The sequence below is a fragment of the Triturus cristatus genome, chromosome 7, assembly GCF_964204655.1.
Source record: "Triturus cristatus chromosome 7, aTriCri1.1, whole genome shotgun sequence".
Lineage (NCBI taxonomy): Eukaryota > Metazoa > Chordata > Amphibia > Caudata > Salamandridae > Triturus > Triturus cristatus.
The window spans coordinates 1,091,303,587-1,091,375,675 of NC_140590.1; positions in this window are offsets into that span (position 1 = coordinate 1,091,303,587).

The following is a 72,089-nucleotide window of genomic DNA, read 5'->3' on the forward strand; positions in this document are numbered from 1 at the left end:
GTTGGGCCCCGTTAATGCAGACCCGAGTTGAAAGTGCTAGTCGCTCTATAGAGAGTCTGTTCCGTTTCTGTGGCAAACTAGGACAAAAACCTGTCACACATTTAAAAACTTTGTATAAAGCTAAATGTTTGTCGGTTGCTACTTATGGGGCAGGAGTTTGGGGGATTGAAAGCCCTGACTCACTACAGATTATGGAGAATAAATTTTTAAAGCGTGTATTGGCTACTCCATCAGGCTCCTCAAACAGATTTGTCCACAACGAATTAGGTCTAAGTTACGTGAGTGACACCATTCGCCTTTCCCCTTTATTGTTATGGGGCAAAATATGGCAATCAGAGGACTTACAGCTTACTAGAGATATCCTCCGGGATTGTTTAAAGTTGGCAAACATGAAACAGATCCCCTGGCTATCTTATGTAAATGAAATGTTTCATAAATTAGGCCTGGGTGACATTTTTGACAACCCCGAAAATATACAGGGAAACATCAAAGCTGTAATTAAAACAACTTATTGGAAATCACCGTTTGTGAATTCCCTGGTTAGCCCTTATGCCCCTAAGGCTACTTTGCTGCACCAGTTTTATTTATCTTTTACAAACCATGTGCATTGGCGATTCTACTTGACAAGGTTTAGGTTACACACCCTGCATTTTCTCTTTGCGTTTCCTAAACAGGGGGGTTGGTGTGAGAGACTGCCACCCTGTCCTTGTAATGACAAAGATAGCCAAAGCACGATGCACATTGTTCTTTTCTGTTCCCTATATAAGGACCCGAGAATCAGGTTTATTAAGCCGATCCTTAAGGAAAAGCAACCATGCCATTATGAAGAGGGCTATGATCATTTACTATCCCTATCTTCACCTGGTGTTTGCTGTGCAATGCTAAATTTTATACGGATGTCACTTTTGATCAGGAAACGTTACGGCTAAATCGGGCACCATGAAGTTGACCCTTGATTATCTATATTGTATATCATTGCATCGTGATTTTCTGATTCTCTATTTGTTTTGACCGGCACTTTAATGTATGCCCTGGCATGAAGAACCAATGAAATCATTTAATTTGATTGGAAGTAACAGCTATGGGGTTTTATTTGTGATTATTTTAGCTAATGAATTTTAACAGTTTAGTGTTATAATTGTAAGAATGCCTTTTTAAAAATGATTTTGAAATAATGTTTGTAAATGAAATTGTTTGACTTTTATGATTCCTTTGTTCTGAATCGAATAAAGTTTTTGACAGACAGAGTAAGGATGTAGAGAGGAAGGAAGGCAGGTTTGGAGATTTCTCTTTTTTTAACCAGTGTTATTGATTTTAAGAGCAAATTGGACAAAATGCTGGGATTTATTCTTGACAACATACAGACAGAGAGAGATCACATTTTCCCAAAAGGTCAGAGTAGCATATACAGCATTGACAGTTGTGACAGGTGATATTGGTTTATTTTCTTACATGCAACAAACAACATATGCAACAAAAGTGACTAGTAGGACACTAATAGTTTTTCCATCAAGAGCTATGTGTCCGAAAGAACAGATATCTTGACACAGGCTGGGAAGCATCCACAGCGCCACTCTGCTTGCAGACGGCATACGAGGTCATATCTCTCCCGCATCAAGGCAGGCGAGGGCAGGCTACAGTATAAGAGAGATTGTAGGCTCAGGTCCATAGTAACAATGGGAGGGTGGAGAAGAGAAGGACAGGAGGAGAAGGGGGAGAGAGAGGAAAGGAAAGTCAATGAGGGGAGACAGTATGTGGTATATGTGTTGTCTCATAATGAGCAATCAAACTACCCATCCCTTCTCTACCTTGGGCTTTTCAGTCCTCTCGGCAAGGACCAACAGGAAATGTGTGAGGACATCCCATTCCAATGCCATGGGAACCCTGCACAACCCTCGGAACTTCTCCCAATAGAGTGCCACGAATTTGGCCCTGCTCTATTTCAACATTGCGGCACACCAATAGGTCATGCCCAGAAAGCAAGCAGCCTACCAGTTCTCTTGGTTATAATCAGGACTCAGTCAATAAACCAATTAGTGGCACCTCCCTTCCTTCTGTGCCCATACAGCCCCAACATGCCCACCTCTAAAAAACATTTGTGCCATATCCGTGTAATTCTGGCCACATTGTTGAATGTATCAGAAGTTTGCATTGCAGGAAAGTCTGCATGGTTATATGGGAAACATCCATTACAACATGGTCATTACAATGCACTACCTTTACAATGCAGCTGTTACAACGCAACTGCATTTACATTGCATGCCATTACAACGGAGACATTACAACACATGTCACTTCAACGCATGCCATTACAACCCATACCATTACAACTCATGCCATTGCAATGCATTCCACTATAAAGCATGCCATTACAACGCATGATAAGGTACATATTGGGGATTTGTTTTAGTTTTAGAGTGGGTATGGGTTTTGCAGTACATGGGAATAGTATTTTTTACCCCTGAACTATCCAACACTTACCCTACTGTTGCACTCACTGGAGTGATAATAGTTATTTTTACCTCTACACTATCCAATACGTGCCCTACTGTTGCAATCACTGGAGTGAGGACAGTAATTTTTACCCCTACACTATGCAACACGTACCCTTCTGTTGCACTCACTGGAGTGGGAATAGTAATTTTTACCCCCATCCAACAATTACGCTACTGTTACCCTGAAAGTATTATGCATTGTAATGGTATGCATTGTAATGGAATGCGTTGTAATGGAATGCGTTGTAAAGGTAGTTTCTAAAAATGCCTTGTAATGGCATGCATTGTAAAATCATGCAATGTTAATGGTTGTTGCGATGTAAAAACTGTGTTGTTAAAGCATGCGTTGTAATTGTTTGCGTTGTAAAAAGATATGTTTGGATATATGAGTACTTCCATTCTTTCTACTTGGGTTTGTGCCTGATATCCTATTCCCAGTGCTGCCTAGTGGAATGCATAAACTCCTATGGGGCAAAGGCCATCGCACATGTGAACCACATAATAAGATATCTACCACCACCAATCAAGTGGACTAAATGTAATAGTGGATGAGTGTCTGGCTTCGTGTCGGCGAAATAGCAAAGATGTTGTAGTTCGCCCTATCAGAATTCAGCGTGCTAGGAAATGAACAATGGGCAGGCCACGGTCTTTGCAGAGTTGGTCAAATGTCATGAGGGCACCATTCAGCAACAGGGCACTGTGAGTGTCCACCTCTCCTTCTCCCAGAGCTCCACCTCTTCTCCCATGGAGTTCTCTGAATGGTCTAGGATATCCAAAAGAGATATCTGGCATGTAAGGTGTCAGGGGCAAGGTCAGTTGAAGGCCCTAATGAGTCTGTTGTAGGCAATGTCAGAAGCTTATTAGCATGTGATAGGAGTGGTGCAGTTCGGATTACTAAATTTCCCCCTGCTTCAACGGATGATTTCTCAGTCACACGCTCATACACACATCACACTCTGGTGGGGCCCATAACACCAACATTCATTCTCTCAATCTATCCGTGCCTACAAAGGGACATCAAATCCTAACCACAGCTGTTCGCTTTGATAGAGGAAACCACTTCTACTGAATCACCCTAACAATTCCTCCATCAAGAGGTCGGTCGAATCATTTAGTTGTTATTTAGTTTAATGATGCTTTAACTCTCAAACCAATCAGTAAACATTTCAATGAAATAATCACCCGACACAGTCATTCAAATAATGATTTTCTTTATCTAATTTATATGCAGGTTAAATCCTAATAATGCAATATCATCTTTTGTCATATTTACCTATTCTGGCTAATTGTCGTTTTCTAAGTCAGAACTGGTCCTCAGTAAATTCATCAGAGTTATAAAGTCTCCGTCCTCTCCGTCAGCATAAAGATCTCTGATCATCGATTCTCCGTCAATAGCTTCGGCACAAAGTGACGTCCAGCGAAAAGCAGACTATTCCCTGTCTAGTCTACTAATATTTATACTAAAATTTACATATTAAAGTTACATTTTCTTATTTCCCAAGCCAACAATTGGCTGAATTCAAATACATCTCAATACATTAAGAAACATTTCCAAATTTTCCCATGTGGAAGAAGTCTCACAGCGAATGTATGGGAAAGGCTAATTCATAGTCCTAAATGTATCAGTTCGTTGGTAACAGGTTGGGTTCGACAGTTCATTTTTTTCCAATAGCAACATTTGCTTCACGTTCAGGGACATTGGCACCTCGCCCAGGGTAGTCTTCATGGGCAGTTAGGTTTCAGTCGGCGGCCATCTTTTGGTAGGCCAGAATAGTCAACTTTAAGCAAAGAAACACAAAATCATAATTAATACATAGAAATGAGTAAAACAGTGTTAAACCCTTGCTAATACCCTTATGTGTATGCATCTATCTAGCCATATGCAACATTCAAAGCCGTTAATGCTGGTTTATTTAAGAACAAATCACACTAACAATACTCAAGCAACATTTATCGATGTAATAAGCATACAAACTTAGTTCACTTATTAATTTTAGCCATGCGAATGCATTCCCACGTGTTTTCTTTCGGTTAATAAGGTTGGTTTAGTACCTTCACATCAAGCTATTAATTATTATAATTAATTATTAATCATTTTAATATGAACTTATATAAATGGATTGGGTATATAAAAAGAAAACATTTTATCCGCTCCCTCAATGATTCGACCGAAAGCGGAAGCGTGCTGGGCCCATAACCCAGAGGTCGATGGATCGAAACCATCCTCTGCTACCAGAAATACTGGTGCAGTTCGGATTACTAAATTTCCCCCTGCTTCTCCAATCCTAGCGCGTTTTTTTACACTGGCGTACCAATTCAGAGCGTTTTTACACCTCTGACTGGCTGTCCAATCCCAGCGTGGTCTTTCTGACGTCAGCAGTCACTGCAGCAGCTCCTGCTCCTGACTCCTGTCTTCAGTCTACCCCTCCTTTACAAAACTACTCGGTAGACTTTGTTTCAATTTTACGATACTTGTTAGTTACAACATACAAACATCTCCATTGTCTGCTTCGCTAACCACAGAATAGCAAACGACCTTTCCCACGAGAATCCTGTTTCTCCGAGAGCAGCGCTTACCTCTGCCCTACTACAGAATCGTTATGTCCGTTGGCAAAGTAGCGCATCCCTCTACTTCACCCTTCTACCTAGCATCAATTAACTGTTTTCCCCAGAATTAAGACACTTAGGTGCCGATTCCGATCCTGGAAAAACCGGGTACGAACCGTCGGTCGGAGCGTTTTCTCCGTCCGACTCGTACCCGGGAAAAAAACCCTACAAACTTGCAAGTACGATTCGTACGGAAACACCTTTTCCATACGAATCGGAAAAAACAGCGACCGACTGTAAAAATACATACCAATGTGATCCGGGACAGCGCCGACGTGACGTCGGGACGCATTCAGTCTGCGTTTCACGAACCAGGAAGTACGATTCGTACCAACAGCAGTCCGGACGGCAATATATTTACGGCACCCAAAAAGTGCCGGAAAAGCAAAGTACGTTGTGATGCGAGCGTAATTGGGGGACCGGTACGCGCCGTACCCACCCCCCAGCCCCCGTAAGTACGCGCAGTACCCCCCGCAGCCCCCGTAAATACGCGCCGAACCCCCCCCGCCCCCGTAAGTAAGCGCCGTACCCCCCCAGCCCCCGTAGGTACGCGCCGACCCCCCCAGCCCCCGTAAAAATGTGCCGAACCCCCCCCAGCCCCCGTAAGTACGCGCCGAACCCCCAGCCCCCCGCAGATGGATGCGACGTACCCCCACCCCACCCGTGTATGTACGGTGCGTACCCCCACCCGTGTATGTACAGTGCATACCCCCACCCGTGCATGTACGGTGCGTACCCCCACCAGTGTATGTACGGAGCGTACCCCCACCCGTGTATGTACGGTGCGTACCCCCACCCGTGTATGTACGGTGCGTACCCCCACCAGTGTATGTATAAAGCGTACCCCCACCCGTGTATGTACGGTGCGGACCCCCAGCGCTACTGGGGGTCTGCACCATTCATACACAGGTGGGGGTACGCTCCGTACATACACTGGTGGGGGTACGCACCGTACATACACGGGTGGGATGGGGGTACGCCGCATCCATCCGCGGGGGGACTGGGGGTTCAGCACGTACTTACGGGGGCTGGGGGGGTACGGCGCATACTTACGGGGGCTGGCGGGGTTCGGCGTGTACTTACGGGGGATGGGGGGGATACGGCACGTACTTACGGGGGCTGGGGGGGGTTCGGCACATATGCGGGCACATGTCTCCATGCTTGCTATAGAGGTTCGCTCCGTACGTTTTTTTTTTACCATACGGTTGTACTATCGGACGCACTGGACGGATCGTACTTGCGCGCTCGGACATCAGTTTTCCGATTCGTACGGTAAATCGTCCGGGGACGTGTCTGACACTTTTTCCGACCCCAGGACGTGTTGGGGAATTTTCCCAATGCGATTCGTATGGACTTTTCCCCATACGAATCGTACTTGGCAGTTTGTACGGTACTTGTACGATTCGTACGGAAAAAAATCCGGATACGATTCATACGGGGAAAATATTTCCAGGATCGGAATCGGCCCCATAGTTGGAAACGCAATGCTCCTGAGAAATAAATCCAGAGTTTCGCAATTAACCCGAATGCTATTTCATTCACGCACTTTCACACAAGAAAATGTAGTTCATTCACACACAATCCTGTCTTTTCCGAGAACAGTGAACAGTCTGTCCTACTACAGAATTTTGACATACGTTGACAAAGCAGCACTTACCTCTACTTTGTCCTTCTAACAAGCTCAGAGAACACCTGCTACCTTTTCAGTGATAAGCGTTATCGGTATGCCAATTGGTTTCCTGTTACCTAAGACCAAAATTTCACAGGTAGCCCTTTGCCATCATTCACACCTTTCTCACACAGAAAATAGCACTAATGGTAACACTCGGTGATGCTACCGAATCGAACCCAGACAATGCGTCGTGCAACTTCAATTGTCACACGTTTCTCCCGTGTACCTACGGGCAACCACAATCCCGTCTTTCCCGAGAGCAGCACTTACCTATACTCTACTACGGAATTGTTATCAATTCCCGACTTCCTACCTCCCAGAAGCCGTACAGACAACATACAACTCAATACAACTTCAACATATAGTGTTAGTACATATATCAATACCAATCAATAATCGATAAGTTATATACATGCCAAAATCATTAAACCAAAACAATAAAAACCATCCTCTGCTACCAGAAATACTGGTGCAGTTCGGATTACTAAATTTCTCCCGGCTTCCACGGACAGAATGATTTCTCAGTCACACGCTCATACACACATCACACGCTGGTGGGGCCCATAACACCAACATTAATTCTCTCAATCTATCCGTGCCTACAAAGGGACATCAAATCCTAACCACAGCTGTTCGCTTTGATAGAGGAAACCACTTCTACTGAATCACCCTAACAATTCCTCCATCAAGAGGTCGGTCGAATCATTTAGTTGTTATTTAGTTTAATGATGCTTTAACTCTCAAACCGATCAATAAACATTTCAATGAAATAATCACCCGACACAGTAATTCAAATAATGATTTTCTTTATCTAATTTATATGCAGGTTAAATCCTAATAATGCAATATCATCTTTTGTCATATTTACCTATTCTGGCTAATTGTCGTTTTCTAAGTCAGAACTGGTCCTCAGTAAATTCATCAGAGTTATAAAGTCTCCGTCCTCTCCGTCAGCATAAAGATCTCTGATCATCGATTCTCCGTCAATAGCTTCGGCACAAAGTGACGTCTAGCGAAGAGCAGCCTATTCCCTCTCTAGTCTACTAATATTTATACTAAAATTTACACATTAAAGTTACATTTTCTCATTTCCCAAGCCAACGATTGGCTGAATTCAAATACATCTCAATACATTAAGAAACATTTCCAAATATTCCCATGTGGAAGAAGTCTCACAGGGAATGTATGGGAAAGGCTAATTCATAGTCCTAAATGTATCTGTTCGTTGGTAACAGGTTGGGTTCGACAGTTCATTTTTTTCCAATAGCAACATTTGCTTCACGTTCAGGGACATTGGCACCTCGCCCAGGGTAGTCTTCATGGGCATGGTCTGACAGGTCACCCAAGGGACACGGACGAAGTCAGTGCAGTCGCCTTTCTCCATTGTTCAAATGATGAAGTAATGTACTTTAGTTAGGTTTCAGTCGGCGGCCATCTTTTGGTAGGCCAGAATAGTCAACTTTAAGCAAAGAAACACAAAATCATAATTAATACATAGAAATGAGTAAAACAGTGTTAAACCCTTGCTAATACCCTTATGTGTATGCATCTATCTAGCCATATGTAACATTCAAAGCCGTTAATGCTGGTTTATTTAAGCGCAAATCACAATAACAATACTCAAGCAACATTTACCGATGTAATAAGCATACAAACTTAGTTCACCCATTAATTTTAGCCATGTGAATGCATTCCCACATGTATTCTTTCGGTTAATAAGGTTGGTTTAGTACCTTCACATCAAGCTATTAATTATTATAATTAATTATTAATCATTTTAATATAAACTTATATAAATGGATTGGGTATATAAAAAGAAAACATTTTACCCGCTCCATCAGGAGTTTACTGGATGGTAGTGTTAGCTCATGAATTCCTTGTGCAGCTCAATCCTGTGCAGGAGGGTCAAGCTTAACCATGTGTTGACCAGCCAGCGAGCATGACGGCCACCATAACGGAGTTGCCATATAGCAATATTCAAAATCTGGGGTTCCCAGGCCCCCCTTAGCCACTGGGAGCTGAAGCTTCCATAAGGCAACTCATCTGTGTCCCTTATTCCTAATAAAGGACCCCGCATGCCATGCAGGGTATGGAGCATGGAGCGTGTTATATTGGCTGAAAGGTTCTGAAAGGAGTCGAGGAAACATCGCCAGCTTAGTAAGAGAGACACGTCCCTTTAACGTAAGTGACAGCATGCCCACGAAGGTCATCTACAGCCGCAGAGAGGCAATCACACTACTTAGATTTCCATCTATTAAGTCTCTCATGTTGTGGCACGTTCTGATCCGAGATATGGAAACGTGAACCGCTCCCATCGCACCTTGTGTGGTTCCACCATGATGCACTGTGGCGGCTATGCTTGGCACACAGGGAACATCCAGGTCTTGGCCCGATTCACTTCCAGGCCCCAGGCACTCCAGAACTCCTGCAGTATCAGCTCAATGTCTCCAAGCCGTTGCAGAATATCCTGTATGTAATAGAGGACATTGTCCGCTTACAGGAAGACCAAATGCCGTTCATCTCCCCGAAAGATATCCCACTCCTCCCTACCTCGTCACTGCAGTTGGGCCAACGTTTTTACTGCTAACGTAAGGAGGAGGGGCATCAGTGGACAGCCCTGGTATTTTCCCCGGCTGATTTCAAATGGTGTGAGATGAGTTGGCCTATCTTGACCCTGGCAGTCAGGGCCATATAAAATAGGCAGTTGACAATTGAGCTGAAAGCCCAAACCACAAAAGCATTGCAAACAGGTATGTGCACTCCACTATATCAAATGCACATTCAAGGTCTATTACCAAACAAGCGGCAAAGGGCCAGTGGGACAGGGTGAGCTCCAGTACTCTGTGAAGTCTTCATATTTTGAGAGTGGTCGAGCGATTGGGATTAAAGCCATTCTGATGAGTGTGTACTAGGACTGGCATATATTCCAATAGGTGGCTAGATACATTTTTACGGAGAATCTTATAATTTGTGGCTAACATCGATAGGGGCGATATGAGAGCAGATCTTTGCCAGGTTTCAGTAATGAGATTATAAGGGACTCACAGGTTTGGAATTTCCCCCTAATCCCCTCGTGGAAAAGCCTACTGCCATTTTGCAGGATAGGGTGTAGACATTTTTATAAATATGGCTGCCTTTTAGTACATATATATCAAATGGCAGGGTAGAACTAGCACAGTCCTGGGCCATATGGTTAATGTTTTGATGAAATCTAGATTGTGTGACTCCAGATTCCCTGAGGATCCAGCAACAACATTTTCGGATCATACAATACAGAATACCAATTCTTTTGAAGCTGTGCCCACAAAGTGCAAATCATAACAATAGAAAGCCCCCCCAGTGCCTTGAGACCCTCGTAGGTGAGTAGTTGCGCTTTACCCACCCTGATTGATTGATTGATTGACTGATTGCAAGAGACACGCTCCTTCATGGATATGTGAACAGAGAAGTGCAATACAATGACAAATGGAAAAGAAAAAATAAACAAAGGGAACAAATGAGACAAAAGAGAAAAGAAGTTAATTACTCCATATGTAGTACTGAAGCCAACTCTATTCTAAAAGTGGTTTAACAAAAAGAATGAAAAATGCATCACAAGATACTTATCCATATTGTTACTATAAGTCAGTTCTAGTCATTTCCCAAAAACTGACTATAATTGTGTAATTTTGTTAGCAGAGAAACTTTCCAAGGTACACTAAAATATGAAATTGATAACCAAAAAGGATTCACTACTTAAATTCAAAGCCAAAACTAGAAGTAATAAAAACAAAACAGCGTATGCCGATGACAAAAGACAATCCAGGAGAACCACAGTAAATTACACCAAATGGATGTAAAAATACCCAAAATCAAACAAACCAAAAAGAAGTGCAACAGCAGGAAATAAATGAATTCACCACGTTGGCCAGTGACCTGAAAAGTGCATCATCTTCACACAGGATCATATTGTTTACCATATTCAACAAATGAACAAGAAAAAGAAGAAAAAGTAAACTGTGCATAATTGTAAATGCTCACTCTAGTGCATAAAATACCATGGTGCCTTTTTCATGGTAAAGAATTTGAATTATAATAATAGTAGAAGAAGAATTTGCAATATTGGTGGTAGGTGCGTCAGAGTGAGTACTTCAGTCGCCCAAGCAAAAATAACAGGAATAACACAAGTAAAAACAAAAACAAATATGAAGGGCTCCCACATCTTAAACCAAATAAACCCCAAGTTATCCTCAACAAAACTAAATTGTATTGATGTGCCATGCAAAGTTAAATAGGAAACACCACACTGCATTATCATGAACTCAAGAAAGTACAAAATAAAAAGAGATCTCACACACAGTGATTACACCACTTATTAAAACAGGCTTATTAAAACAGATCTTATAAAACATCCGCTCCAGACTCACATATGCCTGACAAAAAGGTGCCCCTTCATTTCCACAGCACTTGTTGAAAGTTTGGAATGTGTAACAAAACAAACAGCAGTAAAGTGCTCCTATATATCCACAGAATTCGTAATTACATATAAACTGAGGACAACTCTAACTAATTATGTAAATCTCAGTATACAAGATGTGCATGCCAAATCTTCAATAATCAAAGTTTTTACTCTTCGTAAAGTAGTCATAGCTATAATTTGAAAAGAAGGATAATTAAGACACAACATATTTAACAATTACTTTGCTTTAAATTGAGTCTTTTACCTGCTATAGATGAATTTTATTTTTATTTTTATATTCAACTGTTGGACTATATTCTTACTAATGTCTTGTTTATCATGGTTTGCAAAGTGACCGTTGTTGTTATACAGTGCATACTGTCCTAGGAACATATGGAGGCATATGTACAAGCCCATATTGCCCCAGGAACATCACTTGTTGTGATTTTCCCATGGCGATAGGGGCTGCGCCTTATGTACTAGGCAGCGTTAAGCCACTTAACATGGCTTGACGCTGCCTTGTACATAAGGCACCATTTCACACTATGCTTAGCGTGAAAGGGGCTTGCAGTGAGTGTTGTGGTTGCGTTCCACCACAATACCCATTGTATTTAACGCTGTCCCCTATGAAAAAGTATGTCGTACATAGGAGGCAGCGCCAAAACCTAAGCAATTATAAATTCAACATGTACTCTCTTTGCAGTACTGAAATTATTCTAGTTACTAGTCATGTACCTAAGGAATGGGCTAGCCAATAAAACTAGTACAGCTCCAATATTCTGTGTACTATGCATGCAGACCTCTAATCAGCTACATTGCTTTGATACAGTCTTTTAAATACTCAGTTAGTACCTATGCAGTCTAGGAATCCTTCTGTCTGTCACATGCACTTCTCCATTCGACTATCCAGCACTATCTACGTATCCTATCATTCTGCCAATACCTAAGCACTAATAAATTTAGCATGCACTCTCTTTGCAGCACTGAAATTACTCCAGTTATTAGTCATATACTTAAGGAATGGCCTAGCCACTAACACAAGTGCAGGTACAATATTTTGTACACTATGCATGCAGACCTCTAACCAGCTACATACTATTGATACGCTCTTCTAAATACCCAGTTAGTACCTATGCAGTCTAGGAATATATCTGTCTGTCCCATGCACTTCTCCATTCACCCATCCAGCACTATCTACGTATCCTATCACTCCAACAATAACTAAGCACTTATAAATTCAGCACGCACTTTCTTTGTAACACTGAAATTACTCCAGTTATTAGTCGTATACTTAAGGAATGGCGTAGTCAAAAATACAAGTGCAGGTACAACATTTTGTACACTATGCATGCACACCTCTAACCAGCTACAAACTATTGATACGCTCTTCTAAATCCCCAGTTAGTACCTATGCAGTGTAGAAATCCTCCTGTCTGTCCCATGCTTTTTTACAATCACCCATCCAGAACTTTCTACTTATCCTATTACTCCACCAATACCTAAGCACTTATAAATTCACTATACACTCTGCTTGTAATACAGTAATTATTCTACTTACTACTCATGAACTTATGGAAAGGCCTAGCTACTAACAAAAGTACATCTATAATATTTTATGCACTATCCAAGCAGACCTCTAACTAGCTACATACTATTGATGCACTCTTCTAAATACCCAGTTAGTACTCATGCAGTGTAGGAATCGTCCAGTCTGTCCCATGCACGTCTTTAATCACTTATCTACCACTATCTACTTATCCTATCACTCCACCAATACGTAAGCACTTATAAATTAAAGTGTTCACTCTCTTTGCAGCACTGTCATCATTCCAGTTACCAGTGGTATTCTTATAAAATGACCTAGCCACCAAAACAAGTACACATAAAATATTCTGTGCATAATACCTACAAATCTCTAAGCAGATACATACTTTTGGTCCACTCCATTAAATACTGAAGTAGTACCCATGCAGCGTAGGATCACTCCTGTCAGTCTCATGCAATTCTTCAATCACCCATCCAGCACTATGTTCTTATTGTATCAGTCTGCTAATACCTAAGCAATTATGGGGCAGATTTACGAGCACCCTGCGCCACCAGTACGTCACTTTTTGTAACGTAGTGATGGTGCCAGGCACTCCTTCATATTTACAAGGAGAGGAAAAGCCACCCTGCGTGGTTTTTCCTCTCCTTGTAAATATGACCCCTTCATACAAAGATCTTTGTGTTGAAGGGGCGTCCCATAGGTGTTGCTGTGGGTGTTCCCACGCAACACCCATAAGAACATGACACATCTCCAGATTTAGGATTTCTCATAAATCTGGAGATGTGTGTGAATGATGCGCCATTCTAGAGTTGGTGTAGCAAGGCGCAACGAGGATAATTGTTTTCATTTCTCCTCATGCTTTCCTCTTTCAATGCATGCTGCATTCCACAGCATACATTGAAAGAGGAAAATGCCTTTACTGATTGTTTTTGTGCAGGAAGGTGTCCCTTCCTGCACAAAAACAATCTCCACATGACACAGACATCCTTGCACCATGGTGTAAGGGTGCCTGTGTCACCGCATGGCTGCAGTTTGTGCAGCAGTGCAGAGGGAAGCACAGATTTGCAACATATTCATGCACATGTGTCACATCCCTGTGCTTCAGAAGTGCCACAGTACAGTGCAGCTAAAGAGCTTGCAGTGGAACGCTGCAGTACTTCCTCATAAATATTCACCTATAAATTCACCATACACTACTAATGCATTCTTTCAGTCAATCATGCTGTATACATATATTCAACCAAACTTTCACACATTACCTTGCAATTATAGTTCTTTCTTTAACCAGATAAGGTAGTTCTGATAAGAACTTTTTTCTTTTGTATTTTATTTTATTTTTTTTAACAATTTTGTATTTTTTTGGGTGTTTTTTCAAAAAATTACCAAAAAAAGAACAAATAAAACAGAAAACATTTGTAATTACTTATCATTCCAAAAACAAAAAACAAAAAAATTAACAATGATGGTTGCGTTGTGTAGCACAAACTGCATCCACCGACTGCTCACCGAAGCATAATTTTCTTACACTTCACGTAGTGTTGCTTGAGAAAGGCCTAATGTCCATTGCATGTGTTCCTGAGGAAGTTCCAGATGTACTTGCCCCAGCAGGTAAGGGGTTCAAAGCAGCTCACCTCATTTCCTCCCAAGCAAGAATGAGAGGATGTGTGGTCCGGAGATGCTTGTACATAGAAGCAGTGCCACAAGAGTATTTTTTTTCACTGCCTCTTGACAGGACTTGGTCACAAATTTTGCACGTCACCTTTCTCGCATTTACTTTCTTCTCTCTAGGTGGAAAAGTGAAGAATTTCCACACAACAGATTCGGGCCTCTGTGGATGAGGTGCCTCCTGCAAGAATTCTTCTTCAGAAGATACTTCCTCCTGCTGCTGCTGCTGTCCAGATGCCATTTTGTTTGATATTTTTTGAAAAACACCAAAAAAAAACAAGCAAAAAGGGTTCTTGTAGGAAAATAGATGTCTCTCTAAAGATGCTCCAACAAGAATGATTAAAATGGGTCCATCTATAGCTACAGTGGGAAATGTTATGAACCAATGATATCTTTGTTTTTTAGATCAGATGGGATCCGCGCACGCTGCGCTCACGAAGCACACACCCGACGCGACTTCGCGAAAATATATTTAAAAATAATATAAATACAAATATAATATTTTTGTGAATATCTTAGATAGTCTCTTGCCCTAATATGTATATTAAACACACATACATATCATTTTAGAACATAAAAAAAATTTGCAGGAGTCGTGCACCCAGCCCGCCCCAGCACGTATATGACGTCACGCGGGACCTGCCACCGCGCAAGCGTCACATACCGTAATGCGCATGTGTTGCGAATGCGTGGGAGCAGGAGTCACGGACTGGTCGCATACCAATCGCGCACATCATGTAATATTAAATGTATATGATGTAACTGAAAAACACGCAGCCGTCGCACACTGTACGTGGATCCTTCACGACGTTTCGAAAATGGCGGCTAGAATACGCGCACCCACCATGATGTGTACGCTTTGGGTGCGCGACTCCGAAAAAATTTGGAAAAAAAAAATAAAAAATAAAATATTATAAATATATTAAAATGTAACAATATTTCAGTTTAATGCTTTTTTTTTACAGTTTTCAGAAAAATATATAATGTTATTTAATGAATAAAATATTTATAAATAAACAGTTAAAAAACTGTAGAAAATCAGTACAAAAAAATAGGCATAATATATGACATCATCAGCAGTGCATTGTGGGCGCGCGAGTTATAGTTAGCAGAACTAACTATAACGGAGGAATTTCTATGGTTTTGTACGAGTGAAATGTTCAGCTAACTATAACAACCCTGAAACCTATGTTTTTTTCTGTGAATTTCTAAGGTTTTTTAAATGCTAATTTCTAACTATAACGTCTCTAAAACCTATGGTTTTTTCAGTGAATATATATATATATATATATATATATATATATATATATATATATATATATATATATATTTTTTTTTTTTTTTTTTTTATATATATATTAGCTGCTGGCAGTCGCCAGTAAGTAGTTATAGTTAGGACCAAGTTTCCATAGGAAGAGCATTTTTTGTTTTGCTTATAACTTTGGCTTGTTTGATAAATCTTCATGAAATTTTCCAAACTAATTCTTTGTTCATATCAGCTCCTATGTGGGAAAATTTGGGGGTGATTCATCAAGGGGGGGCCGAAATAAAAGGGGGGTCCCAAAATGTGTTTTCTCCATGTTAATTTCCATAGGAAACTTTAGACAAGGCTACAGGTCGAACGGGTGAACGGAATTACCCCAATTTTGGCAGGGAGAAGGGTATTGGTCTAGAAAGCATGCTTTTGTTTATTTGTTGTAAATCCGTTCAGTAGTTTTTGAGAAATATCAAAAATTACAGATATTGATATTTGGGAATTCCGCCATCTGATTGGCTGAGGCGTTACGAGCACGGGCTTGCTGCTTATTGGTTGGGAGCGCTGCGAGCGGTTGCAACTTGGAAGTGTTGGCTGCCATTTTGTGATTCCGAGGAAGTGAGTAAGGGGAATAAAGGGCGAAAAAAGTAGGAAAGAGGATTGTAGGAGCACTGTAACCTGTGGCGGTGCTTAGGGTGTGCTATAGAGGGGAGCGAATTGAACTACTCATAGCTTCCGGTTTGAAAGTACGTGGTATGGAAATTAAGTGAGGTATTGCATAGAGTCTGATGGTGCTAAGGTGAGCTGGTGCGAGAGTCAGGGATGAAAGTTTGAGCCTAAACTGTGTGTCTTATGGTGTAAAGTCATGTGCCCTGGCTGCTGTGCCACACCTGTAGAGTCAGTAATATTTTACACCCAGTAGGAGGAAGTTTTGTTTGGAACACAGTAATTTGTATATGGTGCTTAGGTGGTGTTATGCAGGGAGTGCGAAGGTAAATCAATACGGTATTTGTAAAGTGCAAACTACACAGAAAACGATAATTGATTGGAAGATAAGAAGCATCGGGTACTAAAAACTAGGGTGCATATTAGTTGCGTGAAAAAGCATGTTTGTCATTGGTTAATAAAGAGCAGTCTAAACGTGGAGTTCATACGATAGGATGAAATGTGAAAACCTCAACCAGACGTGCTACTTGCATTTGAAAGGTACATTTTTAACTTAAAACAATGGTGAACTTTTAACCCGCAGGTGGTGATAAATGTTTGAGAATATGCTGAAAAAGAAAAGGTTACGTTTAAAAAAATCATGAACTTTTAACCTGCAGGTGTCGTAGAATGTGCCCGAAAGTGTGGTGATAAAATAGGTTGAACTTCTGACCTGTGTGTGGCGCGGAATATTACGTAGTCTTTCAGATGCAAAATTCAAAAATAACCAATGGAGATATGTTTTGGAATGTTGATGAAGGAATGAAGTATTCTGATTTGTTGTTTACATGTATTTATATGTGGAGCAACAGAGAAATTGTACCATTACTGGTTTCATTCTTGATGAAATCGGTACATTACATGTACTGTTTGAGAAAGGAAGAATTGCATGCGTGTGTGACATTTGAAATCTGCATACCAACTACAAAGGTAAGGTAGAAATGAACAAGGTGTATTATGTGTTCTGTAGAAGTGATTAAGTATTTGAGGTGATATTTTTAAGTTTGAATGTATTTTTTATTTGAAAATAATATCCTGTTAGTAATGTAGGGTCTTTCATATTGCTTATAAAATATGCATAAAGTTTGACTTGTTGTTATATAAGTACTTTATATATGTTTAGGAATTTTTCACAAAGAAGAAGTGCAGTTTGTCATCTTTAAAGGACTGTATGGTTTTGAAAATGAGGTACAGCGTTAATTTGGGTTTGTTAATGTATTCAGGCGAGATAAACAAAATGTCCCATGTTTGTAAGTTATACTTTTTGTGGAAGTAGTGGGAAAGGGGGGGTAGGAGATGTATGTGTTATTAAGTTAAAAGTGATAAATCCAAACCCAGAAATGTTATGTGGACAGATTGTGGTCTCATTTTTGACAGTGAGAGGTAGATTTGAATATAAGTCTAGGTAGGTTGTTGTACTGTGAGGTCGTCTACAGTGTTTGGAGATTACATGGAGAGAAGATGAAGATAGTAAAAGTGGTACGTTCCTTTTATATGTACGCATTGTTTGAATCATTTGAATATAGTTTGAGATATAATATGAACATGGTTTCTGGTTTGCATTTGGGTATAGTTAATAGTTTTAGTAGTTTGTGACTAGTGAATAATAAAAAGGTAGATATACTAAAATATGTGGTAGTAAATGTATTGATTATTGTCTGTTCCTATGAAATAGAAGTGGTTGGGGAGTGTTTCTTTAGAAGAGATATTTTATAAATGTGTGAGAGATAATAAAGAAATGAAAATGTTCAATATATTTTCTGTATGACTTTCCTGACATTAGTAAAGTACATGTCATTACAAATGATAGTAATTGTCAGGCTGTGTTCCTGTGCTGAATATACCTAGGTGTTTAAGTGGTCCAGGTTTCACCGGTGCTCAGTTTCACTATTTCTTTTGAGAAACTCATCAATTTTTTCATTCAATTTAATGTCCTTAATATACATACAGTAAAGGGACGGTATATCAAAAGTTTGGGAATTACAACTTTGTTTACTTTCCCCATCCTCTGCTATACACTCTACAGAGTGTTTAAATGACTTTATTAACATACAGATGTATAGCTAGCAAAGGTGGTGTAGTGCCACTGGGCCCATTTATAAACCGTGCTACGGGATGGTTTATGTTTTACCCACCAATTTGCATGTTTGAATACTTTTGGATGATAAGCGTTACGGAAGACACGTTTAAAAATTAAGCCCGAGTATGGGTATAGTGGCTCTACTAGGAATGGTGGCGGTTTCTCTTTGATTTCATGCGGTTAAGCAATGGCAGGGGTGGGGGTGGGGGAGGTGGGTATGTTGGTGATTAAAACACAGACTTTAGTAATGTGCAGATGTCTAGCTACTAAAGGTGATGTAGTACCACTGGGACCATATATAAAGTGCCCTATGGCATGGTATATATTTTACCCGCAAATTTGCATGTTTTTATACGTTTTGCTGATGAGTGTTTCGGGAGATATGTGTTGAAATTAAGCCTCTGTATGGCTATAGTGGCACTAACAGGAGTGCTGGGGCTCTTTGTTTTATTGCGTAAAGTTAAGCAAGGGCAGGTGTGGAGGTGGTGTAGTGGTACTGGGACTATTTATAAACCGCCTTATGGTATGGTGTATGTTTTACTTGGAAAATTGCAGGTTTCAATATCTTTTGCTGATGAGCGTTCTGGCAGACACCTGTTGAAATTAAGGCTATGTATGGCTATAGTGGCGCTAACAGAAGTGGTGGGGCTTGTTGTTTTGATTTTGTAAGGTTAAGAAAGGGAAGGGGTGGGGGTGGGAGAGGTGGTTATGTTGCTGATTGTAACACGGACATTTGTAATGTGCATATGTGTAGCTAGTAAAGGTGATGTAGTGCAACTGGATCAATTTATAAAGCGCTCTATGGCATGGTATTTGTTTTATCTGGAAATTGGCATGTTTTCATACATTTTGTTGCTGGGCGTTCCGGCAGAGATTTGTTCAAATTAAGTCCCTGTATTGCTATAGTGGCTTTACCAGGTTTGCTGGGGTTTTTCTTTGATTTCGAAAGATTAAGCAAGAATGGGGATGAGGGTGGTGTAGTGGCACTGGGCCCATTTATGAAGCGGTTTATGGTATGGTATACGTTTTTCTCAAAAATGTGCATGTTTTAATACCTTTTGATGATGAGTGTTCCAGCAGACAGCTATGCAAATCACACAACATTTCTGTGGATAACAAACCTTTGTGCTGATAGACACTCTTGCACTGTGGTAGAAGGCTGCCTGCGTTGATGGCAAATTATGAAACTTGGTGCCATTGTACATTTAAATGGAAGCTTGGACCGTTTCTTTGTTACTATGGTACAGTGAGGGCTTTAAGTGGGAAAAACTCTGGGGGGTGCTCTAAAATGGGCGGGGCAAACCTGTTAAAGGGGTGTGGGCTATCCAAGTAGGGGCGTGGTCTACATAAAGATAACTAGCATTGTATGCTTAAGAAAATCCCCTCGAATTATCCTACGTTCGGGAAACACACTGTTTAAAGGATTGCCGTTCCTCCTACAATGTGGCTCACGTAGCATGATGTCTCCACTTCTCAGTAGTGAGCAAAATGAGCATGCGCACATCGATGTGCATGCTCTGACTGCAGTCCAAAAAAAAGAAACTTGACTACCTTTGCGAGGGCCGAAAATAGAGCCCGATAGAGACCCGTTTCGAGTTTTTCTGAAAATAACTGCTGGTGTTTAGAGCCGTCCCACTTAAAGCCCTGCATCCATTCATCCTAAGTACTGCGCCATCCAACCATCTTTCAATTCATTCAGACATAACTACCTACATACATACAATCATCTGTCCCTGCAGTTATTCTAGGTATCTATCAACCCACTCACCTTTGGTAAGCACTGTGCCATCCATCCAGCTATATGCCCATATATTCATACATACATCTGTCCAGAACCAATCCTACGCATCTATCAGCCCACCCGTGTATCCTAAGTACTGGTCCATGCATCCATTTATGCTTCCATTCATCCATATATCCATGCATCCATCCATCTAGCTATCAATTCATCAATCTGGCCATCCATCCAGTCGCCCTTTATTCAACTATCTGTCCTTATTTTCGTGCACTCTCCACCGCGATCCTAAATACTGTGTATTATCCTCATCAACCCAGCCTCTTAAGGGGCCGAAAAGGCTGGCCATAATCATTGAGAGGCAGATGAAGTTTCTGAACAAGAACAAGAAAGCCTTGAGTTGCTCTTTGTGGACCAGAGTTCACCCCCCTTCTCTGGTGGTGTTTTAAAGAAAGGTTGATGTAGCGAAAGAAATGTAAAGCAGACTTTCAGCTTAAGACGTTAATTTAGAAAGATAACAGGGCATATTATCAAGAACGGCATTAAAATTATTATTGCTTTAGCAGCAGGAAACTGCCGCTAAAGCGGTGATAATGGGCTTGATAATATGCCCTTGTCAATTCCCTTAGCCGGCCAGGTTGTGGTGTGAAGCTGGACTTCTATGGGAATTCACAAGGGCATATCATCAAGCTCATTATCGCCGCTTTAGCTGCAGTTATTTTTGTTAGGGGATATTACTTTTTATACTATTTACTTATACGATGTTAATGTTTTGTGGTGGGTTACTGTTTTCCGAATTCAATCTAAGTTACATGGTTTGTTACTTTGTTTCCGTGCAGCTGCCTGCCCACAGCCAGAGTTTGATTTAAAAGATCTGCCGATTTTGTAACACACAAACTGATAGATGCAGTACCCCTCACTGAGTTATTTTTAATTGTCAGAATAGTACTGTCAGTCTCTCCTCCTAGTCCATACCTCCCACCAAACTTATCTTACCTGTGATTGATGATGAAGTTTGGCACACTGATGGCTGCATGGTTGGTTTCCCAAATGAACGGAGAAGAAGCTATTATTGTGGTGGTAGTAGTAGACACTGGCAATAGCATTTGAAAAAAGAAAGAGAAAGTCACTTGACTGAGAGACTGTGGGAGGAGTAGTAGAACAAAGTAAACTACAGCATGGGTGGGCAAGCAGAAGAAGATCCTTGCCCTGCCTTAGTTGAAATTCAATTAGTGTTGCTTTCACCACATCTGCCACAGCAAGCTTGTGATCAATTGTTGGTGTACATTTAATGTAGTCACATCACACCTCAATATAAATCACACAGCCCAGGGGAAGAGGGTTAGGGATTGATGAATGGATGGGAAGTGGGGTTTTGGGAAAGGTTTGAGAAAGAAAAACAGACAGTATGCATGGACACAACAAAAGTGAAACACAATCTTGTAAGACGACCATGATCCATTATCAAAGAAATCAAAGTATAAAGTGAGAAAAAGCAAATGCATGCATGCTGAGGAAGAGAACTTGATGGTTAATGATAATGAGTTGTACTTACTAACTATTATTAAGAAATTATTATTATGAAATTTCCCTTGCCTGTCTGCCACCCTCAGAACTCAGACCGAACCAAATTACATGCTGTCCCGGGCTTACTTTTATTTTTCAAGCTAGCAAAGGAAATGAGAAAATAGTTGTAGGGATCAATTACCAAACAAACCACAACCCACAGTTGTACTGATTGAAGAGAAAAAAGGAATTAAATACATTTAAAGACGAATGATGAACGATACAAAAGTTACTGTATTATCCTGGTCCAAATGTGGAGTTGCAGCATTCTCGTCATTCCTCTTGGTCCTCCCTTCCATGGACACTCCGCACATCAATCTTGGGTACCACTGCCTGCCTGATGCGGATTGGTAAGGTAAGTGTGAGTTGTTTCTCCCACTATAGCACAGGTTAAAGGCCGGCCTGTAAGTGTAGATGGAAAAACAAACAGGGTATTGAAAAATTACTGCATTTAAAACAATAATCTCAATTACAGTGGAGTGCAAGAAGAGAAGACAAGACTCTGGAGAGGACACTTTCAGACTGAGGCAGCTTGGATAGGATACATAGTGTCTACTCTACAGCATTAAGCTACAACAACAACGGGACAGGACTCAGGAGCCAGAACAACCACAGAACAGGAGAACTGCGGCACAGGCCAGGCACCCTACCCCTTACTTACATTTTGACCGAGCCAGACAAATGTCATATGCACTGCAGCAACCTAGAATTTTCCAAATGAAGTTACTAAATCAATGCGCCACTGTCCCTCATACCACTACACTCTACTCCAATCCACACCACTACACAGACATCTAGCCTAGGTCTGCTGTGGTTCTTGTTCAAACTGTTTACCTTTTAAGTCAGCCCATGAAACGCAGTTATTCCATCAATTATCTCCGATCCAACTGACTGACTGTGTGCAAATATAGTATGCTCAGCAGCATCATGATGATGACCGTGTGGTACGTGTTCTCCAACACCAACTCAGTCTGTAGTGACTGATTAAGCTTAGAATATATTCCATATTACAAAATTGCTATGGATATTGTCCGGCACCTGCAGTGGTAGGAGTACAATGTGGTTATTAAACAACAAGGAAACATTAACTGTCACCTCACCTGAGTCACTTTTACTTTGTCGATAAGCTAGTATAGTTCTACTTCATGCACATTCATTCGTAGTCAACCAGCATCCAATGCAATGCATGCCATCATTCACAATAATTACCTGTCTTGCTGTTCTCTTTGGCTGTCAGATCTGATGCCTGCCTAGCCTTCTGACAGTCAGTGATGAGTTTCTTTCGGCTTGGAAACAAAACGGAATATAGCTGGAGTCATGTTTCACTTCTTATGGAGGGACTGTTAGTGGCAACATGTATTGTACTATTCTCCATCTCCATCCAATGTCTGACTTGCTTGAAATGTATTTAGGGAGAGTAAGCAAGATGGAGCAGGACCCTGAGGAGTGGAGTGGACAGTTATGCACAGACGTGCAACTCCAATAGGGAAATAAAAAGAGGAGACTGTTGATGGATTTGTTGTGATTAGATTTTGAACCAGGAAAACAGATACACAGTCACACACAAATAAAGGAAGGGAGAACAATTTGAAAGCCTAGTTGTCAGGGAAGAGGAGCTCGTCCTCAAACTCTGTTGGTTCGGACAGAAGTACAACCCACTACTTATGTCATCGAAGTCGCTCTCCTCTTCCTGCTGTGATTCACGTATTTTGTACTCCGGTGGTATAAAGTGTTGATTCATTTTGATCATGGTTAACCTCTCAACACTTTTGGGTGAGAGACTGGTCCTTTTGACAGTAACTATGGCACCAGCAGCACTGAAAACACGCTCTGAAGAGACCCTTGCATCAGGGCAAGCCACATACTTTATCGCCAGCCTGCTGAGCACTGGCCATTGGCTTCTTTTCCCATACCAATACACCAATGGGCTTTGCTCCATGAAGACCTCTGTTGTGTCATCTAGATAGGCCTGAACCATCCGCTCAATGTTCAGGGGTGCTCCGATTTGCTTGGCCTCTTTTGCCTTTGCATCAGTCATGGACGTACAAAACCCTTCCCATAGAAACCAATCACCTGCCGTTTTTTTAAATGTGCCTGATGATCCTGTTGGTGCTGTTGATGTTATTGCTGGCAGTGTTGTTGACTGCTGGGAGGCAAACGCACTGCTCTCGGCCTCTGAAGTAGAACTTGACTCTGGGTGCCCTGCAGTACTTTTTCTGCCCTGGGGGGGTGGGCCTCTAATTAAGATCCGTTCGTTTTCAAAGTCAGTGGCTTCCTGAGCTATCAAAGTTTTGTACTGGGCAACATCCACTTCTGAAAAAGAAATTACTTCATTACCGCGCAGCAATAATTTGTAACGTGGATCCAAAATTGAGGCAGTAATGTAATGTGATGTGACACAATGTTATTTTGAATCCGTGTATTGTCAGATAAGCGAGCAACTAAGGTGTCTGCCAAATAATATGTCATCCCCACCTGCGTACATTTCTGACACCTCTTTCAGCTCTTCCTCTAGCATGTACAACAATGGGATAGCTTGGCCCATAGTACAGTCCTCCCTGCTCTCTTCACGTGTGAAGACCTCAAAAGGAAGTAGCATCTCTGTAAGGCATTTGACGAGGTCCCATTGGGCCATCTCAACGGTCATGCCTTTCACAGTAGGATCTCCTGACCTTTTCATGACATAAGCATTAAGTGGTATGTACTGCTCAAACAGACGCTCAAGCATGTAATACATGGATGAGTGCTTTGACTGGCATTTTATGCTCACGTTAAATGACCCTCAGCTGCTTCCGGGCTTTAAAAGAATGGTTGAAATGTGTGCATATTCTTCTGCAGGTGGTCAGTAAGCTGCTGACTTTGCTTTCATTTTTCAGAAAGTCTTGAACAACAACGTTAATGCAGTGTGCCAAACATGAGACCCTGAAATAGCCGCCATCTTTCATGGCCCTAACTACATTACTGCCATTGTCCGTGGCAACAAAACCAATGGTAAGCCCTCTTGGTCACAGCCACACAAACACCTTGCTGTTAAACTCATCCAAAATGTTTGCAGCAGTATGAGATTTCTCCATAGCATAAATCAAAAAGAACCTGAATGAACAGGTAAAAGAGCCTAACCTGAGGGTGTCGGAAAAAACAATAGGATTCCGCTGATCACCCAAAAAAAGAAGAAAGGGGCAAAACTTTGCCTTTCTTGAGTCCCCTCACTCACCAGGGTTTCCCCTTGGTGACATGCTTCATCATTGGGGTCCTCTCAGTCCTCTACGGGCTGAGGCGTGCTGCGACTTGCGATATTACGTAGGAGCACTTAAAACAAGTTTATGCGTAGTGCAAGTGTAGTGAAGTGGAGTGGGATAAAGTGTTTTAAAATAATCAACTAGTGGGCCAAATATATTTTATTCTTGCTCCTAGCTAATTGGTTAAAAACGGGGTAATATGCTAAAGGCCCTAACTGTAATGGAAAGGTGTGCCTAGCATATGGTCAACTAGTTTCGAGCTTCCCCAGCTCTTCCTCAGGACCACACCGGGACCAGCCCAGTGTGAGAAACCACTCCTAGTAGACCTAAATAAGGTGAAGAAAGTGAGACGCTGCAACTAATAAGCATGCGTTAAAATGAATACATACGTAAGTATACGTCAGGAGATATCTGTTGAGTAAAGAAACACAAATATTAAGGGATCCAAGGCAGTCAATATGCAAAAAATAGAATCAAATCAATAATGGTCACACTATACACCAGTGTAGGGTACACTAAGTTTTCTAATGTGCCGCTATGTGGATGTTCAAAACAGCGTTAATTAAATCTTCCATGCAGGCGCTGTGCTACAAGGTGAGTGAAAAAGTTTAATAAATGTAAATTCTGCTCACAAAACAAACAACAAACATGCGTCTGACATAACACATGACACATACAAGACTAACAAATATGCACAACATTACATACATGTTTAGAAGCAAGCAATAAGCCTCATGGTCAACGGAGGGGGTGTGGAGATCTTGTACACCTGGAGAAAAATATATACGAGTTTGTTAAGGGGCTTGGTTGTCTCTAAAAAATGGGCTCCGTACCTTGTGGTGAGCCTATCGATTGGGAGGAGAACGGAGTTAAAGTGAGACTCGAGAGGCAAGGTCTCCGTGATATCGGAGAGCGTGCTCGGCTTCCCTCGGGGCTGATAACTTACTTGTACGTGGAAAACCGCACTCTGGAAACACCTACTAGAGCCCAGCCTCTCGGACCGCATACTACTTGGTCACGGGCGGGCTGTCTAATTTCAATGGCATTTCCGCATAGAAAAAGAGAACGGACTTTGCAGTGCAGGTCCTTACTATGGTGGCCATGTTGGAACGGGAGAGGATCAGAGTGTGTGCCCAAATCCTCAAGGCTCTCTGAGCGAGATCGCCGATGATAAAGAAAGTATTTAGGGAATTTCGTGACATAATGGTGAAGCGATTGTAAGGTCTACCATTAATTATGGGCTCACATAGTAATATTATCAATGAGGTCATGGTGGAATCAGGATTGGAATTTTACAGCAATAAACGTCTTTTGGATATTTGATCCCAAGTGATAACTCAAGTGTTTTGGCTGGTGAAAAAGTAAATGGGTATGCCCCTCGCTTATCATTCACCAAAGTTGAAAGAAGGAATGGTTTTTTAAAGGTTTTTGGAATGCCTTTGCCACGAGTGTAAAAGGATCATTATCAATAAAGTTGCATGGTTCAAGATCTAGAAAAAATACATATATTTTGGAAAAATATATTATGAGGGTGGTAAAGTTTTCTCTTTATAGCCCTAGTTTTAAATGAATTGTCCCCACGGTATGTCGTCATTAAGACCATTGATGTCAGACCGCAACTTGAAAACCCAACGTTGCTCTTTCCCATGTAGTATCCTTTCAATATTGGGGTGGTTGTCCACATGTTCAATAATGACCCAACTGAAGTCATTAGGTGTGTGATGGTGTTCAAGAAAATGTGTGGTCATTTTTGTATTGTTTCTTTTGCACCTGAAATTGCTTTGGTGTTCTATCATTCTGGTATTCACCTTTCTAGTGGTCATGCCCACATAGTGGAGATTGCATACACAAGTGATAAGATATATCACGCCTGTCGTGTTGCAATTTGTGAATGATCTGAGATTCCATGTTGTACCATTGTTGCAAGCAACGGTTTTGGTCGTAGTGGTTAGATGGCACACGCTGCAGTTGCCACATGGGTGGTGACCTTCCGGTAGTGGGTGGAGTAGACGTATAGGGCCAGCGGTTCTCGCTGGGTTGGGTCTAGGGTGCACCAAGTAGTTCCTCAAGTTGTTTGCTTTTTTGTGACTGAACATGGGTTTTTGTAAGTCCAGTCCTCCACTGTTTAGAATGCGCCAGTGTTTTTTTATTATTTTTGTTACTTGGTCCGAAGCGATGTTGAATGTTGTAATACAGATATGTCTTTTGCGGTTCTTTTCTGTATCCTTGGGTTTATGTTCAAGGAGGGCCTCCCTGTTGTTGTTGGAAGCTCTTTTTTGTGCCTTCGACACTAGATGTTGTGGGTATTGTCGTTGGACTAGTTTCTGTGAGAGGTCTTTGGCCTGGATCTTGTAATCCTGCCGGGTGGTGCAATTGCGTCTCAGGCGCAAGACTTGTCCAACTGGGAGATTATTTTTTAGACTTCGTGGATGGAAACTGTCATATGTTAGAAGGCAGTTTCTTGCCGTAGGTTTGAAATGTGTGGAGGTGATCAGACCACCTTCCTGTGCTGTTATATTAAGGTCAAGGAAGACCAACTTGGACCTACTCATAGTGTAGGTAAATTTCTCCATAGCAAACATGGCTACAGTTGCATGTTTGCGAGTGTCTTTAAAAATCTCAGCGGTGTCAACAACACCCTCAGATATCTTATCTTTAACACTAGGCCTGGGCGTAGTTCGCGAAGTAGCACTTCACGAAGCTACGCAAAGTGAAGTTCGCACTACGCGAGCTACGTGTAGCACTTCGCGAACTGCGCAGTACCTTGTTCGCAATGTACCAGATGTCGTTTTCAATGATTGCACAGTGCGGACAAGCAACCGGCACTGTGCAATCATTGAAAATGGCATCTTGCACAGTGCGAGCTGTAGTTTTCTGCTGCTCGAGTAGATTTTTACCCGAGCGGCAGCTTTCTCAACGCGAACTGGTAGTTTCTCATCGCGAGCGGTCGCGGGCATACGCGACCCCTCGCAATGAGAAACCTGACCTCCTCGCGTTGGGAATCTCGCCGGGAGGTTTATTTTCCATGCTCGTGATCGCCAACTTGATGTTGCTGATCGCGAACAAGGAAAAAGTCTTGCCGGGATATCATTTTGCTTGCTCGCGGTCGCCAACTTGACGTTGAGGACCGTGAGCAAAAAAAAAATTACCGCAGCACTACGCAACACTACGCTACGCGTGTTCGCACTGTGCTACGTGCAGTTCGCGTAGTGCGAAGTAGCGCAAACTTCGCAGACTACGCGAGCGTAGCGTAGTGCTTCGCCCAAGCTTAATGATGACACACCTCCTCTGTCTTTTGTGCACCTAAAAGCAAAAAAGCCAGAAGAACATCAGTCAAAAGATCAATAATATAATATATAACTTCATAGTGTCTGGTGGGTGGTCACAATTATTACATTTTATGAAGTCAGTGAACAACAACGGTATAGCCATTTAAGAGACTGACAAGGCCAGGGCTCCTGGTGTACTTGTACTGTGTACACTCAGGAAGAAGAATAGCAAAGAACAAAAACATAAATGTAGTGTAGCCTGTTTGCCCTAAATAAAAATGTGTGCATCTTATGGGATGGATGCAGCATCAGGGATCAACAACAACGAACATATACACATAAAAACTAAAGGCATTTATTTACAACACCCAAAAAGTGAAATGTAACCCCCGAAAAAAAGTAAAGCCCACATTTTACAATTCAATCCAAAGCCATACATGATGTTGAAATTTAACGCACAACACAAAAACAGTTGTTTAAATTCCATGCACCTGTGATGATTGATGAGTAGTACCCCTGGGCCTACTGTACGACTAGGCCACAAGCTTGGAGGCCTATGGAAAAAGCACAGTGGCTGGTACCACAAAATGGCCGCCACCACATGCCCAGGCCACTCACAAAAACAAAAAATGGTCAGGAATACAAGACAGACAATGCAGGCCTATCGCAAAAGCACAATGCCTGCCTCCACAAAAAGGCCGCCACACATGCTCAGGCCACCCACCACAATAATAACAAAAAAGTGATTTCAAAGGACAGGAACAGAAGTTGTAGTCTCTGTGGGACTTACTTCCTCTCCTAAAATATTTTTTTTAAAATAAAAGCTTCTCTGTGCTCCAAAACTACAGCAGAATGACAACCTGAGGAGTTTTTTAAGCAAAATGCACAAAATCAGCGTTTTCGAGAAGGATTTATTTTGCTCGCGAGAAAAAAATAATTCAACAGACAACACAAAATGTAAATTTCCTCTCATAAAAATATTTTAAAAGAAATAAAAGTGACTCGTGCTCCAAAACTACAGCTGATTGACAACCTGAGGAGTTTTTTTAGCAAACTGCACAAAATCAGCGTTTTCGAGAAGGATTTATGTTGCTCGCGAGATATTGTTTGCCAGATTGCAAATGCTGCGTGTTCGGGATCGCGAACTGTAAAAAAAGGCTTTATCGCGTGCGCGAACACGTACATTGAGAGCGCGAAAATGACGAAAACTGTAAGTCCGCGTTGTCGCGCTGTGTAGAGTTATCGAAAGTTCGCGAGCTGAATCCCTAGGGTTACCTACTGGCGAAAAAGCCCTTTTTATTTAACACACACCCAAAAACTGCTATTCCACCCCAACAAACACCTTTTGCAATAAAATCCAAAGCCATCCATGGTGTAAAACTATAAATTTAAATAACGCACCAAAGAGTTGAGGCTGACTACCTCTGGGACTACTGGCAGACTAGACCCCAAGCTTGGAACAGTCAATGTAAGCCTATGGCAAAAGCACAATGCCTGCCTTCACAAAATGGCCACCACACACATGGCCAGGAGGACACAACGACAACAAGCATGAGCCAAGGGGAACAAAGAAAAAAAATGCAGGCCTTATGGAAAAAGAAGCATACACTACTAAACTTCCACCACAAAATTGCCACAAGCCACATGGGCACTCACAGTCACAACAGGCCATGGAAAATAATGAACTGAAGCAGGCCTATAATATATGACCGGACAAAGGAGGCCTGCTAAACAACACAGCTTTAATACAAAAATGAAAATCAACAGGGCTACGAAAGGACTGGAAAGAAGTTACACATCAAGCACACACATCCAACAAAGGTATTTCACACACACACACACACGCGCACACATACACACACACACACACACACCAACAGCCAAATTTAGCATTTCAATACTATGCCATCCATGCCCTACATGATGTTGAAATTTTACAGACACCACGAAACATGGACCCATGGGTACCCAACGAAAATCCCAGAAAAAGCCCCAATGAAACAAACACACCAATTCTCCAACTTACTTGTAGTAAATTAAATCTCAAATCAAAAAGTCCTCAAAAAAATCCAATCCAATGGTATGATGCAGCAGACAGACACAAAAAGTGATCCTTCCAGCTCCAACTCCAAATGAAAGTGAACAGCACATGCACAAAGCACTTTGAGTAGCCTGCTGGACAGGAACAGGAAGTTGTAGACTCAGGGGCACTTCCTTCCTCTTGAAAAAAAGAGTTAAAACAATTAAAGGACTCCTCCTTGCACAAAAGACTACAGCAAAATCACAATCTGAGGAGTTTTTCTGAGCAAAATGATCATTTTAGAGAAGGTTTTATGAAGCTCGAGAGATATTCTTCGCCAGATTGTAGTTTTTGCATGTTCGGGATCGCGATCTTACCAAGACAGCTGCTGGAAGTCAGCTCGCGCGCCTGAATGACGTGTTGGCGTTCGCACACTCTCGTGGGCTTGGGCAGCCATATTACAAATCTCGTGGCGCTCGTGAACGGACAGAAAAGCAAGTTGGCGATTGCAGAATCACGGTAAGACGTTACCGCTCGCGCGAGAATGAATATTGAGCGCGCGAGGAAGGAAAACTACTACGCTACGCACTAGATTGCCTAGCAATCTGCAACTTCGCGCTCTACGCGAATCGCAAAGTTACCTAAACTTTGCAAGCTCCGCGAACGGAGCGTAGTTCAACGCTCAGGCCTACCATACACCCGGTAAATAAAGAACTCACACAACTATGCACAAAGACACACACCTCCCACCCACCCAAACACACACTCAGGCAGCCATACAAATACTCAGGCAACAAATCAATTACCCATATAGACACTCATGTAGCAACTCATCAACCAATGTAGCAGCATACACTTGGTAATTTAACCAATAATCTATTATTCATCTGTACTTTTCTGGCTTTCTCTTTCTTACTCTTTTTCTGCTCCTTCAGGCTTAGCGCTGGGAAACCCTTGTTGGGTAGCTGTGTGCCATATAAAATTAATTTAACATAACATAACATATATTTATAAAACATATTCATACTTTACAGAAACACTGTCACTGGCTGATGTCATCAGTGATGTCATTTGAGATGTCATCAGTGATGTCATCAGTGATGTCACTGACCATGTCATGAATGATGTAATATGTGACATCAGCAGTGCATTGAGGGGGCGTGAGTTATAGTTAGCTCAAATAACTATAACGAATGAACTTCTATGGTTTTGTACGAATGATATGTGGAACTAACTATAACTTCACTGAAACCTATGTTTTTTTCAGAGAAAATATATATATTATATATTCACTAAAAAAACATAGGTTTTACAGATGTTATAGTTAGGAATTTGCATTTAAAAAAACCTTAGAAATTCACTGAAAAAAACATAGGTTTCAGGGAGGTTATAGTTAGAAATTTGCATTTAAAAAAACCTTAGAAATTCACTGAAAAAAAACATAGGTTTTAGGGACGTTATAGTTAGTTGGACATTTGACTCATATAAAACCAGAGAAATTCGGCCGTTATAGTTAGTTGAGCTAACTATAACTTGCGCCCCCGCAATGCACTGCTGATGACTTCACATATTACATCACTCATGACATGGTCAGTGATATCACTGATGACATCACTGATGACATCTCAAATGACATCACTGAAGACATCACTGATGACATCATCCAGTGAATGTGTGTTTTTGTAAAGTTTAAATATGTTTTATAAATATATATATATACCAAGGTGTATTGAAGAATGAATGAGTGTATAAGACTCAGGATGGATGATTAAGTAGGTGTGTGACTAACTGTATAAGTGATTAATTAATTATGTCTTGCTTGATGCATGTGTTAGAGAGACTGATATAGACATTCACACAGTTTAGGTTGTTAGTTGGTGTGTAAGCAGTTTCATGGTTTGGTTAGCAACTAAATGAGGATCTATATGAGCTATTCATTGCTTGTCTGAGTACCTGTTTGAGTACCTGAGTGTCTGCGTGGGTGGATGGGGGGGTGTGACTCTCTGCATAGATGTGTGAGTGGCTAATTCACTAGGTATATGTGTTCAAGTCTGTATCTGTGAAGGTCTGTATGGCTGAGTGAGTATGTGTATGAGTGTCTGGTGAGTGAATGGATGCCTCAGTGGTACATGTGAGTAACTCCATACGTGAAAGGCAGTATATTTGAGTGTTGGACTGTATAAATGACTATATGTGTGAATGAGTGATTGTGAGAGTACATGGATGGATCTGTGTGTCCTTGTATTAGTTATTGTATTAGAGTGTAAGTATGTGTTAGTATATGTTTAAATACGTGACGTGGTGTGTGTATAACTGTACAGGTGAGTAAATGAAAGTGTTATTGATTATTTCCATTACTGACTAGGTGTGTGAATAACTCTAAGAATGAGAGACAGTGTGTGAGTGTCTGTATAGATATGTGACTGGATATGATAATGCTATATTGATGGCTGACTGTATGTATGAGTGAGTGTATATGTGAATGAATGGATATGTGCAGACCTACAAATTAGAGAGTGGATATGCACTAACTGGTATTGGTGTGTTCACGGTTTCGAAAATTATAGTCTGTATTTTAGACTGGGTGTATCAAGTGTTATATTAGGGTCTGATCAGGTGCATCTGATTTTCACATGGACGATGTCATCAGTGATGTCATTTGAGAGGTCATCAGTGATGTCATCAGTGCTGTCACTGACCATGTCATGAGTGATGTAATATGTGACGTCATCAGCAGTGCATTGCGGGGGCGCGAGTTGTAGTTAGTCAACTAACTATAACAGGCGAAATTCTCTGGTTTTATATGAGTCAAATGTCCAACTAACTATATCGTCCCTGAAACCTATGTTTTTTTCAGTGAAGTTCAAAGGTTTTTTAAATATCGACTACTATTGTGCTGTTTGTCATTACTACAGTTTTTTCTAACTTTTCAACTACATAAAATAAACTGCAAAACTACGATGTAATGTAATATATTTCACAAATTGCAGTGAGTTTTTAAATAATACAACATAATTTAACATTCAGAAAACACATTTTCTCCCTTTTTTGCTGTCATCAGCTACTATGTAACTTCACTATTCACAGTGATGTCAGAGTAGTTTCATCATAAACAGCAGGGAAAAAAACAATCAACTAGATTGTTAAAAAAAAACAAATCCCTAATTCTCACAAATATAATACAAAATCAACAAAAATAACACATCCAGTACTATTTCCAATCTTCAAATCTTACCTTTACTTTGCCGTTTCTGTGAAAATGTTCCCAATACACCAAATAATGGATCAAAAATGTTGCTTTGAAAGCATTTAGTATGAATTCTTTAAAGTATCTTTACACCTTCCCATGAAGCCAAATGGTGTATCTAAAATCTTTGTTTCAGAAATATCAAGTATGAGTTGGGTAATTCATAAGGCAATATCGGTTTCATTTCCAAGTGTGTATCGTTGCAGTGACTCCAACCATTATTACACTGTAAATAAACTGTATAATGTCCACTTGTGGTAGTACTTCCAGCATGGAAAACAATAGCAACTGTTGCAAAAGTTCTTCCAGAAATAAACACTTGACTAGCAACAAAATATTTAATTTTGGTTTCCACTTTTCTTCCATTGGGTCTACAGCATTGTAGCATTATAATCAAATATTTTCCATATCTTTGTAGGCATAATGTAGATAGCATTGTTGATTTACAACGAGAAAAGATCATCTCATGATCTGCTTCTTTTAGTAATTTGGAAAATGGTACAGATTTGCAGTCAGGTATTGTCAAATATAGTGCTTGCAGTTCACATTTATGTTCCCATTTGTAACTGAGTCAAAATAAACTCTCAATCTGAATCCCTTCATCTTCTAGTACTTCAAGCATAACTACCAAAAATTCTTGTGCATCTTGTTGTATATTAGCGCTGAACGTTAAAGATCCAGTACATGAATCCAACAGTTGGCGAATACCAGAAGCAGAATGGATCTTACTTCTATCAGTTCTCAATTCTTGAAATAAAGTATAAAGTGCCAAACATAATCTTTTTTCCTGACTTTCCATAATTTCCACATAATCATCTTCAAGATAAAATATAACATTTAGAACAACATTACTATAGCAGTTGACACCAGAAGCATTTTCTAATTGGAATCCAACAACATCATCATTTGTTTGTATTTTCTGCTTCTTTACATCTTTTATTTTCTCTTGATTTTGTTTCTGCTTTCCAACCATAGTTGATTCTTCACCATGTTTGCATTTTGAACACACAACACATTTCTCTTAGATAGGATATTTACCTAAACTTGGAGCATAAAGCCTTCTCAAACGATTATATTCTCTTACACAATTAACATCAGCACTAACCTTGTTCTCATAAAAATCTAATAAATACAAACCAGACAAGATTCTAACTCAAGATAATGCAAAATATACCATTCCCTCTTTAAACACAGTTCTTCCTACATTTATCAAAGCATTATCTACACCTAAACATTGAGATTTATGACAGTTTAAACACATATCTAAATTTTTTTCTAAGACAGCAGTTTTTTATACAGACTTTTCCAAAGAATGCAATTTAGTCTGTAGTTTATCTGAAAGAAGAATTGTTATTCCTTGATGCTCAATTTTATCAATAGCTTCAATGTGAACTATTTCTTCATTTTCCAATTTCATAAGCTCTCTATTAAATGTATAACACTCTTCAACTGTAGGCATTAAGCAAACTATAGACTTTATTTCTTTCATATTCTTGCACATTACTTCTGCTGGTGTGTTTTCATTTGTAAACAAGTTCTTTAGTAGACTACTTTGAAAAGCTTCTTTACTGTTGCAGGGATTCTGCTTATGCACAGAACTATGCGCAGGAACCCAGGCCCTCAGTGAATTGTGGTGTACCAAAAACTCACCTCAGAACCCAGAAACCCTTATCCGACCAGCATCAGTGTCCCATTCGTTATCTGAGGTTTAGCTCGGCAGGCCCAATGTATAGACCACCTAGAACAAGCGACTTAGTGTATTTCTCAGGAATGGTGGGAATCAGAAATACCTTTTCGTAATTATTCTCATACCAGTCCAACACAGAATAAACAGAGACACGGTAAAAGTTTAAAGAATTTATTTTTTAAACCTCGTGTCCTAAGATGCAGCAGTTTGGCTAACATAAGCAGACAAACAGTTAAAATCAAAACCATCAGCATAGTTACAATACCATAGAAAATGAAAGGAGTAATCATACTAAAATGACAGTGGATCTAAGCCACCTTCCTTTCTCTAGCAAACTAATAGTATTATTATTAGACTAGTAAAAGGTCTCTAGGCTTGAATGGGGAACCCCATACCGTAAAGATCAGCTCAGTGAGATCACATCACAGGATCAGCTATGCTCTGCTCCTGGGAAAGCTCTTCTTCCGAATGTAATGAAAACATGTAACACTGCAATATTAAAAGCACCACCTTCAGGTATTTGCAGCTGCGTACGTGTTATGGCTAAATAGTGGGCTGATCAACCTGAACTCAACAACATGCACCGTCTAGCGACTCAGACTGTTTCTTTACACTGTGTACAGACCAAGGTTGCTGCTCACTGTTTGGGATGTTAACAACAGACAGTTCTCATGTGAAGCAAGGTTGAGTAAGCATTTCTCAATTTAATAACATGTGACTACAGTGTCGTGTGCAAAAGCAGCAAAAGCGGCAAGATGGCTTTCTAACATCTAACGCGGTTGTGCTAACTTAGCATTGTACATATATAGATAACGATCTTCACTACACCCCCCCTTGATCGGACCACTAACCAGTAGGGGTGCACTTGCAAGAACGCAGAGTTCAATTTTGATAGAACGGAACCAAGGGCATGAACTGTAAGTCCATATAAGGTAAGTGAAAAAGTTTGAAGAAAAAAATAAAGAAAAAAAAATTAAAAGGAGTGAAAAAACCCATGTTAAGGATAAAAAAAAAAAAACTCATATTTATTGACGTAGGACGAAATGAAAGTGCAAAAGTCAATCCATCAATGTATAAGCACAATAAGTCACAACAGCTTCTAAGAGGAAATCATTGGAACGTTCCGCAAAATGATCTGCCATCCAGTTCAGGACGGGGAAGGAACATACATGCTCCTCAACCACCGGAGCCTCCAGCACCAGACGAGGACAACTGGCGTGTTCTTCAAGATAACTTCTTGCTAAGAAGTCAATCGCAGCCGTTCCGATGTCCCAATTTCCAAGGACTCCATGTGCTGCTCCACAGGCCATAATCCCGACGCCAGAACAGTCCAACTCATGAGCCACTATGGGGCTCATTAGCCGATCATAATCCAGAGCTCATTGGAACGGACAATCTAGGCAATGAAAGACGGGTTGCACACAAGTAAAGTAGGGAAACCGGAAGGACAATCCATAGGCTATGCTTAGAGTTGCCAGTGGTAACGTGCTACAGTCTTCAAGCATCCGGTTACGAAGATGGAGCAGCCGGGACATGTTGTCGTGTGACGCAAGTTGTGCATCCATAGCGCAGGGCGCAGATCAACAAAAGTATTCCAGTTATGAGGGCGAGAAGTAAAGGGAGACCTCCGAAGACGCTGGAAAAAATAGAATGAAAAAAGGCCGGGATCACACCAAAAATAGTTTGAAAGGAGGTCACGAGGCCGGAGCCCACAATTTAAAAAAAATGAGCCATGCCACTTGTTGACGAGGCATTAAAGATAGTCTGAATCGGGGTCCCAAAATGAAGTGGGAGATCAGTATTCAAAAGCGCTTGCACCTCAGTGCGGGTGTTTGCTACGTGAAGGACAAATGTTTCCCGGGATGAAGTCAACGCGACTTCTTTTTGAGACAATAGAGCCCTTATTCTGCTCATCTTGTTGAACTCTGCTTTTAAGGTTGGAATGGAAGGCCAGATGGATACATCGAGCCGTCCATGCGGGGGCGGGAAAAGGACGTTATTACAGCAGACTACTCTCTGCGATACAGTCACTATGTAGGGAATTCCCACTAACATCCCACAGCAAGCTTCATTATTCAACAGCAAATAACTACCGTTAGCAAGCAGCGTAAAAGACGGTGTTATAACTGGCACAGGGATCCCTTTCAGGACGCCAGCTAAATTAGGGGCGTGCACATTACATGCACCATGCAATTGAATGTGCCTACACACAACAGAGTGATCCGGAGTGGAAGTGCACTCTTCACCTTTCAAGTATACCTCCTTGCCGTCTCTCACACATCTATACGTGAATGGGAGTGACCAAACTTCGTGAAGGAAGGCAGTACCAAGTTGTTCATATCTGCATAGAGCATAATGTTTCATGCACAAACTGAATTTAAACAGAGGGAACGGTAATGTGATCAACCCATGTATAAGCCACACAGCGGAATTCAATTCAGCAACAGAGAAAGGCAAAGGTTCTAACTTTTCAATGTGTAGTAACGAATATGTAGCATCTTTCATGGACATGAACTGTTGTTTCGCAGTTAAATTAAAAGGAAGGAACAAAGATGAAGTGTTCATGTAATCCCAAGGGACTTTCCCTGCCTTTAACATTTGCAACGTCCATGCAAACTGCATAATAGAACGCAACTGATTTTGACCATGATACAATACAGACAAATCATCCTGCACAATGTCTACCACAGATGATACAATATTATCTAAGGTATAAATTCTAAAAGATATGGTGTTAATACTATTATCTATTACAGCCAACACCTTTTCCATATTGGCTTGATCAATAGCACGTAATCTGGATGCAGCCTCAATTTGTGATAACTTCCAAACTTCGTTGTAAACAGCATACACCCATCTTTTGGACCTGCCAACTGCAGGACCCTTAACAAAATCATTCAAATCTATTTTGTCATTTAATCATGGTAAATGAAGTTTAACAGATGCTAAAGTGGAATGTTGCAGCCAAGACTGGCATAACTTCCCTACTGAGTAGGCAGTTACAGTGTGAGAAGATTCAAAACGGGGGTCTACACGAACCTGTGTATACCCCTGCTTCAAATCCAGAAACCGATGGTGACAGGAGTCCGAACTCGTTTGCCACACAAACCACCCTTCCGGATTCAATTCAGAAATATTGAAGGATGTGTTGGAAACGTATGTCTGCAACGTCGCAAGGGACATATCCGTATGATTACCCCAATTAGGATAAGCACCCACACCCGGAATGGAGGGAGAATTTAATTTTTTAGAAGTAGCCAATCCAAAACAGGTGGTCTGAAAAATGGACGAATTTAAAAATAACATGTGATTCGGGATAAGACAGGCACGATGCAAAGCCTCTGTTCCCTGTACTTGCCATGGTTTGGAGCCCCAAACCGATTTAAGATCGATAGTAGCTTTCCATTGATCATACCCTCCAATTGCCAACTCGTCCATAAAGGACTTGGAATACAACAATTTGGTGTGTGTCAGTCTAACTTTAGAAGCAGACTCAGGCGCAACCTTAAAATAAAAAGAGGCCGGATTTGACACACTAAAATCAGAAAAATAGGTGAATTTGTCCACTAACGTGGCAGAGCTGCCCATCCTAGGGGCGGGACAGTGTTCCCATTGTGTATAATTTACAAAATTTCTAAACGTATTTGCTTTGTGTAGGAAATGCGTACCATAATGTTGATAGCAAAATTGCTCATCATAATTAGCAGTATCTAAATACAAATCCTCAGCATCAAATGCAGCATAATATTTCAAATCAGAAAACAGTGCTTCTATGGCTTGAACATCCCAGTCATCCGAGTGGATGTTCTTCTTAACGACATCACCCATAGAAAAACGAAATACATTTGGCACATTAATTACTTCAGTGGGGCCGTGAATTTGAATTTTTACAGCATCCCAAGCGATCCCATCACGTACAGGCCAGGCAGTAATGTTCACAAAAGTCTGGTCCCTTTTCATAATGTGTGATAAGGAGTGGGGGGCCAAAGTTCCATTTATTAGTCGAATCGGGAGAGTCTACAAGCAAGCCCCTTACAAGGGAAGTACTTCAAGGGCCAACACACACAGGAGCACTGGAGTGCACGAGTTACCTCACCCAGGGAAGCTGGGTGCATAGGTGTCTTTTGATGTCGGGTCGCGGCGTCTTTTTCAATGGAAGCCGAAGAAGATTTCCTGCTTGTGAAGACTGGAGAAGTGTCCGATGGAATCCAAGGCTGGATTCAGAAGAAGGAAGACCTGAAAGCAGACGGGACAGTGTTCACAGCCACTTGCCAGTGACCCGGGGCCAGGAAGATGGATGCCCACGGTAGTCGGTGATTTCAGGTGATTCACGGGTGTCTTGACTCTTCAGCCACAAGGTCCAGGAGGCGTCGAAGATGACCAGGAGTTGGATTCGGACTGTCCCACAAAGTCTGCAGCTTACTGACGTGTTGGCAACCGGATTTGAGCCAACAAGCCTTGGCAACAGCAAGTCTCAGCGGTGCAGACCAGCAAGGTCTGAGGGACTCACCTTGCAAGGGTAAGTCAGGGCAGGCCTGGAGTAACTAGGGGAGCCCTTTGCATTGATGAGAAAGTCTTCAGGGGACCCACAAGCCAACAGGCAAGAGATCGCAAAGACACCTCGTGAGGATTCACTTAACAGGAGCCCACGGTCGCTAAGGATAAGATAGGCCACTGATTTTCAGAGGAAATCTTGCTGGAGGCTTGGACCACAAGTGGTCCAATGCACAAATTCATAGACCATCGTGAAGGGATTGCACTTGAAAATAGTGCACTGTACATGGGTAATGGTGTTCCTCATCACTCGCGGGGTCCACTTGACTCAGCTCTGCTGGGGACTCACAATGGCCATCAAGAAGTCAGGAAATCCATCTCCAGGGCTGCAGGGACTTCGGACTGCAGCGGGAGCGGGAAAGTTTGCGACCGTTGATTCAAGTTTTTGGTGCCTGCCAAGCAGAGGAGTCACTCCTTGACTCCAAGGGAGATTCTTCAGTCTTTCAGAGGTGGTGGAACATCGAAGGGCCAGGATTCTTCTTGTAGAGCATCGTCCAGGCATATCTAGTTTGCAATGGCAAGGGTTCCCTATCTTATACGAAAGGGAGGGACTAGCTCTATGACCACTCCTCTGGGAGGGTCAGGGGAGTGGGTGGTTACACCCACTTCCCTTTGTCCAGTTTCATGCCAGAGCAGGGGCAGATAGCCCCTGAACTGGTTTGAGCTGGCATATGCACGGAGGAGCCTACTGCTCGCCCAGTGCAGGACTTCAAAGAACTCTAGGAGTGCACCCACCCACCCCCAATACACTAAATCCTGTCTGGAAGATGGTGACTCCTCCCTGTGGCAGGATGCCTATTGTTGGGCCTCCTCCACTGCGAGTTTCAGTCAGCAGCAGGAGGGCAGCCAAGTGTCTTTGCTGGTGGCATCCATTTTGTTATGCCAGGCTCTTTCAGATTTCGACCGTGTTTCCACAGTAGGTACATGTCTTCCCCTCTAGAAGGGTTTGATCATACTCCCACACCAGTTACTGGTGTGGGGGTATGATTCCAAGTTGTTTGACACCAAACACGACATGTTTTGATACAGTCCTTCCAAAGTTAGCATTTACCGGTAGGTTATAATGCACTTAAGAGTATATGGTTTAACCGTATCCACAAACAGCCACAGAGAATAGACTCTGCCAGCTGCAGAGGGGCCCTGCTCATGCAGAGGCACCTCCTCACATTGTAAACCAAGCACCCTGCCTTAGGGGTGACTGACAGTTTTATATGTGTGTGTAAGGTGAGATATAGGGAACCTATACCTCAGTGAGGAGTGCTAACACTACCTCACCCAGGCTGCAGTAGCAGGCCTGTGGAGTCAGATTTAGTCTGCTTCCCAGGGGTGGCATAATACATTCTTCAGCCCCTGGTAGGCCAGTGAAGTACCTATGCCCTTGGTACCTAAGGTACCATATACTAGGGGCTCATAAGGTACAACAGTATCCAATCACTAGTGCATCTAATATGCATTCCAAGTTGTTTAGAGAGAACAGAGAGACTGGGGCCCTGATTAGCAGGGAACCAGCCAGACTATTGCCAGAAAACAGTGTTCACATCAGAAAAAAAGTGGGGGCTACATAAGTGCAGATCCTACTTTCCTACATCCTGTCTGTCCCATGCACTTCTCCAATCACACATCCAGCACTTTCTACTTATCCTATCTCTCCGTCAATACCTAAGCACTTATACATTCACCATACACTCTATTTGCAGCACTGTAATTATTCCAGTTAATAGTATTGTACTTATGGAATGGCGTAGACAGTAACACTAGTACAGCTATGATATTCTGTGCACTATCCATGCAGACCCCTAACCAGCTACATACTATTGATACACTCTTCAAAATACCCAGTTAGTAACTATGCAGTCTATGAATCCTCCTGTGTGTCCCATGCACTTATCCAATCACCCATCCTATACTATCTACTTATCCTATCACTCCACCAATACCTAAGCACTTATACATTCACCATGCACAGAGTTTGTAGCACAGTAATTATTCCATGTAGTAGTCATGTACTTATGGAATGCCCTAACCAGTAACACGAATACAGCTACAATAGTCTGTGTACTATGCATGCAGATCTCTAACCAGGTACTTTCTATTGATACACACTTGTAAATCCTCAGTTAGTGTCCATGCAGTGTAGGAATCCTCCTGTGTGTCCCATGCAATTTTCCTATCAGCCATCCAGCACTATTTACTTATCCTATCACTCCACCAATACCTAAGCACTCTGTTTGCAGCACTGTAAATTTTCCAGTTTCTAGTCATGTACTTATGGAATGGTCTAGCCAGTAACACAAGTACAGCTACAATATTGTGTGCACTATCCATCCAGACGTCTAACCAGCTACATACTATTAATACACTCTTGTAAATACCCAGTTAGTACCTATGCAGTCTAGGAATCCTCCTGTCTGTCCCATGGACTTCTCCAATCACCCATCCTACACTATCTACTTACCCTATCACTCGGCCAATACCTAAGGACTTATAAATTCACTATGCACTCTGTTTGCCTCATGGTAATTATTCCACTTACTAGTCATGTACTTCTGGAATGACCTAGACGGTAACACTAGTACACCTGTGATATTCTGTGCACTATGCATGCAGACCCCTAAGAAGGTACATACTATTGATACACTCTTGTAAATACCCAGTTAGTACCCATGCAGTCTAGAAAACCTCCTGTCCGTCCCATGCACTTCTCATATCACCCATCCAGCACTATCTACTTACCCCATCAATCCGCCAATGCATAAGCACTTATAAATTCACAATGCACTCTGTTTGCAGCAGTGTAATAGTTCTAGTTACCACTTATATACTTTTTAAATGGCCTAGCCAGTAAAACAAGTATAGCTAAACTATTGTGTGCACTTTCCATGCAGACCACTAACCATCTACATAGTATTGTTACACTCTTCTAATTACCCATTTAGTATGTATGCAGTCTAGGAATCCTCCTGTCTGTCCCATGTAATACGCCAAATACCCATCCAGCACTATCTACTTATACTATCACTTTGACAATACCTAAGTACTTATAAATTCCCTATGCACTCTGTTTGCAGCATTGTAATTATACCAGTTACTATTCATGTACTTATGGAATGCCCTAATCAGTAACACTAATACAGGTACAATAGTCTGTGCACTATGCATGCAAACCACTGACCAGAAACATACTATTGATACACTCTATTAAATAACCAGTTCGTACCTATGCAGTCTATGAATCCTCCTGCGTGTCCCATGCACTTCTCCAATCACCCATCAATCACTATCTACTTATCCTATCACTCCACCAATACTTAAGCACTTATAGATTCACCATGCACTCTGTTTGCAGCACTGTAATTATTCCATTTAGTAGTCATGTAATTATGGAATGCTCTAAAGAGTAACACTAATAAAGCTACAATAGTCTGTGCACTCTGCATTCAGACCTCTAACCAGGTACATACTATTGAACCACACATGTAAATACCCAGTTAGTATCCATGCAGTGTAGGAATCGTCGTGTGAGTCCCATGCACTTCTCCTATCAGCCATCCAGCACTATCTACTTATCCTATCACTCCGCCAATACCTAAGCACTAATAAATTCACCACAAACTCTGTTTGCAGCACTGTAATTTTTCCAGTTTCTAGTCATGTACTTATGGAATGGCCAAGCCAGTAACACAAGTACAGCTACAATATTGTGTGCACTATCCATTCAGACGTCTTACCAGCTACATACTATTAATACACTCTTGTAAATACGCAGTTAGTACCTATGCAGTCTAGGAATCCTCCTGTCTGTCCCATGCACTTCTCCAATCACACATCTAGCACTATTTACTTATCCTATCACTCCGTCAATACCTAAGCACTTATAAATTAGCCATGCACTCTGTTTGCAGCACTGTAATTATTCCAGTTACTAGTCTTGTACTTATGGAATGGCATACAGAGTAACCCTAGTACAGCTATGATATTTTCTGCACTATGCATGCAGACCTCTAACCAGCTACATACTGTTGATACACTCTTCTAAATACCCAGTTAGTAACTATGTAGTCTGTGAATCTTCCTGTGTCTCCCATGCACTTCTCCAATGACCCACCCTACACTATCTACTTATCCTATCAATCCGCCGATACCTAAGCAATTATAAATTCACCATGCACTCTGTTTGCAGCACTGTAAATATTCCAGTTTCTAGTCATGTACTTATGGAATGGTCTGGCCAGTAACACAAGTACAGCTCCAATAATGTGTGCACTATCCATCCAGACGTCTAACCAGCTACATACTATTAATACACTCTTCCAAATACCCAGTTAGTACTGATGCACTCTAGGAATACTCCTGTCTGTCCCATGCACTTCTCCAATCACACATCTAGCACTATCTATTTATCCTATCACTCCGTCAATACCTAAGCGCTTATAAATTCAACATGCACTCTGTTGGCAGCACTGTAAATATTCCAGTTACTAGTCTTGTACTTATGGAATGGCGTAGACAGTAACACTAGTACAGCTATGATATTCTGTGCACTATGCATGCAGCCCTCTAACCAGCTACATACTATTGATACACTCTTCTAAATACCCAATTAGTAACTATGCAGTCTGTGAATTCTCCTGTGTGTCCCATGCAACTCTCCAATCACCCATCCTACTCTATCTACTTATCCTACCACTACGCCAATACCTAAGCATTTATAAATTCACCATGCACACTGTTTGCAGCACTGTAATTATTCCATTTAGAAGTCATGTACTGATGGAATGCCCTAACCAGTAACAGTAATACAGCTACAATACTCTGTGTACTATGCATGCAGACCTATAACCAGCTACATACTATTGATCCACACTTGTAAATACCCAGTTAGTACCAATGCAGTCTAGGAATCCTCCTGTCTGTCCCATGCATTTCTCGAATCACCCACCCAGCACTATCTACTTATTCTATCACTTTGCCAATACTTAAACTCTTATAAATTCAGCATGCAGTCTGTTTGCAGCACTGTAATTATTCCAGTTACTAGTTGTGTACTTATGGAATGACCTAGACAGTGACACTAGTACAATTGCAATATTCTGTGCACTATGCATGCAGACCTCTAAGCAGGTACATACTATTGATACACACTTGTAAATACCCAGTTTGTACCCATGCAGTCTAGGAATCCTCCTTTTTGTCCCAAGCACTTCTTGTATCTCCCATCCAGCACTATCTACTTACCCTATCAATCTGCCAATGCATAAGCACTTATAAATTAACCATGCACTCTATTTGCAGCACTGTAGTTACTATTTATGTACTTTTTAAATGGCCTAGCCAGTAAAACAAGTACAGCTATAATATTGTGTGCACTATCCATGCAGACCACTAACCATCTACATAGTATTGTTAAAATCTTCTAAATACCCAGTTAGTATGTATGCAGTCTAGGAATCCTCCTTTCTGTCCCATGTAATTCTCCAAATACCCATCCAGCACTATCTACTTATCCTATCACTCCGCCAATACCTAAGCACTTATAAATTCACCATGCACTCTTTTTGCAGCACAGTAATTATTCCAGTTACAAGTCATGTACTTCTGTTATGACCTAGCCAGTAACACTAGTACAGCTACGATATTCAGTGCACTATGCATGCAGACCTCTAACCAGGTACATACTATTGATACACTCTTTTAAATAACCAGTTAGTACCTATGCAGTCTAGGAATCCACCTGTGTGTCCCATGCAATTCTCAATCACCCAGCCATCACTATCTACTTATCCTATCACTCAAGCAATACTTAAGCACTTATAGATTCACCATGAACTCTGTTTGTAGCACTGTCATTATTCCAGTTACTAGTTATTTACGAATGGAATGCCCTAACCAGTAACACTAATACAGCTACATTAGTCTGTGCACTTTGCATTCAGACCCCTAACCATGTACATACAATTGAAACACACTTGTAAATACCCAGTTAGTATCCATGCAGTGTAGGAATCGTCATTTGTGTCCCATGCACTTCTCCTATCAGCCATCCAGCACTATCTACTTATCCTATCACTCCGCCAATACCTAAGCACTTACAAATTCAAAATGCACTCCGTTTGCAGCACTGTAATTTTATCTGTTTCTAGTCATGTACTTATGGAATGGCCTAGCCAGTAACACAAGTACAGCTTAAATATTGTGTGCACTATCCATCCAGATGTCTAATCAGCTATGTACCAATAAAACAGTTTTCCAAATACCCAGTTAGTACCGATGCAGTCTAGGAATCCTCCTGTCTGTCCCATGCACTTCTCCAATCACAGATCTAGCTCTATCTACTTATCCTATCACTCCGTCAATACCTAAGCTCTTATAAACTCAACATGCACTCTGTTTGCAGCACTGTAATTATTCCAGTTACTAGTCTTGTACTTATGGAATGGCGTAGACAGTAACACTAGTACAGCTATGATATTCTGTGCACTATGCATGCAGACCTCTAACCAGCTACATACTATTGATACACTCTTCTAAATACCCAGTTAGTAACTATGCAGTATCTACTTATCCTATTACTCCGCCAATACCGAAGCACATATAAATTCAACATGGACTCTGTTTGCAGCATTGTAATTATTCCATTTAGTAGTCATGTACTTAAGGAATGCCCTAACCAGTAACAGTAATACAGCTACAATAGTCTGTGCACTATGCATGCAGACCTCTAACCAGGTACATAATATTGATACACTCTTGTAAATACCCAGTTAGTGTCCATGCTGTGTAGGAATCTTCCTGTGTGTCCCATGCACTTCTCCTATCAGCCATCAAGCACTATCTACTTATCCTATCACACCGCCAATACCTAAGTACTTATAAATTCACCATGCACTCTGTTTGCAGCACTATAATTATTCCAGTTTCTAGTCATGTACTTATGGAATGGCCTTGCCAGAAATACAGGTAGAGCTACAATATTGTGTGCACTATCCATCCAGACATCTAACCAGCTACATACTATTAATACACTCTTTTAAATACCCAGATAGTACCTATGCAGTCTAGGAATCCTCCTGTCTGTCTTATGCACTTCTCCAATCACATATCCAGTAATTTCTACTTATCCTATCACTCCGTCAATACATAAGCACTTATAAATTCACCATGTACTCTGTTTGCAGCGCTTTAATTATTCCAGTTACAAGTCATGTACTTATGAAATGGCCTAGACAGTAACACTAGTATAGCGACAATTTTGTGTGCACTATGCATGCAGACATATAACCAGCTACATACTATTGATACACTCTTGAAAATACCCAGTCTATGAATCCTCCTGTCTTTCGCATGCACTTCTCCAATCACCCACCAAGCACTATCTACTTATTCTATCACTCTGCCAATACTTAACCACTTATAAATTCAGCATGCAGTCTGTTTGCAGCATTGTAATTATTCCAGTTACTAGTTGTGTACTTATGGAATGCCCTAGCCAGTAACACCAGTAAATCTGCGATATTCTATGCACTATGCATGCAGACCTCTAACCAGGTACATACTATTAATACACTCCTTTAAATATCCAATTAGTACCCGTGAAGTCTTGGAATCCTTCCGTCTGTCCCATGCACTTCTCCAATCACCCATACAGCACTATCTACTTATCCTATCCCTCCGCCAATACCTAAGGACTTATAAATTCACCATGAACTCTGCTTGCAGCACTGTAATCGTTCCAGTTACTATGTATGTACTTTTTAAATGGCCTAGCCATTAAAACAGGTACAGCTATAATATTGTGTGCACTATCCATACAGACCACTAACTATCTACATAGTGTTGTTAAAAACGTCTAAATACCCAGTTAGTATGGATGCAGTCTAGGAATCCTCCTGTCTGTCCCACGTAATTCTCCAAATACCCATCCAGCACTATCCACCTATCCTATCACTCAGCCAATACCTAAGCACTTATAAATTCACCTTGCACTCTGTTTGCAGCACAGTAATTATTCCAGTTACTAGTCATGTACTTCTGTAATGACCTAGCCAGTAACACTAGTACAGCTACGATATTCAGTGCACTATGCATGCAGACCTCTAACCAGGTACATACTATTGATACACTCTTGTAAATACCCAGTTAGTACCCATGCAGTCTAGGAATCCTCCTTTCTGTTCCAAGCACTTCTTGTATTTCCCATCCAGCAATATCTACTTACCCTATCACTCTGCCAATGCATAATCACTTATAAATTCACCATGCCCTCTATTTGCAGCACTGTAATTGTTTTAGTTACTATTTATGTACTTTTTAAATGGCCTAGCGAGTAAAACATGTACAGCTATAATATTGTGTGCACTATCCATGCAGACCACTAACCATCTACATAGTATGATTGCAATCTTCTAAATACCTAGTTAGTATGTATGCAGTCTAGGAATCCTACTGTCTGTCCCATGTAATTTTCCAAATACCCATCCAGCACTATCTACTTATCTTATCACTCCGCCAATTCCTAAGCACTTATAAATTCACCATGCACTCTTTTTGCAGCACAGTAATTATTCCAGTTACTAGTCATATACTTCTGTAATGACCTAGCCAGTAACACTAGTACAGCTACGATATTCTGTGCACTATGCATGCAGACCTCTAACCAGGTACATACTATTGACACACTCAGTTAGTACCCATGCAGTCTAGGAATCCTCCTGTCTGTCCCATGCACTTCTCTTATCACCCATACAGCACTATCTAATCATCCTATCACTCAGCCAATACCTAAGCACTTATAAATTCCCTGTGCACTCTGTTTGCAGCATTGTAATTATTCCAGTTACTATTCCTGTACTTATGAAATGCCCTAACCAGTAACACTAATACAGCTACGATATTCTGTGCACTATGCATGCAGACCTCTAACTAGCTACATACTATTTATACATTTTTCCAAATACCCAGTTAGTACCTATGCAGTCTAGGAATCCTCCTGTCTGTCCCCTGCACTTCTCCAATCACCCATCCAGCACTATATACTTATCCTATCACTCCGCCAATATCTAAGCACTTATACATTCACCATGCACTCTGTTTGCAGTACTGTATTTATTGCAGTTTTTAGTCATGTACTTATGGAATGGCCTAGACAGTAACACTAGTACAGCTGCGATATTCTGTGGACTATGCATGCAGACCTCTAACCAGCTACATACTATTGATACACTCTTGTAAATATCCAAATAGTACCCGTGCAGTCTTGGCATCCTTCCGTCTGTCCCATGCACTTCTCCAATCACCCATCCAGCACTATCTACTTATCCTATCCCTCCGCCAATACCTAAGGACATATAAATTCACCATGCACTCTGTTTGCCTCACTGTCATTTTTCCTGTTTCTAGTCATGTACCTATGGAATGGCCTAGCCAGTAACACAAGTACAGCTTAAATATTGTGTGCACTATCCATCCAGATGTCTAATCAGCTATGTACCAATAAAACACTTTTCCAAATACCCAGTTAGTACCGATGCAGTCTAGGAATCTTCCTGTCTGTCCCATGCACTTCTCCAATCACACATCTAGCTCTATCTATTTATCCTATCACTCCGTCAATACCTAAGCTGTTATAAATTCGACATGCACTCTGTTTGCAGCACTATAATTATTCCAGTTTCTAGTCATGTACTTATGGAATGGCCTAGCCAGAAACACAGGTATAGCTACAATATTGTGTGCACTATCCATCCAGATGTCTAACCAGCTACATACTATTAATACACTCTTTTAAATATCCAATTAGTACCCGTGCAGTCTTGGAATCCTTCCGTCTGTCCCATGCACTTCTCCAATCACCCATCCAGCACTATCTACTTCTCCTATCCCTCTGTCAATACCTAAGGACTTATAAATTCACCATGCACTCTGTTTGCCTCACTGTATTTATTCCAGTTACTAGTCATGTACTTCTGGAATGACCTAGACAGTAACACTAGTACAACTGCGATATTCTGTGCACTATGCATGCAGACCTCTAAGCAGGTACATACTATTGATACACTCTTGTAAATACCCAGTTAGTACCCATGCAGTCTAGGAATCCTCCTGTCTTTCCCATGCACTTCTCGTATCACCCATCCAGCACTATCTACTTACCCTATCACTCCGCCAATGCATAAGCACTTATAAATTCACCATGCACTCTGTTTGCAGCACTGTAATCATTCTAGTTACTATTTATGTACTTTTGAAATGGCCTAGCCAGTAAAACAAGTACAGCTATAATATTGTGTGCACTATCCATGCAGAACACTAACCATCTACATAGTATTGTTACAATCTTCTAAATACCCAGTTAGTATGTATGCAGTCTAGGAATCCTCCCGTCTGTCCCATGTAATTCTCCAAATACCCATCCAGCACTATCTACTTATCCTATCACTCCGCCAATACCTAAGCACTTATAAATTCCCTGCGCACTCTGTTTACAGCACTGTAATTATTCCAGTTACTAGTTTTGTACTTTTTAAGTGGCCTAGCCAGTAACACAAGTACAGCTATAATATTGTGTACACTATCCATTCAGCTACAGTTATATAGTATTGTTACACTCTTCTAAATACCCAGTCAGTACGTATGCAGTCTAGGAATCCTCCTGTCTGTCCCTCGTAATTCTACAAATACCCATCCAGCACAATCGACTTATCCTATCTCTCCGCCAATACCTAAGCACTTATAAATTCACCATGCACTCTGTTTGCAGCACTGTAATTATTCCAGTTACTAGTCATGTACTTCTGGTATGACCTAGCCAGAAACACTAGTACAGCTACGATATTATGTGCACTATGCATGCAGACCTCTAACCAGGTACATACTATTGATACACTCTTGTAAATACGCTGTTAGTACCCATGCAGTCTAGGAAATCTCCTGTCTGTCCCATGCACTCCTCCTATCACCCATCCAGGACTATATACTTATCCTATCACTCCGCCAATATCTAAGCACTTATAAATTCACTATGCACTCTGTTTGCAGTACTGTATTTATTGCAGTTTCTAATCATGTACTTATGGAATGGCCTATCCAGTAACACTAGTACAGCTATGATATCCTGTGCACTATGCACGCAGACCTCTAACCATGCACATACTAGTGATACACTCTTTTAAATACGCAGTTAGTAGCTATGCAGTCTAGGAATCCTCCTGTCTGTTCCAAGCACTCCTCAAATCACCCATCCAGCACTATCTACATATCCTATGAGTCCAACAATAAGTAAGCACCTATAAACTCACCCTACTCTCAACTTGCAGAACTGTAAGCATCCAGTTACTATCCATGCACTTGTACAGTGACTCAAGCATTAACACATGCAGTGCTACATTGAAAGGTGCACAATCTATGCAGTTCCCCAACCCCCTCCACACTACTGATTCATTTCTGCATCTACCCAAGTAGTAGCCATGCAGTCTAGCAATCACACTGTCAATCTCCGTCCATTCCTCAATCATTCTGACAGAACCATGTCCTTATCTAATTACTATGCCAAAACACAAGCACTTGTAAACTCACCCTACTCTCAACGTGCAGCACTGTAAGTATCCAGTCACTATCCATGTATTTGTACAGTGACTCAAGCATTAGCACATGCATTGCTACATTCAAAGGTGCACAATCTATACAGTCCCCTAACCCCCGCCACACTACTGATTCACTTCTGCAATTACCCAAGTAGTAGCCATGTAGTCCTGCAATCACACTGTCACTCTCTGTCCACTCCTGCAATCATCCTGACAGAACCATGTCCTTATCTATTCTAATTACTGTGCCAAAACACAATCACTTATAAACCCACCCTGCTGTCAACTACCAGCACTCTAACTATCCAGTAACCATTCATGCACTTGTACAATGACTCAGGCATTAAGACATGCAGTGCTACAGTCAAATGTGCACAATCTATGCAGTCCCCTAACCCCCTCCACACTACTGATTCACTCCTGCAATAACCCAGGTAGTAGCCATGTAATGCATCAATCACACTGTCACTCTCCGTCTACTCCTCCAATCATCCTGACAGAACCATGTCCTTATCTAATCACTGTGCCAAAACACAAGCACCTATAAACTCCCCCTGCTGTCAACTTGCAGCACTCTAAGTATCCAGTCACTATTATTGTACTTGTACAATGACTCAGGCACTAAGACATGCAGTGCTACAAATAAATGTGCACAATCTATGAAGTCCCCGAACCCTTTCCACACTACTGATTCACTTCTTCAATTACCAAGGTAGTATCCATGCAGTCCACAAAGACATTACTTATACACACATAGAAGCAGCTATGTAGAACAAATGCCGTCATACAATTACGCTGGCCATATTCATACCCCCTTTCAGTCACTCAACCACTACGTATGTACTCATTTAATAATTCAGACAGTACTGATGCACTTATGCAATTACCCAATCACTAGTGATGCACTCTTTCAATTACTCAGCACCACTTATATAGTAATGCAATTATCCACACATTATCCATCCATTTATACAATACCTCTGGGGCATATTATCAAGAATGGTGATAGAATTATCACTGATTATCGACAGGAAACTGCCACTAAAGCAGCAATAAGGGGCTTGATAATATGCCCTTGAGAATTCCAATAGAAGCCCATGTTAGACGTCTAACATGGGTTTCTATTGAAATTCTATGGAGCATATTATCAAGCCCTTTATCACTGCTTTAGCTGCAGTTTCCTGCCAAGAAAGCGACGATAATTTTATCACCCTGTCTTGATTATATGGCCCTCAGACGTTACAAATACACTTGTGCAATCATGCAGTCACTACTGATGCACTCATATAATCACCATGCACTACTAATGCACTCTTTGAATAAATCATGCTCCACACAGATACTCAAGCAATGTTTCAGACATTACCATGCAATTATTTTTCTTTTTTAACCGGATAAGGTGGTTGTGTTTTTTCTTTTATATTCTTTTTGTGTTTTTTAAATTTTTTTTATTTTTTTTGGTGTTTTTAAAAAAACAGAATTAAAGAGAGGGACAAGGCAGGGCTGTCCACTGTCACCACTCCTCTTTGCAGTGGTACTGGAACCCCTGGCGGCAAGGATTAGACAAGATCTTACAATACAGGGTATGAGATGGGCCAGTGGATGGGAGGATCATATTTCACTTTATGCGGATGATATTTTACTATATTTAACGTCCCCAGCATGGTCCATCAACTGTCTTCTGGATATATGTGCAGCGTACGGGCGGATGTCAGGGTACACTATTAATTGGGAAAAGTCGCTGCTGTATATCCTACACAGCCCCCACCGCGGCTCCCAAGAGAGTGCACACTTCAAATAGTCACAGACGGGTTTAAGTACCTAGGGATTTTCGTTACACATGACCACGCGCTTTTCATGGAAAAAAATCTGACCCAACAGATAACCGCAAAGACCTCATGGTAGCGCTGAAGGCTGCGTGGGAACACGAACTGGGAGATATTGACGAGGCAGACTGGCGGGAGGCATTAGCATCCCCCAGAGAAGCTGCAATCCCATCACGACTACGGCTAGTCCAATTGAAAATCCTGCACCGCACATATTACACTAGGACACTCCTACACAAGATACATGGGGCGGACACACCGCTCTGTCTTCGGCAGTGAGGGGAGAATGGCACGTTCTACCACACTATCTGGCTCTGCCCCAAAATAGTGCAGTACTGGATGGCAATAATGCGGACGCTTTCCCAGGTCACACATATCGTCACACTCCCAAGCCGGAGGTGTTACCTGCTCAATATTTGGGAACCAACGGATCTAAATGCGATTGCTCAGGATTGGGTAACTTTGGGCATGACAATAGCCAAACGTAACATTGCCCAGCACTGGGGATCCAGAAATAGTCCCACACTTGCTCAATGGTGTAAAGACATGGACATGGCGATGATGCCAGAAAAGTCGGTGTATGTCCATCGGGGGTGTCCATAAAAATGGGAAAAGGTCTGGGGAGGCTGGAACATCTACCGAGGCAATATATGTGAGCCCCCCCACTGGAAGAATCGGAGTCCAATGTCAGTATATCAACAGACTAGGGTGGGCACACACACAGTATGTATATCCAGGGGGGCTGTGCAGATGCTAGAGATGGAACTGTGGGGTGTGCACTATGAGACGTACGGTAATGATTATGTAGATACCGAAGCAATTGTGTCCGCATGTCATGCGAAGGAAATACTAATGTCGCACTTTGCAAAATGCTTAATAAAAAAAAAAACAGAAATAAAGGAACAGACTAAACTGTTAGCAGTTGTAATTGAACGTCATTCCAAAATCCCAAAAACAAAAACATTTAACAATGATGGTTCCGCTGTGCTGAACAAACAGCATCCACGACTGCTCGCCATAACATCTCACAGCATTGCACTTGATGCAGTCCTGCTGGAGGAACGCAAATTTGGGTCTACTGTCCATAGGAAGAGATAAAGAGCTTGAGGCTCCTGAAGTGCTTGGAACAGCTGGTGGTGGAGGTTCTCTTGCATGTTTAAATTCTTCCCGTGCAAGATTCTTGGGGTGAATTGTGCGCAGATGTTTATACATACTCGCTGTGCCACACATGTATTTTTTGTCACTGCCTTGTGACAGGACTCTGGGACACACCAAGCAGGACATCTTCCTAGCATTCACCTTTTTATTGCCTTCTGGAAAAGTAAAGAATTTCCATACGATGGACTCAGGTCTCTTCTTGGGAGGATCCTCCACTAACACTTCTTCACCTGAAGAAACATCAACTTGATGATCTTCAGAAGCCATTCTTCCAAAAAGTTGTTTTTAAATACACCAAAAAAATCAACAAAGTTCTCAAAGCACAAGAGATGTCTCTCCTAAGATGCTGCAGAGAGAATGACTAAAATGGGTGGGGTCCTTCAACTGTTACAATGGGAAGTGTTATGAACAAATCAAATGCTTTTTTTTAAGGTCACATGGGGCTTGCGCAACAAGCGCGCAACCAGCGTGCACCCAACGCGATTTTGCAAAAATATAAGGTTATTACAAGTAGAAATATATGATTTTTTTAAACAGTTTTGATTATCTCTTGCTGTCATATACACTTTAAAGTTATATACATATAATTTTGAGATCTAAAAAAATTTGAGGGAGTCGTGTATCTGGCGTGACACCATATGTCTTTGATATAATGCGGGGCTCTGCACCGCTCACCAGTCGCATACCCATCGCGCAGTCGGCATGACTCAATACGTGCAAGACGTAATGTTTGGCCTCATACCGCGCACCTGTCACATACCAAATGCGCATCTGGCTCGACCCCATACGTATATGACATAACGCGGGACACGGGACTGCACACCCGTCGCATACCGAACACGCATCCTTCACGACTTTAGCAATAGGAGCCCCGTACCGATCATGCTTAGTACACGACCGGTAGTTTTTCCTCCCCCCAAAAAAAGAAGATATAGATATTTATTTTAGAAAATACAAAACATTACATCATTTTAAAAAAGTAAAATAAATAAATATTAATGGATATTAGAGTTCCAAAATATTACAAAAAATATTTTACAAAAATATATAGGTTTTATAAAAATGTAATTCTGAAATTAACATTTAAAAAACCTCTGAATTTCACCGAAAAAAACATTGGTTTCAGAGACATTATAGTTACAAATTAGTATTTAAAAAACCTTTGAAATTCACTGAAAAAAACATAGGTTTTAGGGTTGTTATAGTTAGAAATTAGCATTTAAAAAAACCTTTGAAATTAACTGAAAAAACCATAGGTTTCAGGGACGTTATAGTTAGATGGACATTTCACTCATACAAAACCAGTGAAATTTCCTTGTTATAGTTAGTTCAGCTAACTATAACTCGCTCCCCCGCAATGCACTGCTGATGACGTCACATATTACATCATTCATGACATGGTCAGTGACATCACTGATGACATCACTGATGACATCTCTACACTTGGGCTCTTTTTGTGATCCAGTGTGGGGATCAATGGATTGTACACTCCATATAAGCTCTACAAGTTCACCAAGGCATGAGCAAGTTTTATTTGAGGACCTCTCACTCATGTGACTTTGCTTGTTTTGGTTTATATTCCCCCACTCACTCTTTTTGTCTTGTCTTTTTATTATATATGGACTGTGCTTCCATGAGCGTTTGGGACATGAGAATAAAAGTATATTCTACTATTACTCATGTTGGCCATTTTGAAGATGTCTTCATTGTATATGGTTGCCCTTTATTGCAAGCAATTTTAGATTTATTTGAGGGGGTCCACTTTGATTATGAATAATATGCTGTTACAGGTAGTGGCAGGCAGTCACCTAATTGTGTATTTTACCAATAATACATCTCTATCATGGATTTTCCACTCACTCGTTCTACCTTTTGTTTTATATTGCAGAATGATTTTGCTGGTTCAGCTGCTCCTCTCAGAATAAGACTGTATCAGATGCTGCTGGACAAACTACACTTCCCCCCTCTCTGGAATTCACTGCAAGAAAATCATCAGGATTGACTGGGCAAGGAGTTGTCAGAGACAGAGTGGCTTAAGCTCCTGGACACAAACAACAAGGGCCTCCCCAAGGACTGCTTCAAGTTTAGTTTCTTCCAAATTATTACATGATTGGCATAGGTCCCAACATCAGCTCAAGGCTGCTAAACTGAATTCCACAGTGGAATGTTGGTGTGGTTACCATTTTAAATTTGATATACTCCTGCCCCTCACTACACACATTTTGTCAACAGATCCTAGGTACAATACATTCTTGCATTAACCTAACTTTATGACCCTCCCTCTTCACAATACATTGAAAGTGGCATACCTCGACAATTACAGGAAGGGATCAATAGACACTGGACTTGCAGTAGCTATAATGGCTAGCCTGTGCCATTGGAGGCAGGCAACACCCCTTTCTCATATGAACTGGGTGCAAAACATGGTAATGGCTTCCTACCATGAACAGGGTGTCTACCTTCTTTTGGATTGAAAACACTTTTTTGAAAGAATTATGTCTTGTTTGATCTCAAGGGTGTTCACTCTCTCTTAATCTTCCAGATAAGTTTGCCACTTTGTAATTTTTTTCTTTTATCTTTTTTTCTTTTCTGTTTCTTGTTCTCTTCTTTTCATCCTTTTCTTTTCTTTTTCCATGTGTCTATCTTCATTTGCCACCAGCAGAATTTGGATATATGCTTTGATTTGTTTAATTCTATGTCTTGTTGACACTGTGACACTTTTTATGAAAGTTATACTGTGATTCCTTACAGACTAGTCTGATATTTTAGCTTTTTGTTATCCACTGCACTGATTTCTATTGCATACTTGTGAATTTTGGTACAGTATATTTTGTATGACGATTTCTATTAAAAATTAAAGAAATGTTATTAAAAAAGTTATCTTTTTTCAGAAAGTTTTACTGAGAGATAACATTAATTCAGTGAACTGCAGACAACTCTCATTGATACATTTTTCAAGATTCAGAAAGGGACCCTTCCCCTATGCAAATCAGTTACCATCTCAACTTGTTAGTCCGATACTTTTCAATGTTTTGGAACTGTCGAGAAGTTCCAATGAATCCCCAGGACCTGCACATTTTGGATGACCTAAACTGAGGGCTTGGTGTCCAAACCACTTTCGGCCACCCCCACAGGATTTGTCAGCCTTTAGACCAGCTAGCTCTACAGTGCCACAACCACCCCCTGTATCTTACAGTGGTGTAGGTAGTTTCTGGCAAGCACTGAACATGACATCCCTGATTCCTGAGGGATCGTGAAAAACAGTACAGCACTTTTCGCTCCGTCACTCGCTCAGTCACTCGTGCTTACTTATTCTCATAAAATACACAGGATGGCAATTAGGACATTTCAATAAGTATTTATCGATCCAGAATCTTGTGTAAAACATGTTTGCTGCCCCAATCAGGAGACAGAAGCGTAGGAAAGAAATTGCAACTACTAATACAGTAAACAGTAGATACATTTCTACCATAGTGCTAAAAAAGTTCAGATAAAACAGTAGCACTTCCATATTCCTAAAATGCGCACCCTAAATAATTTGCATAAATGTACCTGGCCTTCTTATGTAGGTGTAGCATGTCTATGTATTTATATATATATATATATATATATATTCACTGAAAAAAACATAGATTTTACAGACGTTATAGTTAGGAATTAGCATTTAAGAAACCTTAGAAATTCACTGAAAAAAACATAGGTTTCAGGAATGTTATAGTCAGATGGACATTTGACTCATATAAAACCAGAGAAATTCGCCTGTTATAGTTAGTTGAGCTAACTATAACTTGCGCGCCCACAATGCACTGCTGACATGGTCAGTGACATCACTGATGACTTCTCAAATTACATCACTCATGACATCATCCACGTGAAAATCTGATGCACATACTGATGCTCTAATAGAAAGTTTGATACACCCATTCTAGAATGCTGACTACTATTTTTGAAACCATACACAGAAGAATGCCATATACTACATAGAACTCACTATTTCCTAGGTCTACACACACATCCAGTCACTTATACATGTAGTTACTCATCAATAGAGGACTATAATATGCACTCATACATCTATACATGCAGTCACAGGCTGCCACTCATCCATAGAGTTACTCACACGCCTAGTCAGTAATGCAAAGAATGAATCACATACCTATTTTATTATGTATACAGTTATACAGACCCACTTCATTATTTTTAGACATACCATATCGCTTATTTATACAGACACTAACACATATTTACTGTCTTATACAATCACTGATAAGAGCAGACACTTATTTATACACCCACTCTTGAAATAAGTCTTAGTAATAGTCTTACGTATACTCATTTATATACTCCAACACTCACATATAGTGGCTTAAAACATATGTAGTTAGTCACAGATATACCACTGCGACATTTATTCACTCACCAACACACACTTAGACACACTAACTCACCCATACAGCCCTTTCCAGATGTACTATTTAATCCATACAATCACTGAATCACCCACTCAGACATCTGTGCACAGACTCATACACCCACCCATCCACCCACACATACACTCAGGGACCCATACAGATACTCAAACAACAAATCAATAACCTATATAGACATTCATGTAGGTATTCAGCAACCCATGCAGTTGCTTACACATCAATGGAGAGACTAATATAGACTTTTACACAGTTTAGTCACTAATGCATTCAGTAAGACACGGTCAATCACTCACTTATACAGTCAGTCACACACATACGAAATAATTCCTTTATGCACTTGTAAATGCATTCATTCTTCAGTACACCTTGGCATATATATATAAAACATATTTACATTTTATAGAAACACACATCCACTGGATGTCATCAGTGATGTCATCAGTGATGTCACTGACCATGTCATGAGTGATGTAATATGTGACATCATCAGCAGTGCACTGCAGGCGTGCGAGTTATAGTTAGCTCAGCTAACTATAACAGGCAAATTTCTCTGGTTTTATATGAGTCAAATGTCCAACTAACTATAACGTCCCTGAAACCTATGGTTTTTTCAGTGTATTTCTAAGGTTTTTTAAATGCCAATTCCTAACTATAACGTCTGTAAAACCTATGTTTTTTTCTGTGAATTTCGAAGGTTTTTTAAATGTTAATTTAATATTTTAATATTTATTAAACCTATATTTTTCAAATAGTTTTTGAATATTTTGCAACTCTATCATCTTTTTTTTAAACTTTACAAATGATGTAATCTTTTATATCTTCCCCACAAAATATGTATAACTTTTTTTATTTTCTAGAAAACTACAGTCCTGTACCGGTAGTCTACCAAGCTTGATCAACACGCGAATCCTATCCACCACATTTAAATGATTCGCATTTCGTTTCCGACGGGTTTGTGGCACCGCATCCTGCGTAACAACATGTACAATGAGGTCGCGCCAGCTGCTACTTTGGTATGCAATGGGTACGCACTACCAAGCTGCGCATTACATCATGTACGAATAGGGTCGCGCCCACTGCGCATTGCTTATGCAATGAGTGCACGCTGCCAAGTCCTGTGTTGCATCATAGACGTACGATGTTGTGCCGCATACGCCGTTCCCTCTTTTTTGTCTCAAAACTGTATCTAAAAATCTTTAAAGTGTATATGAGAGCAAGCGATAATGAAAAATATTTTAAACAGTTATATATTTCTAACTCTATTAAACGTATATTATAATAAATATATTTTCTCAAAAACACATCGGGTGCAGTCTCATTGCGCACTGGCTGCACGATTGCCATGTAACATAAAAAAAGCATTTTATTAGTTCATAACATTTCCCATTGTAAGAGTTCGAAAACGCCACCCATTTTAGTCAATATCTGTACTGCATTTCATGAGACACACCTCTTCTGCTTAGAGAGCTTTGTTCAAAACTTTTTGCAATATACACATATCTTACACTACACACAACATGCAACCATCATTTTCATCAATATTCATGCTCTGTAAAGTAGCCTTCCACTTATGATACCCATACACTTAAAAGTTACATTACCAAAATTTTCTCCAATACCACAGGTAACATGGTTGCATAAGCTGTCCACAACACAACGTAATATAGTAAGGCCCAGAGACAGTATCATGCATACATAATGAAAACACGGACACAGATAGATAGCGGAAATGGATACGGGCACGGACGCGTGACTCCTTTTTATTACCATGGTGACATATCCAGTGATGTCTTTGCTAGATGTGTGTGCGGTAATTCTAAACCAGCCTTCAGACAATGGTTGCTGCTAGCATCAACTGCAACAGTAATCATTGGATCACACACAGAGATTCAATATTAAAAGAATCAATAATTTATGCTGCAGTAAGGTAGGAACAGTAGATGTGAAATAATGCAGAAATAATTAAATCGTCAAAGAACAACAACTTGTGGTATACTGACACACAATCAATAGATCTGAAATAATACACAGAAAGATTTTATCATAAACGCTCCATCAGTTCTAGTGCACTCACATAACCACATCAAAAGCATTTAGCATGTGCACAGCCACCGATAATGCGTGCTGTAGACAGGCCATACTAAGAGCAATATCTATTGCCATCAACACTGCATCATCTGCAATACCGACTCAATCTAAATTATGAACACTGCTGTCTACAGTGTAGGCCATAGAGAGCGGTCACAAAGGACCCACAGATAAGTAAAGTGACTTCACCTACCCAGTATGTCATCAGCGAAACAACAAATAGAGTGTGCAAAGCCTGCAATGATACATATGCATGGTGCAGACAGTACACACTGGAGCAATTTATTTTCCTACAGGACTACCTCATCTACAATAGCGACTCAATCTCAATTGTGAACACTGCTGTCTGCAGTGTAGGCCAGAGTAAGCAGTCACAAGGGCCCACAGCCATATGGCATTCACTTGAGCTCTACAGTTTGCACTACACAAACTAAAAAAAAAACGTGTGCAGAGCCTGCAATGATTTATATGAGTGTTGCAGACAGAGCGCACTGGAGCAATATCTTTTCCTACAGAACTGCATCATCTACAATACCGACTCAATGTCAAATGTGGACACTGAAGTCTGCAGTATAGGCCAGAGAGAGCGTTCAGCAAGGGCACACAGCCACGTGGCATTGACTTGAGGTCTACGGTTTGCAATACACGAAGCAAAAAAAACATGTGCAGAGCACACAATGATGCGTATGAGTAGTGCAGACAGAGCACACTGGAGCAATGTCTTTTCCTACAGGACTGCATCATCTTCATTACCGACTCAATGTCAAATGTGAACACTGAAGTCTGCAGTATATGCCAGAGAGAGTGTTCAGCAAGGGCCCACAGTCACGTAGCATTGACTGGAGATCTACAGTTTGCAATACACGAAGCAAAGAAAACGTGTGCGGAGCCTGCAATGATGCATATGAGTGGTGCAGACAGAGCACACCACAGCAATCTCTTCTCTTACAGGACTGCATAATCTACAATAGCAACTCGATTTGAATTGTGAACACAACTGTCTGCATTGTTAATTAAAAGCAGTGCTCACACACACAACCATCAATACTTTTTCTCACTCCCTCTTTACAAATTAAAACAGCATAAATTACAGAGAACTCTACAATGAATAAATCAAAACAATTCCAAATGCGATTTCATCTTGCAACAATCTACACTATTCACTGTTCATTTGGACTTCCAAGATAAATTTGGTCATTTCACTAAACCTATAACTGATATAAAAAAACTTCTTGACGCAAATTTGCTAAAACAATATTGTGCATGTTTCAATAGATGTTCTAATTACTTAACTACTGGATTCTGTAATTAAACAATCACTACACAACCTCAATTGTGAACCCTGCGAACTGCAGTCTACACCAAATCCAGTGGTCATTCACAACTCACAGCCACATACCATTGGATTCGGAAGCACTGAGTTGGTTGTACCTGATCAGAGGGGGTACACAAAAATCATCGCAGACTTTAACTTATGACATCCTCAATCATAGAATCAAGACCCCATTTCACTGTTTGCACCTGCTGTACCACAGTATACTCCACCGACTATTGTCAACCAAGCCGAATAATCATGTGCAGCAGTTAGCTATGGAATCACAGACTGTGAGGCACCTCAACACATGAACTTCTGAAAAAAGCAAGCAGCAGGTAATATTGGACATCATCCATTGTGGGATCAAGACACCATTCCACAGTTGGGACCTAAAGTTGGATGAACCTGATCGAAGAGTGTATCTTCCTCTCAAATGCAGTTGTAATATCGTCCATTGTGGAGTCAGCACACCGTTCTACTTTTGGAACCTAGAGTCGGTTGCAGCTGGTAGAAGGTAATACTTCCATCTCCACTCTCAGATACAGTTCTAACTATGGGTGGGCGGAATTTGCGAAAGCCACTTTTGCAAATTATCACGAAAATGTTAAAAATCTCCGCAAACACGCGGAAATATCGCGAAGATGCGGAAGTTTTTTTCCCGCCCGTTCGCGGTATTTTCTGCTTGGTCGTGGCTCGCCAACTTACCCATGCGGTTGCTCGCGGGCGCGGCCATCTTGTTTTCACTCTTCTCGCGGTGCATGATCGCGAGAAGAAAGACGTGATCGCGCGACGCATGACGTCACTGCGGGCGCGAACTGTCGCGAGACAGCGCAAATGGCTACCAACAAACCAACATCTCGTGGAGAACGTGACCGGATAGGGAAAACTTGTCGGCGAACGCGGGGATTCAGGTAAGGCGATCGCGCGCGCGCGAGAATGTATTATTTTACAGCGCGAGCAAGAAACAAATTATCGCTAAGCTGCGGAATGCGGAAATTTGGACATTTTCGCGCTCTCCGCCGAACGCGAAAATGTCAAATCATCGCAATTTCCTCGAGCGGAACGGAAATTTAGCCCAGGCCTAGTTCTAACATCATCCATTGTGGGATCAACACACCATTCCACTGTTGGGACCTAGAGTTGCTTGCACCTCATCGGAGGGGGTACACAGAAATAATCACAAACTGTAACTTCTAACATCCTCAATCATATAATTAACACCCCATTTCACTGTTTGGACCTGCTCTACCGTGCTGTATTCCAGCAATACCAGTCAACTAAGCCTAATAACCATGTGCAGCCAGCACTTAACTACAGAAGCACAGAATCTGATGCACCTCAACAGACGGAGTTCTGTGAAAAACCAGCAACTGGTAATATCAGACATCGTCCATTGTGTGATTGAGACACCATTCCACTGTTGGTACCTAGAGTTGGTTGCGCCTCATCAGAAGCTATACACAAAAATCACCACACACTTTAACTCCTGACATCCTCAATCATAGGATTAAGACCTCGTTACACCTAGAGTTGGTTCCACATGGTCAAAGGGAGTACCTTCATCTCCACTCTCAGATGCAGTTCTAACATCATCCATTATGGCATCAAGAAGACACCGTTCCAATGTTGAGACCCAGAGTTGGTTGCAGCTGGTCAAAGGAAGTACCTCCATCTTCATTCGCAGATGCAGTTCTAACATCATCCATGGTGGGATCAAGACACCGTTCCACTGTTAGGACCTAGAGTTTGTTGTACCTGATCAGAGGGGGTACCTTCATCTCCACTCTCAGATGCAGTTCTAACATCATCTATTGTGATATGAAGACACCGTTCCACTGCTCAGACCTGCTGTACCACGGTGTACTCCACCGACTGCAGTCAGCCAACCCCAATAATCATGTGCAGCAGTTAGCTACGGAAGCACAGAGTCTGATGCACCTCAACGGAGGGAGTTCCCTTAAAACTCAGTAGCAGGTAATATCGGACATCGTCCATTCTGGGATCAAGATGCCATTCCACTGTTGGGACCCAGAGTTGATTGCACCTGGTCAGAGGGGGTACACAGAAATCATCACAGACTTTAACTTCTGACATCCTCAATCATGAAGGTGAACTGTGGTTCATATATGCGTCACAGCGGCCATGACGGTTTCTGAGTACCACAAACAAATGATGGACGGAATGCTGACAATGCAGACATTCTCCCCCAGTCAAGAGATCTGGGTTAAATCCATCGTTCTTTTGCCCACTACGCCACCCCAGTTTAGACATGGCCATATGCAAATCAGTCTTGACCCTGTGACTCATGGGAACAGTCCAGCCCGAACTGCCAAGCCATGTCTTCCCTGGACCAGAATCAAGCATCCTAGGACCAGTTTCTGGCTATCAGCCGTCATCAGCCAGGATAGCTTGACTCCAGTGGCGCAGTGAGCACGGGTCCCACGTCTGGGAATACCCATCCCACTTAGGGCGAAAAGCGTTACAACAAACAAATGATGGACGGAATGCTGACAATGCAGACATTCTCCCCCAGTCAAGAGATCTGGGTTAAATCCATCGTTCTTTTGCCCACTACGCCACCCCAGTTTAGACATGGCCATATGCAAATCAGTTTTGACCCTGTGCCTCATGGGAACAGTCCAGCCCGAACTGCCAAGCCATGTCTTCCCTGGACCAGAATCAAGCATCCTAGGACCGGTTTCTGGCTATCAGCCGTCATCAGCCAGGATAGCTTGACTCCAGTGGCGCAGTGAGCACGGGTCCCACGTCTGGGAATACCCATCCCACTTAGGGCGAAAAGCGTTACAACAAACAAATGATGGACGGAATGCTGACAATGCAGACATTCTCCCCCAGTCAAGAGATCTGGGTTAAATCCATTGTTCTTTTGCCCACTACGCCACCCCAGTTTAGACATGGCCATATGCAAATCAGTCTTGACCCTGTGCCTCATGGGAACAGTCCAGCCCGAACTGCCAAGCCATGTCTTCCCTGGACCAGAATCAAGCATCCTAGGACCGGTTTCTGGCTATCAGCCGTCATCAGCCAGGATAGCTTGACTCCAGTGGCGCAGTGAGCACGGGTCCCACGTCTGGGAATACCCATCCCACTTAGGGCGAAAAGCGTTACAACAAACAAATGATGGACGGAATGCTGACAATGCAGACATTCTCCCCCAATCAAGAGATCTGGGTTAAATCCATCGTTCTTTTGCCCACTACGCCACCCCAGTTTAGACATGGCCATATGCAAATCAGTCTTGACCCTGTGCCTCATGGGAACAGTCCAGCCCGAACTGCCAAGCCATGTCTTCCCTGGACCAGAATCAAGCATCCTAGGACCGGTTTCTGGCTATCAGCCGTCATCAGCCAGGATAGCTTGACTCCAGTGGCGCAGTGAGCACGGGTCCCACGTCTGGGAATACCCATCCCACTTAGGGCGAAAAGCGTTACAACAAACAAATGATGGACGGAATGCTGACAATGCAGACATTCTCCCCCAGTCAAGAGATCTGGGTTAAATCCATCGTTCTTTTGCCCACTACGCCACCCCAGTTTAGACATGGCCATATGCAAATCAGTCTTGACCCTGTGCCTCATGGGAACAGTCCAGCCCGAATTGCCAAGCCATGTCTTCCCTGGACCAGAATCAAGCATCCTAGGACCGGTTTCTGGCTATCAGCCGTCATCAGCCAGGATAGCTTGACTCCAGTGGCGCAGTGAGCACGGGTCCCACGTCTGGGAATACCCATCCCACTTAGGGCGAAAAGCGTTACAACAAACAAATGATGGACGGAATGCTGACAATGCAGACATTCTCCACCAGTCAAGAGATCTGGGTTAAATCCATCGTTCTTTTGCCCACTACGCCACCCCAGTTTAGACATGGCCATATGCAAATCAGTCTTGACCCTGTGCCTCATGGGAACAGTCCAGCCCGAACTGCCAAGCCATGTCTTCCCTGGACCAGAATCAAGCATCCTAGGACCGGTTTCTGGCTATCAGCCGTCATCAGCCAGGATAGCTTGACTCCAGTGGCGCAGTGAGCACGGGTCCCACGTCTGGGAATACCCATCCCACTTAGGGCGAAAAGCGTTACAACAAACAACTAATGGACGGAATGCTGACAATGCAGACATTCTCCCCCAGTCAAGAGATCTGGGTTAAATCCATCGTTCTTTTGCCCACTACGCCACCCCAGTTTAGACATGGCCATATGCAAATCAGTCTTGACCCTGTGCCTCATGAGAACAGTCCAGCCCGAACTGCCAAGCCATGTCTTCCCTGGACCAAAATCAAGCATCCTAGGACCGGTTTCTGGCTATCAGCCGTCATCAGCCAGGATAGCTTGACTCCAGTGGCGCAGTGAGCACGGGTCCCACGTCTGGGAATACCCATCCCACTTAGGGCGAAAAGCGTTACAACAAACAAATGATGGACGGAATGCTGACAATGCAGACATTCTCCCCCAGTCAAGAGATCTGGGTTAAATCCATCGTTCTTTTGCCCACTACGCCACCCCAGTTTAGACATGGCCATATGCAAATCAGTCTTGACCCTGTGCCTCATGGGAACAGTCCAGCCCGAACTGACAAGCCATGTCTTCCCTGGACCAGAATCAAGCATCCTAGGACCGGTTTCTGGCTATCAGCCGTCATCAGCCAGGATAGCTTGACTCCAGTGGCGCAGTGAGCACGGGTCCCACGTCTGGGAATACCCATTCCACTTAGGGCGAAAAGCGTTACAACAAACAAATGATGGACGGAATGCTGACAATGCAGACATTCTCCCCCAGTCAAGAGATCTGGGTTAAATCCATCGTTCTTTTGCCCACTACGCCACCCCAGTTTAGACATGGCCATATGCAAATCAGTCTTGACCCTGTGCCTCATGGGAACAGTCCAGCCCGAACTGCCAAGCCATGTCTTCCCTGGACCAGAATCAAGCATCCTAGGACCGGTTTCTGGCAATCAGCCGTCATCAGCCAGGATAGCTTGACTCCAGTGGCGCAGTGAGCACGGGTCCCACGTCTGGGAATACCCATCCCACTTAGGGTGAAAAGCGTTACAACAAACAAATGATGGACGGAATGCTGACAATGCAGACATTCTCCCCCAGTCAAGAGATCTGGGTTAAATCCATCGTTCTTTTGCCCACTACGCCACCCCAGTTTAGACATGGCCATAAGCAAATCAGTCTTGACCCTGTGCCTCATGGGAACAGTCCAGCCCGAACTGACAAGCCATGTCTTCCCTGGACCAGAATCAAGCATCCTAGGACCGGTTTCTGGCTATCAGCCGTCATCAGCCAGGATAGCTTGACTCCAGTGGCGCAGTGAGCACGGGTCCCAGTTCGGGCTGGACTGTTCCCATGAGGCACAGGGTCAGACTGATTTGCATATGGCCATGTCTGAACTGGGGTGGCAGAGTGGGCTAAAGAACGGTGATGGATCAAACCCAGATCTGTTGACTGGGAGTGAGTGTTTGATTGGTTCTGATGCACCGTCCATCACCACCCCTTTTGTACCGCTTTGTTCGCCATAAGTTGGCAGGGTATGCTCAGACGTGAGTCCCTTGCTCACTTTGCCACTGGATTCAAGCAAGCCTGGCTGAAGACGGCTGAAATGCCAGAAACCGGTCCTAGGAAGCTTGTTTCCGTTCCAGGGAAGACATGGCTTGGCAGTTCGGGCTGGACTGTTCCCATGAGGCACAGGGTCAGACTGATTTGCATATGGCCATGTCTGAACTGGGGGGGCAGAGTGGGCTAAAGAACGGTGATGGATCAAACCCAGATCTGTTGACTGGGAGTGAGTGTTTGATTGGTTCTGATGCTCCGTCCATCACCACCCCTTTTGTACCGCTTTGTTCGCCATAAGTTGGCAGGGTATGCTCAGACGTGAGTCCCTTGCTCACTTTGCCACTGGATTCAAGCAAGCCTGGCTGAAGACGGCTGAAATGCCAGAAACCGGTCCTAGGAAGCTTGTTTCCGTTCCAGGGAAGACATGGCTTGGCAGTTCGGGCTGGACTGTTCCCATGAGGCACAGGGTCAGACTGATTTGCATATGGCCATGTCTGAACTGGGGTGGCAGAGTGGGCTAAAGAACGGTGATGGATCAAACCCAGATCTGTTGACTGGGAGTGAGTGTTTGATTGGTTCTGATGCTCCGTCCATCACCACCCCTTTTGTACCGCTTTGTTCGCCATAAGTTGGCAGGGTATGCTCAGACGTGAGTCCCTTGCTCACTTTGCCACTGGATTCAAGCAAGCCTGGCTGAAGACGGCTGAAATGCCAGAAACCGGTCCTAGGAAGCTTGTTTCCGGTCCAGGGAAGACATGGCTTGGCAGTTCGGGCTGGACTGTTCCCATGAGGCACAGGGTCAGACTGATTTGCATATGGCCATGTCTGAACTGGGGTGGCAGAGTGGGCTAAAGAACGGTGATGGATCAAACCCAGATCTGTTGACTGGGAGTGAGTGTTTGATTGGTTCTGATGCTCCGTCCATCACCACCCCTTTTGTACCGCTTTGTTCGCCATAAGTTGGCAGGGTATGCTCAGACGTGAGTCCCTTGCTCACTTTGCCACTGGATTCAAGCAAGCCTGGCTGAAGACGGCTGAAATGCCAGAAACCGGTCCTAGGAAGCTTGTTTCCGGTCCAGGGAAGACATGGCTTGGCAGTTCGGGCTGGACTGTTCCCATGAGGCACAGGGTCAGACTGATTTGCATATGGCCATGTCTGAACTGGGGGGGCAGAGTGGGCTAAAGAACGGTGATGGATCAAACCCAGATCTGTTGACTGGGAGTGAGTGTTTGATTGGTTCTGATGCTCCGTCCATCACCACCCCTTTTGTACCGCTTTGTTCGCCATAAGTTGGCAGGGTATGCTCAGACGTGAGTCCCTTGCTCACTTTGCCACTGGATTCAAGCAAGCCTGGCTGAAGACGGCTGAAATGCCAGAAACCGGTCCTAGGAAGCTTGTTTCCGTTCCAGGGAAGACATGGCTTGGCAGTTCGGGCTGAACTGTTCCCATGAGGCACAGGGTCAGACTGATTTGCATATGGCCATGTCTGAACTGGGGTGGCAGAGTGGGCTAAAGAACGGTGATGGATCAAACCCAGATCTGTTGACTGGGAGTGAGTGTTTGATTGGTTCTGATGCTCCGTCCATCACCACCCCTTTTGTACCGCTTTGTTCGCCATAAGTTGGCAGGGTATGCTCAGACGTGAGTCCCTTGCTCACTTTGCCACTGGATTCAAGCAAGCCTGGCTGAAGACGGCTGAAATGCCAGAAACCGGTCCTAGGAAGCTTGTTTCCGGTCCAGGGAAGACATGGCTTGGCAGTTCGGGCTGGACTGTTCCCATGAGGCACAGGGTCAGACTGATTTGCATATGGCCATGTCTGAACTGGGGTGGCAGAGTGGGCTAAAGAACGGTGATGGATCAAACCCAGATCTGTTGACTGGGAGTGAGTGTTTGATTGGTTCTGATGCTCCGTCCATCACCACCCCTTTTGTACCGCTTGGTTTCTGAGTACCAGCAGGCTGAGAGCATCATTCATGCACCTACCTTCGTTCACAGCGCCAGCCTCATGGCGGTGTAAGCTGCGCAGATCTGGAAGACATGTTCACCAATCCAGAAGAGAGCCACACCCAAAGAAACGTGCCTTTTATTCATACCCCTACGCTAGCCTTGCATGTGGCGAGCCAGCCCACTTCCCTATACATTAGGGGGGGGAGGAACGTACACGCTACCATTCCGTAATCTTCCCTACTGACTGTACTATCATGGTTGCGTCCACTGTCCACTTCACTCAATAGACCATCAGTGTATGTTGACATGTACATGTCTGTACTCTGCATACTCAAGTCTGTCCGGCACATCCCCTCAAGACTTTGCATTGTATACTTTTATAATCGAGAATTACTTGCCACCTTCGCACATACTTTGCTCTCATCTCTTCCCGCTTTCTGCATAGTGAGGCATAGGTGCCATGCCATGTTTGTGTACATGGCTAGCCACGGTTTCCACAGTACATAGTGTCATTGAGACTGCTACGTGCACATGTTGTTTGTCATGTTGAATGTCATTATATAAGGTAGCGTGTTTATTCACGAGCAGTGGCTTATTCCATTTACATATTGCTGTCTTAAAGAGCATACAAATGTTTTTCTCACAGGTGAATAGTGCGACCACAATGGCAGTCATTCATTACTATCCAAGAATGTCCAACTGCACGACGCTTCTAAGCTAACAGCCACCAATCTTGCGTACTTTCTTAAAAGGACGCCAACTCCCACAATCACACCAACATTCACACAGCTTTCTAACAACAGTTATCTGCTTCTCAATAACATACAGTCCTACGGAATGTGAGCAGGCATACCGCATGTCCTTACTGTTTCAAACCCAGTAACTTCCTGTGGCAATATTTATTCCCACCCACACAAACTAACTCCCAAACTTCAACTTGGCCTTCAATTCCTAGTTTGAAAACACATTTCAAGAAACAAACCAAACTAAAAGCGCCTTTGTTCAGAACAGAAGTCTCCCTCACTTCTGCAAAAGAAATGTATCGACTGCAGATACCACAAACTTCAAATAAAATACACTCCCTTTTAAATACGAACCACCAATTAAACTTTGTGAATTGTTACACAATTTTCAACACATGTCACACTCAAGGTCTGGCACACTTTTTTAACACGGTCTCCTACAGCCTTCTAACACACTTTCAAACTGTCCTTCTTTTAATACCAGACTACATTCAGATATTCTTTCGATCATCTTTGGAATAACAGGAACAGTGCCCATAATTCTCACCCTCTTTGCGGCCATCCTACTACTAATTCTACTTCTAGAAATGGCTACGCTCTCTATGGTAACAACTATGTCCGACAGAATATGCCTCTTCGCCAAGCTACATCAATACTGTAAAAAAAATGGAGAAACGTTTTGGCTTCCTGCCTCTATCTATTATCGGAGCTAGCTACAACATAACATTTATCTACACTTATGCAGTATGCGTACAACCATTGTTTCATTGCAAAACCTGCCCATTCGACTGGCAAATGGATGTATGCCTTGCCAACATCTCAACAATCGCTCCCGATATCCAGCAGGTAATGGAGTATCTTGAAAACCATGAACGTGATTGTTCTGGCAGCAGAGCAATGGCGAATGCAATGTAAAAATGAATCTCAGCGCAATGGGATTTCTGCGCAGCTGCGAAAGATCTCCTGCAACGTGCGACCTTTGACAACATCGCAGATTGCCTGCCCATTCAAATTACCGCTCCAACATTCGAGGAACATTACTGTCCTTTCGAGGATATGAATTGGATCGCTTCGCTTTTCTCACACAATGGCAACAATAGCCTCTTGGAACATTACGCATCTCAAGCCGCTGAAGAACTTCTGGACTGGAATCTCCAAGACTTGTAAGAAACTCACATTATTCTTGAATGGATTTTTTTCCATCTTTTTTCCATCTTTTTTGACTTTTTCCTTTACATCTTTTATAATACACTTCAATCCTACTACTTTGATATAATAACTTTCTAAGCATACTCAGACATTTGAACTCTATCCTCATTATTCCCCCCTACGTCTCCAGTCTAACCAGGAATCGGTGATGTATGGCCTATGCAAATACGCTATTTACTTCCAAAATTAACCTAAACCCGACACCCATTTAGAAACCACATCTATTCTTTGTGCACACACCTCTCTGCCTGCCTGTTATTCACAAAGCGCTTTCACACAATTTTACTCAAAGTCAGCCTCTGCTCAGAACCTCAAGATAAAAATATAAAAAGACAACTTTGTTTAGGAACTGGTTGGCACAGTGTGGTAATCGTAAACTACCTTTATTTTCATTATACAATGTATTTATTCATGTCTAATAGCTATTCTGTAGGTC